Source organism: Hibiscus syriacus, unplaced genomic scaffold (genome assembly GCF_006381635.1).
Source record: "Hibiscus syriacus cultivar Baekdansim isolate YM2019G1 unplaced genomic scaffold, ASM638163v2 tig00116951_pilon, whole genome shotgun sequence".
Classification (NCBI taxonomy): Eukaryota; Viridiplantae; Streptophyta; class Magnoliopsida; order Malvales; family Malvaceae; genus Hibiscus; species Hibiscus syriacus.
The window spans coordinates 2,493,387-2,559,632 of NW_024063482.1; the positions used below are offsets into that span (position 1 = coordinate 2,493,387).

Below are 66,246 nucleotides of genomic sequence, written 5' to 3' on the forward strand. Positions count from 1 at the left end.
CTTTATAATATATCACGTTACACCAATTTATGAAGCACAGAGTTGGGTCAGTGAGTTGGACCATTGCCGCGCCCATCCCATGCACGCACATATAGAAAACAGCGTAAAATACATGATTCTAGTAACTGCCCTAAAAGGGATCTATAAACAAAAGACTTGATTCGGTATAGACAGTAGGGGAAGCATAATGCCCGAGCCTAGTACTGCGTCGACGGCTATCTTTCCTAGTTATCGACATTTCAAAAAGCAAAAGCCATTGAAGTAAAAGACTGTAAAAGCAAAGGCAGAAAACCCATCACGACTAGAACTGTAAAAGAAAAACCATAACCAAAGAGGCTCAGACACGAATACGATGATGAAGATTTTCATTGTGACAAAAGAACTCAATATTTGAGGTTTCTTCTGGAAAACAGTGGGTGGTGACTGTCCCTGTCTGTCTTTCTTGGATTTGTTGGGGGGGGGGGGGAAGCTTTAGGTTTTGGAGAGAAGAAAAAAGTGTTTGGAGCAGTGAAAAAAGGGACGATGGTGGGCATGGGCATTGACTTGAAGCAACATTTTTGGTAGGGGTGGTGGGGAACATCAGCTTTTGCTTTTTCTCCAGTTTCTTTGCCCTTCCGCTCGCTAAAATTTGGCGTTTCTTTTGCTGCAAGCAACATTTCTTGTTCCCTCTTTATAATTAACGTGCATGGGAGATCCCTCAAAGTGCTAAGTGTCGTTAATTAATACGATCATTAAAAGAATTAATGATTGTTTTTTAATTTCATAAAATGTTTTGTTAAATATCTCTATATCGATTATTATAATTATAGGTGAAAGGGTAAATTTAAAATCTCAAAATTATTAAATATTTACATAATTGCTAATGAGTGTTTATAGTCACGTGTATTAGTAATAATTAAGTTTGGTTTGGTTAAAGAGAGATGAGTTACTTTTCTTCGACACGTGGATTCTGCACGTTGGAAAATATTTTGACTGAAAGAATGTTAGGGGAAAAATAGAGAAAAAAGTGTCAGTGACCGAAAATGACTTATAATATACGATTTTAACTAACTTTTTTGTGATTTGCGAAAATGACCAACAAAATCGCAACGCGATATCAAAATCGCAACGGTCAAAAGAAAATCGCAACGGTCAAAAGAAAATCGCAACGCGATATTCCAAGAATCGCAATACTATTAAGAGAATCGCAACAATCGCAACGCGATTCCAAGAATCGCAACGCGATTAAGAAAATCGCAACGCGATTCAGAAAATGAGTAAATTCTTTCAAAAGCTGTTGCATTTGTTTCTTTCTTAAGAATTTTTTCTAAAAAGATAGTATCCGCGCGGACGTGTCGAATACACGTATTACCACGACCACGACCACGACCACGACCACGACCACGACCCGACCACGACCCGACCACGACCCCGACCCCGACCCGACCCGACCCGAGACGAGACGGCGGCGGCGGCAGCGCGCGAGAGTCTCCCTTGTTCTCTTTCACTCAACAAGGAAATGGGAAATCCAAGCCTTAAATACACTTCCCAATAGTGTTTCCAATACTATGTGGGATTGAGCATTACTCAACACTTCAAAGAAAATATAACAATTTTTGTAGTATTTTCCCACTTAATCCATATCTAAAAATATTAAAACATTTTATCAAGAGAATTAAAAGAGTTGTAGATATCTACATTTCAATTCAAACTTATACATATAGTTTTAATATGATAAAATGTTTTAATATTTTTAAATATGGATTAAGCGGGAAACATGCTACAAAAATTGCTATATTTTCTTTGAAGTGTTGAGTAATGCTCAATCCCACATAGTATTGGAAACACTATTGGGAAGTGTATTTAAGGCTTGGATTTCCCATTTCCTTGTTGAGTGAAAGAGAACAAGGGGGACTTTCGCGCGCCGCCGCCGCCGCCGTCTCGTCTCGGGTCGGGTCGGGTCGGGTCGTGGTCGTGGTCGTGGTCGTGGTCGTGGTCGTGGTCGTGGTCGTGGTCGTGGTCGTGGTAATACGTGTCTTCGACACGTCCGCGCGGACACTATCTTTTTAGAGAAAATTCTTAAGAAAGAAACAAATGCAACTTTTTGGAATCGCGTTGCGATTTTCTTAATCGCGTTGCGATTCTTGGAATCGCGTTGCGATTTTCTTAATCGCGTTGCGATTTTTGGAATCGCGTTGCGATTCTTGGAAGATCGCGTTGCGGTTTTGATATCGCGTTGCGATTTTGTTGGTCATTTTGGCAAATCAAAAAAAAGTTGATTAAAATCGTATATTATAAGACATTTTCGGTCACTGACGCTTTTTTCTCGGAAAAATAAGAAGAGCTTTTGTGTCTTTTTATTAATTTTCTTGTGCTTCCATAGTTGTGTTGATTACATATCTCCATGAGGTTCTCTTTTAAGGAAAACTCATCAACAAGCGAGTTCAAATCTCGAACATTTATTAAATACAAAAATCATTTTTAAGAGTGTAATATATTTTAAATAAGTTGGTTAAGGGATTATAAAAAAATTCATTATCAAAACTAAAAATTATTTTTCTTTCTGAATTAACTATTGATATATAATCTATTGATTGATTAATTTAGATCTGATTTTACATAGATCAATTATGGAGGCAACCCCAACCCAATGTATTTCATTCACAATTGTCAGAATTCAAATCCATGACATACTAGTGCAGGTGACCCGGTTTGATCCGATGTGTCACATTAAGGCCACCGAAACGACTCGTAGTAAAAATCTCAGAAAATTTTAAAATTTTCTGTTAAAATATGTAAAATCATAAAATAATTTATAATTAAAATACAAGTTCATACTCAATATAAAATCAAATGTGACATACATGCCCCCTAATTACACTTGTATCGTACTCTTCAACCCAAGCCAACAAAACTCCATTATAGATGTAGATATCTGCACTGTTCAATTCTTTTAACCTGAAAATTAGAGTAAAAGAGTGAGTTTTGGGAAGCTCAGTAATACAGAATTACCAAACGATGCTGAAGGACATGAAGATAAATGGAAAAGCATAAATTTTCCTTGCTGATTCAGACGTCTACAGGTTTTCGGGATAAGTTATGGTTCCACTGATATTTCTTCGAGTAAAAGACATGAAGATTTCAGTTCAGTGGAAACATTCAGAGGACCAAGTTCAGGAGATCGGAATAGGATGTATAGTGTGTTCTAACAAAATAGAGTAATGTATATAAATCCTTTAAAAATGTTAGTAGTTTAAAACATATTATAAAAACACAGTATTGCCCTCCAACCTAACACCGTTATGAAGTTCCCCATAACTGCATCCATAAGAACTTACCCTAAACACACAGTAAAAGAGCCACCCTAAAAGAGTGTCTGAGCTTATGGGCCTACCCAAATGTCTCCTTAGGTCCTTAAAAAATTACCAGCTTGATCAGTGCCAGACATCCATACTCCACAATCCTACCCATACAATATCTAGTAGAAATCAGATTTAACATTAAACTATAATATCAGGATTGTGATCCATTAAAATATCGTAAGACTGATAATGAAATAAACCATATAATTACACTCCACCCGTACACTGTATACATTCCTATGATTTACCCAAGGGAGTGCCTTGGGGCCTTAAAGCCTACCCAAGGTCACCTTAGGTCTGTAAGGAATTACCACCTTGATCAGAGTTGAACCTCCATACTCCAGCCTACCCAGATAATGTCCGAATAAAACAATTCAAGTATTAACCAGTAATTCCATGATCTATAAATCAGGAACAATTATATTTTTCAGTGAAAACAATAATCAGAGAACATTTACCATGTAGTCATGGTTCATAAACCAGTAAATAAGTAAATCAGTAAAACATAAATTTTGATGAAATGCATTTCAAAACAGATAAAACAGTCATATAGTACATTAATAGGAACACACTTGAGGATATAATTATTCTCTGGAGGTACTTAGCAATTATCAAGTGAGACCATGAAACTTCTGTAATTTAATAGGATTTCATAATCAATATCCCTATAAAAAAAGGTTTGATAGCTAACAAAGTAATCAGTCATTCAGGAAATGATTTATCAAGATCATATAGTATTCAAATATTTTTTGGAGGCACTAACCAATCAAGAATGTACTCATAATCTTCTGCATCAGAGTTACTTAAGATTTCAAACATGTCAAGAGTTATTCCATTATTCCGACAAACAGGGGTATTTCATACATTATGATTCTTGGAGGATTCTTAGTAATTTAACTCAATAAGGGCAGAGCAATGATTAATGGTAATTAAGATTCATGTTGATTTATCATGATATAGAGTCAACTCAAACTGAACAAATCCTAGCTTTGTGATACCTGCCAATCAATCAAACCGATGCACTTCAAGGATATTCACATTTTAATACTAACAACTCTTTTCGAATAGATCATCTTCAAAATTATCGTTGAATGGATCTTAGGGAGACAAACATGTTCTTCAATGGTATTTATTCATTCATGTATTGCAACGATATCAAGAAATGTCGACGTGCTTGATTCTTGGTTCAAAACCCTCATGGACGATACAACATATATGTTCATCATCATTTCCAGACTTATCTAAGTCATTCACTTAAGTCTAGGTCTTTGAGGGTATTTAGGTCATTTAGTAGTTAAGTCTATCCCGGTCACTTCAGAATTTCCAGAGTAATTCAATCATTTCTGTAATTTGGATACATATAATACTTCCATTTAGTTCAACTTGGTCATATAATTTAGTCATTTCGAGAAATTCAGACTTGTAAAGTATCTTCGTTATTTCGTCTCTAGGTGTATGCTCAGGAAATATGAATTCTATGTCATTTTGGTATTCAAGGTTGATTTATTTATTTTAGATCTTGATGGAATTTAGTTATTCCAGGGCTTGGACGAATTTCGAGTCATTTTACACTTCAAGGATATTTCAAATAGATTAGGAATTTAATTTGTGATTCTAAGGTTTAAGTGGATCAAAATATGAGTTCTCTCATCGTCTCCATTATCATAGCCATCCATAGTCCTTTTTTACAATTTATGTAACACCCCCAACCCGTACCCGACCCGGATACGAGTCCGAGATGTCACATTAACTTTTTAAAACAATATTCTTAACAGAATACAAAATATTTGGACTTATATTAATAAAATATGATAATATACCGTTGAATTATGTTCATTATAATAATTTAAGGAAAATACGCTTTTATAAACAGTAATATACGATATGAACAGTAATGAACAATACCATGAACAGTGCTACAGTGTACCAATGCACCGCTACAATATACCGATGCACAAAAACATTAAATATAAATTGTGAATCGATGCACTGCTACAGTGTACCGATGCACTGCTACAGTAACTTTCGGTAAAACATATAAAACTCATAAAATTTTAACTGTTCATCACTATACATTACCATTTACATAAATACGTTTAAAACATTACCAAACTCAATCAGAGCATAAATACTTAATTTAAAAACTTTGTTTACATGCCAACCTATTTATCACATAACAATACATACTGTATAATTTACTTCTGATCTGATCTTTAAGTGGAGATATGTTGTTATGTTGTTTAGCTTTGATCATCTCGCTTTTCAGTACCTACGTGTAAATCACTTACACGCTATGTCATAGAGTTAGTGAGGCATAACATATAATAATAATAATGCATTTCATATACATATGAACATATCATCTAGTTATTCAATCATGTCATATATGATTCCATGTAAATAATAATAACATGCTAACATATAATACTGCAAACACTTTTTATACCTTTTCTTAGCCCATGTACATTACTGAGAACTCAAGGTATTCGATTACATTGAGGTTGTGCATTATTGCTGTCACCACAACTCATATGGGGTCCCACTAGGGGCATGTGAAATTTGTCCCGAATGACCTATGTATTTGTCCTGAATGACCTCTGTAAATGTCCTGAATGACCGCGTAGACCCTCGACTCTTGGCAAGCCAACTATACCTATAACTCTTGTATCATATATCATGGGCATTATTTTTATGTTTCATATGCTCATGTACTCATGTCATTTCTCTTGTGATCACATATACCTTTTCTTTTGTCACATACCACATGTATGTGTAAACATTTATGTCATTTCATATAACATGTAATACATATTGCATATTCATGTAAGCATGTATATCATGTCACATATAATATACTATACCCATTTTCATGTATTCATGCACATATAATAATCACAAATCAAATAACATTTTAGGAGTCACTTCTAACCATAGTAACTCCATCACTGGCTCATCGCAAGCCAATGTTCGTTCAATAACATAAGTACAATTAAAATTGCACTCACCTTAGCCTTGCTTACTTTGAATAAATCCTAATCCTTCGATTGTTCCGAAATTCGTTTAGGCTCTGTATCTATATAAATATAATTTTCAAGATGATTATCAAATGCCTAAACCTTGTAATTTGATACTAATAGCTTAAACTAATTTAATGAACCCAAAAATTCAATTTTCCTTTAGGGGTGTACCGATGCACTATGGGTGCATCGGTACACAAATTAGGTTCGAAATTCCCATGCATCGATACACCCCTTAATGTATCGATGTACCTTCAAAGTTGGTCTTAGTGCATCGGTACCCATTCATAGTGTACCGATGCACCTGTCCAGAATAAATTGTTTTCACCCTAAAATCATCTACACTTCACCCAAATTTTCATGTATACAACCCTTATTATGCTACTAAACTCATCTATAACAACTTTAACTAATTTCTATCATTCCAACACTTTATAATCTCCCATATTTCATCCAAATTCTTAAAGCTAAGAATCATACCAAATTTTTCATGTTATCCAAACTTAATTATTACACTTATAACTTCTTATTCTCATAGATGACAAGTCAAATTCAACCTCCAAATTCATTTAAACACTCTTATTCAAAATTTCACTTTGAAAACCATTCTCTTTAATATTTCATAGTTTCTTCATCTTTTGATTCTAAGAGAACTTAAGTTTTCCTTAAGATTAAGTATCACTTAAGGATCATAACTCAACCTTTAATTCAACAAATAATAAACTAATTAAGAAACTCACTTTTGCTTGTATGCTTCACGGTGAAGAAGGAGATGAAGATGAAGAGAGAAGAGTTATCTGGAAACTATGTTTCCCAAAACATGATCCATATGGGTTATAAAATAACACCACAATTTTTATTTGATTTCATCCTTTGATCAATGACCTTTTTACCCTTTTACTTCTCATTCATTTATTAATTCATCATACACCAAATACTTCAATTAAATCGTTGAATTTCTCAATTTATTTAATTTGGTCACTGAAATTTTAAAATTTCACACTTTGGTACTAACCCGATATTGAGGATGTTACAATTTATGGGTATTATCGTCATTTCATTCAATTCTTTCAGTGACATTACTTCCGATAAATTAGGCTTCAAGTGTTTATTCAAGAATAAGAGTTTATAGGCCTTGTGCTTTCTCTAAGGTTTAAAATTGATTATAAGATATTTTCCAAATAAATTATGAGTTAACATGTGCATCATAAATTTTATCGGGTCAAAATAAAGATTCTCGTGATAATTCCACTATCAGGGTCAATACATACCATTTTTATAACTTAAGAGTATTTGCGTAATTTCTTATGCATGTATATCCGACATTTAACCTTTATTGAAATTAAATCAAAGTTTAAGGATCTTGAATTCAGTTAATTTACTGATTAATCATTGAACTTGAATTTATTTATTATCTAACTTCTAATTCCTTACCCTAGTTATTCATGTCTTATACGGTTTACTACCCTCTTATCGTAAACATACCGGGTTTACCTCAATCAAGGTATCCAAACATATTCTTATATGCATTAACAATTGGGAACATTCTGCATAAAACATACATAAGGTAGTAATTATTACCTTGATTTACGAGCCATATCGATTGTCGATTTAAACTCTATTCGATCACCCTCAAACTTTAATTCCACGTCTCATAATGTCTCGGATACATAGCAAAAAAATTTAAGTTAGAAACTAAACTTAATCAAAAAATCAAATTAGGTCCGAAGATAAAACACTGAAAAATGGATTACCAAATGCGAATTTGGCAAAACGGACTTCTGAATCGGACTCAGAACATCGAAAAACATAAAATATAATTTTTCAAAAATTTTGACTTTTTCGTCAAAGTCAACGGGTTGACTAGGACGAATTGACTCATACGAGTTGACTAGGACGAATTGACTCAGTCTGAGTTAACTCGATCGGGTCAAACAAACCTGGCTCTGACCTGTTCAATATTGTTGGACCGTTTCTAGAAGAGTTATGGGGCATGGACGAGCCCTACGCAGATATGGTTGCGTATGGCGGCGCGTAGCGGCGACGTCGGGCTTGGGGTGGTCAGATGATTACTTCACGAGCAGTTAAACACTGCTATCAAGCCATAATCTACATAAGCATCAGCCAAAATCCATCTAAAATAAAAGAAAGAGGTCGAAACGGTCGTCAGATCGACCGAAATTGATGAGAAAGGCGACATCGATGCTATGGGTTTCCTCACTTCGATTAACTATGCTTGACGACCGATTAAGGTTGTTATCGGAGGACTCTAGTTCAAATGGTAGCGACGTAGCGCGACAATAGCAGCTAGATCGGAGTGAATTGCGGTGGAGAGGCGACGACAAGGGTTGGTGGTAGGGAATTTGGGAAATTAAAATCAATTTTAATTGTTGATGATTTTAATATTTATTGTAACATTCATTCTATTTTTTAAAATATTTTTCAAAATAAAATATTTCCTTAAATTTCTTCGTCATAAATAATATTTCACTAATTTAACAAGTCGGGAAAGAGGGAAAAGATAAATACGTGATGGGTATATCTGTAAATATGTTGTGTTCTTTATTTTTTTTTTTTTTCAAATCAAAACCTTTGCATGTCCACGTATGAGATGCTTTATGAAGATCGACAAACATGAAAGAAACATTCTTTTTTATTGAGACAAAAGAACATCGAAGAAAATGCCAAAAGAAAATAAAATTATGGACGAGGCCCCCGTTGATTCCTACACCACAGACATACATGCGTTTGCTGTCTTTCTTTGTACGTACAATTACGCAACCCTCTCGCGTTTTTGGTTCGTGTGTATATATAAGTAAGATCTGTTAATTTAGTAAATTTTTAAATTTTACGTACTTTTTAGGCAATTAGATGTGTGGATATGGATGATTGAGATTAATAGTAGTAAATGATGATATTTTTACAATAAAAAAAGTAAAATATCCCTAAGTTAAAGGTTTTAATCTCAACCATTAAATTTAGTTAATTCATTCTAAAAAAATACATAAAGCATTAAATCTAGGTAGAACTAAAATAATTTTATATTACGTAACTCTCTCTATATTGTTTACGTATGTGTATTGTTTAAAAAATCGTATTGAAACTTGCCAAATGACAACAATGTGTTTGTGTATATATAGGATTGATATTTAATGTGTTGTTATTACATAAATTTTTTAAAATATCAATGAATTACAATTTATGATCTTATTAATTATATTTCAGGGATATCTATTTGTAGGGTAAATTACATAAATTTATCATTAAACTTGCTTTTCATTTCCATTTTGATCATTAAATTTTAAATATTTTCAATTATGTCCTTCATCTTTTGTTTTTGCTTATGTTTTAGTTATTCTTCCATTAAATAATTAACGGTATTATGACATGACGTACAACACTCAAACGACGTTGTTCTGAAAAGTAGATTTTACACCAAAATGATGTCATTTTGAGTCCCTACAAGACTCCTTTTTTTCTTTTTACTACATTTCCCTATTTTCTTCATTTTTTTTCCACTCCTTTTCTCTTAATTTTCTTGAGTTACAACCACCGGTCGTCATAATAGGTCATCGCGTCACGTTTTCGACATTGGTTGACCAGTCCCAAATTTCTCATCGAACTTGTTTTTTCCCTCAGAAATGAGAATCTAATATCCATTTAACTATAAATTATTCAAAACTCCATAAATCTAGCATTGGATACTTCAATTTCTTATTTTTTAATCTTTGTCGTTCATCGTTAGACGAAGTTCGAACAAATATATGTTGCTCCTTATATCAGGAGGGACATCTCCATCGTTGGGATCTTCAAATGAGGACTTCGATAACCAAAGATACACCAGAGCCAAAGGTGAAGGAGGGGATTTGCGATGACTTCATAACATATGATATTGTGGGCCACGATCGCCAAGATACACCAAAGTCAAAGGTTTGGCTTTTAAAACCAGTTGAAGAAGAACAGAGTGGTTTGGATTTTTAGGTTTTAAAGTTTGGAGAAATGAGTTTATAGAGTTTATAATTGGGATGCGATCCAAGGTTTGTTTCTATTAGAGGTGATGAACTGAGTTGACAATAATACCATTAGAGGTGGTGAACTAAGCTGGTAATGATATTGGTTGACGACAGATCCATTGAAGATGAATAGGACTTCAGAAAAAAAAAAGACATGATGGTTTGGATAGGTGTGGATGGGTATTCGATTGTTGGTTGATTTGGGATGAACAAGGATAAAGTTATCAAATAATAACGGTGATGGACTAACAGGTGGAGAGTCCAATTAAATGGAAAAAAAACATATAAAAAATAAAATATTAGTTATTGCCTACATGGTAGTGATTTTTTTTTTTAAAAAAAGGTTGAAACATCACTGCATAGTTACATAGATAACAATGGAGTGCTAAAAAATTAATCTTTAAAATTGAGTGACTAAATTGAAAAACAAATTAAAATTTAGTGTCCATAATAGGAACGAGAAGAAGTTGAGTGATGATTTGTGTAATTTATCCTTATTTATGAGCCATCCGATGAGGGGGGGTTTCCTTTTATAAATAAGATGTTAAATTGTGGTTATCGAAAATGCATGAATTCCATATATTGATAGGACATCAAATATAAATCCATATATATAAAGTGAAATTATCATTACGAACGATATCGTTTCGTGTAAATCAAACTTTGGTTCATTAGCCAAAAAAAAAATCATAAAAATTTTGAGATTCCGTGTTCAAATTAATTTAATTATAAGTTATTTGTAAATTTATTTTAATTGAAATCTTCTTATGCATATTTCTTATCACAATTTATTTTAATTTAAATAGTTTCTGATTATTAATTAAAAAAATTTGACAAAATTATTAATTATTTCTTGATTATTAACCCGAACATCGTATCCATTGAACATTGATTTGGGACATGATTTTGAATCCTACGTGTTTGGTTTTTTAATGTCAAAAGCATGTTTATGAAATCGATGCTTTTGTATCTGCATGAAAATGAATAATGTCCAAATTCATTGCATGCAATATGTTTAATTTCAAGAAGCACCTATACTTATGTTGTTAATTTCTAATATATTGACAAAACATTGAATGTAAATCACACAATTAACAGTTGACACACACCAACTAGAGGGATGCCGCAAATTACTACCAGTGTTACAAGCTATACGAACTAAATACCCGTGAATCCTTGAACACAAGCAAACACCAAACATGAAACTGCCTGCCCATGAACCTCGTTTAGTCAAAGTCCAAATACAAAATGTAATAAATTGTGATTTAATATTGGTAGACGACACGCGTACATGTCGGCCGCCCTGTCTACATATCAGCCCACCAACCAACCAAAGCCAATTATATCATGAAAACAAAGAGCTCTTGTTCTTTGATTTGCTTCTCCCAACAAAGTTCAGTACTAGCTATGTAGCTAGCTAGCTAGTATTTTTGTATATAAAGATGTTATTGAAAACGAGTTGTTACTCGGTCTGGTTATTTAAACCCCAAGGTGGCGGCTCATTTGTCTTCATTCTTGAGTGTACTTCTTCACCAAAAATGGGGAGGCGAACCGGTTCTTCTTCATCTTCTATCGAGAGCAGCACCTGCTTTAATGGTGTTTCTTCTTCTTATTGTTCCTCGCAGAGGGACCTTAGCACTGATCTCGGGCTTGGTCTTAGTATTTCTTCTACCTCTCCTTCCTACGCAAGGTGTTTTGAGTACTTTAATTTCCTTTATTAATCTGTCTGATTCTGAACAGTTGTTTTTGTGCTAATGAATTGAGTTAATTACCTGCATATGTCAGGGGGCGACCATCTCTGTTAAGGCAGGCGGTGGCGGAAGAAGAAAATGAGTGCAGCAGTTCAACTTTCTTTGTTAAGGTTTACATGGAAGGGATTCCTATTGGACGAAAATTGGACCTGTTGGTTCACGAGAATTACTACGATCTGATAAGGACTCTCGAACTCATGTTCAACACAAACATTATCTGTTAAGTCACGATTTTCTAGGGTTCTTTTTCTCTTTTGGGAAGGATCGATACCCTCTTCGGAATACTGATGTTTGATGACGTGCAGGGGCAGAGCCCGAGGCGGACGGAGGTCAGTACGAGAAATATCATGTGTTAACATATGAAGACAAGGAAGGGGATTGGATGATGGTTGGCGATGTTCCGTGGGAGTAAGTAAATTAAACCTATTTTATCTCCATTTTGCTGAAAATCAATTATATGATGATGGTCTTTTATATTGAACCGGATTTTTGTAATGCAATGTGTAGGATGTTCTTGTCAGCTGTGCGGAGATTGAAGATCACCAAGTGCTGAATTTTGTACATTTTTCTTTTCTGTTGCTGCTTGTTGTGGAGTGAAAACGAATAGGTAGGCAGATAATATATAGGATGGGAAATGTGTAGGATTTTGAATGTACATTTGATTGAAACGAAATGTGTCAGGAGATTGTGATTCAAGATTACCAATTGCACTGTAGAGCTAATGGCTTTGGATTTAATATTAGGATCTATGAAATTAAATAGCTACACAAAACAGCCCGAGGCAAAAAAAAAGGCCTAATTTCTATGATCATAAACACGAGTAACATGGACGAGTATATGCCCAAACTGATTCACGGCTAAATGTAATTACAAGGCCGGAGATGCCGACTGCACTGACTAATCTCAGCATTGGGCATACCTGCTCTTGAGTTTTGAGAAAACGAGGACCTAAGGTAATCTCTCATTCTCCACTTCAATTTCATTCTTTTTTTTTTGTACGAAACTTTCCATCTAGTGTATCATAGTTACATGTTTTCCGAAGTAAACTTTAGGTTGGGTACGTGTCTATCATAAAATTCAAACTTCTTTATATTATTTATCTATTTTATTAACGGTGTTTATCCTGAAATTTTATTTATATCTAGCTCATACAAAAATTTATGTTATATATATATATATATTCACTCTAAAAAATATTTCTGAATTCATTACTGTATTTAACTGTATCCAACAAAACATTACTTAAAAAAATTAAACTTCTTTTCATTTGACCTAACATTCGTTTGTAATTTGATTCTCTTTTCTCTTGATATAAATATATTTCTAAGCTTAAAAGAAAGTAAAAGATTATAAATATTAAAAACCAAATATAGTAGATATGTGTGTGCGCATTTGAAGTGGGGAGGCTAGAGATACTAAGAATACAAAGTTGACATACGAGGAAAAGAAAAGAGAGTAGTGATGATTTATAAATTAATTTGGTTTAATTTATATTTGTGGTTTGTTGTTTCTTTGACATGTATCACATTCATATAAATTTTTTAAAAGATTCGAATATTTTTATAAAAGTTTTAATGTTCAGAACCAAAGAATTTTTTATATTTATAGGTTGGTTTTTGGTGTGAATGTTTCAATATCTGTTATTGAAATTTTGTGAACGTTTTTATAAGAAATAGCTAATTTTATTCAAAATAGGAAATATTTTAATTACAATAAAGATTTACAATCATAATCGTAAATTAAACAAAAAAATTTAGACAATGTCCTATAATCATTGAAACAAAACTAACAATTTAAGATCACATAAGGACCATACAAGGAAAGATTAAAATATAATCAAGAAAATTCGAACAAAGATAGATACAAATAGATCTTATCGTATCGGTAAACGAATCACAAAAGAGATCAAGCTATTGAAAGACCACCGATAAATCGCAAATCAAACTTGAGCGACGTGAAAAGTTATTCAAAAAGGCATAACGAGTATCCAAATCCAACCTGAGAGTTCAAAGCAGGAAAAATCAATAATATATCAGATAAGCGCCATCTTGATCAGTCGTGACGATGTCTAATCAATCCTTAGAAAAAGAAAAATGAAAACAACGGCCAAACGGCAGAAAAACATGCCATAAAACAGAGGAAAATGTGTCATACAAACAAACTTACTGAAAATAAAAAATAAGATAATAAAAAATACCGATGGTCGACATCTAACATTAAAATTAGTGCCGCCATCCATTAATAAAGATAAAAAGGAAAATAGATAAACAACTCACTAATAAGAGAAAACTACTAGAGAAAACTTTTTAAACTGAGGAATCAATTTTGTTAACGTTTTGACTGTTGCTTTTTAATAAAACAAATATAGAATTCACAACCATCAAATTCGGTCCCTAGTAATATTCGGATGAATGGAATGACTTCTAATTGTGGGTTACATATCATATCAAAACCCAAGGCCTAGCACTCTATTGGGCCTATTCTCTTGGTAATACATTAGCCCATGTTCATGGTGCAATTGATGTCAACTTAGGCAAGTAAAATAATAGGTCCGGAAAGCAGTTGGCGGTGTCATTACGAGATCCATTATGGAGAAACAAGATAGCTCTATAAAGGGAAAAGGGGTAAGGGAGGGTTAGACTTTAAAATCCAAAAAGAAAGGTGGTCCTCATCTTGAAGGATTAAGACTAAACTTAATTGCCTTTTATAGATGCTCACTCGTCCTCATCAAAACACCCATTTCTTCAACACATTTTCTAATGCCCCATTTGTCCTTTGGATTTATTGCTTTTACTAAAAAAAAGTTAAATCGCTTTCGTTTTCCCTTACCAAACCCTTGCTTGGAAAAGATTGCACTGCATGCAATCTCCCTTAACCACATGATACTCTTTCAATAGTACAAGGCATTATAACAACAGGCACGGCTACATCTTTAATTAATCTCCCTACTTTAGCTAATGTTTTGCCTTTTTAATTTCTTTTTTGTGCTTGTTATTAGCCTTTATATTATGAAACGTCAAGTGCCAACGACATTAGTTGAGACAAGTAGTTAAGTGACCAAAATAAAAATCCACTAAGAGGTATGTGACTAAACATGTAATTTACTGATAAAATTAAAGCATTAAGAGAATCGGTTGCATTGAAAGGTGCTACTTGCTGCCCACTCCCTTGCTGCTGGCACGTCTTTTTTTGCTTAATTGAATATCAAACGTTCACACATGGAAACCCTAATTACAAGATTTCTTCTCTCTCTCTATATATATATCTCTTAATGCAATAAAGTAAATTACCCATCCTATAGGCAAAGTTAACATAGATTAACGGTTTGAAATGGTGATCTTCTACCAAAAATCTATCTTTTATTTATTTAACTTTTAAAGTTATCTATTTGAATCTATTGAATCGATCAGTGGTTAAAAGAAGTGTTGTTCATCCTTTAAACCATAGGTTTGAACTGCTTTGTTTACAAGATGTGTACGTTGTTAATGACTAAGAAAGATTATGAACATATATTATATTGTAATCTTCCCATTTCACTAAAAAAATTATCTATTTAAAAAAACTTTTAAAGTTATTACTAAAATTATAATTACATGTATATATCATACGCATTTGAATAACTATCATCATAATTAATTATTGCAAAATATGATCAGAATGATAACGAAACCTATATTAGACCGGGTTTACATGTAACAAAATTTAAACCCAAAGTACAAGTAAAAATTAATGTATAATCTTAACATACTTTGACTCGAATATGAAATCTCCAAGCTTTCACAATATTAATTCTACCACTAAATTAAGGTATCATGGAAGAAAATGGAAACACCAAGACTTCGTTCATATGCAAAAATATTCATCTGTGTGTTTATAGTAAGTAGATATGAGACTTGTTTCTAATTAATGTATGTAGCAGATAATATTAAGTAGTGCGACTCACACATGATCCGAGATGATGATTTAATTGCATGACAGATATAAAAAAATAAACCATTTCATGTGTTTGTTTTGTAGACAGTCAAAAGAGATTTGTCCTTTTATATTCATATTTTTCATTATGGTATTTTATCCGACGGAGGAATGTGTGTGAATGAAAAAGCTTGGGACTTTGCAATGATTTGTTTCTTCTTCTTCTTCTTGTCTCCCTCTTCTTTAGAAGACAAAGATGGGCCGAGTAGTATTAGCAAGTGCGATCACATCAAAATTTCAAATTCTCATATAATTTAAGTATTTTCTTTATATGTTCTATCAATAATTTAATTTTGTACCCCTGAAATTTTATAACTTTACACCTACTAAAATTTTAATACAACTTCATAGATTTGCACATTCTTACTTAAAATATTGTCTATTCCTATTAATTAAAAGACACGAATGCTCTTGGAATATACAAAATTCCTTTCAATTAAACCACCAGGAAGCACATCCATCAACAACAATACTTGATTGCCTGTATCGACCGATCGTTTAATCCATAAATCATCCAACAATAACTAATTCTTTTATTAACCTAATTATTAATTTAGATTTTAAATGTACATAATAAATCAAATAATAAATGTATGTGCTTACCGTATAGTAAGTTTACATCTATTGTATTTAAATATTCTTCGAGTCATATTTAACGTTAAAATTAAGAGAAAATTTGATTGATATGATGTTGATGCATTAAAAACCTAATTAAAATATTTCTAAAATGTAACGATGAATTCAAAATCCAAATTATAGTTCCAGGACATCAAACGAAATTAAACCTGGTGATAAATCGAAAATTTGAGATATTGACTATGTGGAATTTAAAACATAGCAGTTCACGACTGTTGGCTTGTTTAATTGAACACATTGACTTGAAGGTGTCATTCACATGGAAAAATCTATATTTTAATTAGATTTGGACTGTTCTCTTTGTGTGAAGCTGGAGACAATCTGATTATTCTTAAATATCTCTCTTTTAAACAAATATTTATATAAATAAGATAGAGAAAGAAAGACTTTGCAGGCTCCAGCTGTGGCTTTCAGTGTATAATGACATATTTCAACCATTGACCAAAATTTTCCACATTTTAAACTGAGATTTTTGTTTATATATAAAAACAAAACACGGTGATCATCAATATATGAGACTTTATATTAAAAAATAAATTTATATTTAAAAAAAAAGTAAATTTATAAAATTTTAAGGGTAATCATCCCCTCAATCTATCACTGCTTGATTGACAACATTGTATGATAAGGTTCCTAAATCCTATTGTGTGTTATATTTAAGGATATAAGTTTTGTAAAATTTGGGGTTAATTCACGGAATGAATGGGAATCACTTGTAATAATTAATAATTATATTTTATTAAAGATGAATACTCGATACATGCATGGGTAAAATACACAAATAGTCCCTTGACTATAGTGTTATTCTTTGTTGAGTTCCCCCGACTATTGAAAGTTACAAAATGATCCATTGACTATAAGGTATTGCTTTGTTGAGTAATCCGACTAATAAAAGTTACAAAATAGTCATCTGACTATTCTTATATTCCAATCTTATCCCTTTTTCGTTAAAAAATTGGCGGTTGTTTGAGTTGGACGTTAACATACTCATCGGGATATGATAAAATTTGATATTAGAGCTGTTTACGTTTTATTTTTTAAATCGAGTCTCTGTTTATATTATGTCGTCGAGCCAATGCTTAAAACATTATATCGTTGAGCCAATGCTTAAAACATTATATCGTCGAGCCAATGTTTGAAAGCAAAAACGATTCTAGTATTAAAATATAATTTTATCATATCTTAATCGACAGGTTAACGTCCAGATCAGACGACTGTCAATTTTTTAACGAAAAAAAAAGACAAGTTTGGAACATATGAATAGTCAGATGATCATTTTGTAACTTTTAATAGTTGGGGGACTCAATAAAACAACACTATATAATTATGAGAACATTTTGTAACTTTTGATAGTCAATGGACTCAACAAAGTAACACCCTATAACTGGGGACCATTTGAGTATTTTACCCTTTACCCATTAACCTTATTGTCATAATTAATTGTGAGCATTAGATGCACCTTTTCCAAATGAAAGAACCACTTTTTCAACGATCAATCAAATCAATGATTTTTTTACCCATTTTTATTAACAACCGTATTATATCCTCTAAAGTTATTATATTATAATATTTATATAAATTACATATTCAATCCCCTTATTCTCGCGATTTTATTTTAATTACTTATTTTTCTTTTAAAATCATATATAACATTATATTTTAGGTACTTGTCGTTAAAACAATTATCACATAATTATTTTTATTTATATTTTAACGGTGAGAAATCAAAACGTAATATTGACAATTTAAAAAAACAATTGAATGAATAAAATCAAACTAATAAATAAATGACTAAACAAGCATAATATTTTTCATTCGACACACAAGTTAACTAAAAGATTATATAAAGAAAGACTGACGCTAAACTTTAATGTATTAAATTAACTTTAGAAAAGTTCTAAAAACATTTGTTGATATTCATTGCAACATTGTGGAAAAAATAGTAACATAAATAATAAGGTCTAGCTTTGAATTTTAATTTCAACCAATAACAATTTGGAAGCACCTTTCGTATGATAGCATGGTTGAAAATTTATCAAAAATTAAATAACTTTGAAATGAAAGCAAATTAAATATTCAACCTAATAGCAATGTTCAATTAAAAAACAATTTCCAAGATTAAACATGTAATTAATTATAAAAATTAAAAAAATACTTGAGAAATTAAACACGTTTATTGTAATGAATAAAAAAAACCTTTAACCACCCATTTTAAAAAGAGAAAATAACCTCAGTGACCGAAAATGCCTTATAATATACGATTTTGACCAATTCTTTTCGATTTACCAAAATGATCAACAAAATCGCAATACGATCTCTAAATCGCAACGCGATCTCCAGTATCGCAAATCAGTTTCCAGATTCGCAACGCGATTTTGACTATCGCATTGCGATTTTCAAATTCGCGTTGCGATTTGATTTTAAAAAATCGCAATGCGAATATGTAAATCGCAACGCAATTCTGACTATCGCAACGCAATTCTGACTATCGCAACGCGATTCTGACTATCGCAACGCGATAATACATAATCGCAACGCGATAATACAAAATCGCAATGCGATTTTCCAAATTGACGTTAGGCCAAATTCGTTGCGATAGTCGAAGTTCGCGTTGCGATTTTTCAAATTCGAACGACTGATGGTATTGCATTTGTTTCTTAAGAATTTTTTCTAAAAAAATAGTATCCACGCGGACGTGTCGAAGACACGTATTACCACGACCACGACCACGACCCCGAGACGGGACGGGACGGCGGCGGCGGCGGTGCGCGAGAGTCCCCCTTGTTCTCTTCCACTCAACAAGAAAGTAGGAAATCCAAACCTTAAATACCCATTCCCAATAGTATTTCCAATACTATGTGGGATTGAGCATTGCAAACACTTGGGAATCTTTTACACTATCGCAACACATTCTTTATTGTTTCAAACTAAGATCTTACAAATGACTTGGGAATCTTTTACACTATCGCAACACATTCTTTATTGTTTCAAACTCCACGTGAATTTGGAATAGTTAAAATGTAAACTTATTTTGGATTTTTCACTATCGCAACAACACGTTTTTCAAACTCTCGCAACACATTTTAACTATCGCAACACATTTTTCAAAATCGCGTTGCGAATCTGGATATTCGCGTTGCGAATTTGGAAACTGAGTTGAAAAATTAGAGTTCGCGTTGCGATTTTGTTGGTCATTTTGACAAATCCAAAAAAAATTAATTAAAATCATATATTATAAGGCATTTTCAATTACTGAGGTTATTTTCTCTTTTAAAAAATATATAACTATCAGAATTATTGGAGTCCATTGTCATCTTTATTGCATAATATTGATATATTTTTAGTAAGTCAATTATATTGATTTGTACATGTTATTAGAATTTGTCAACCATAATTTTTTTACTATTTATCAAGATTATTATATTTTACCCTGGATCTTATGTTTGTATTCAAAAATAAATTTTAAAAATGATGAAAAATATTACAATTTATTAACTATTATGATTAGTAAAATTTTATTTTTTTATACAATATCTAAATTAATCATAATATTAATAAATATGTATTGTAATCACCATTTTTCTCTCATAACCCAAACTAAGACCCAATCCAAACAATACCCAAACCCATTTACAAACAGGCCTCAAGCCCAGTCCGAGACCCAACTAGAAAATAAAATCCAAAACCTAACTAAGCCTAAAACCCGGGCCCCAAGCCAAGACCCAACCCGAGTCTAACCCTAGCCTTAGGTGGTCGTTCAATCCCCCAATCAACTATTGTCGTTCTCTGCCCCCAGGCAAAGGGGTTGCCATTCCAACACGTATGCCAAGCTTCACTCAACTTCTGCAACAAACAACAGAGAATAAACAAAACATAATCATTTTTTATTTTCTCTGTAAACGGGTATAAAATCCAAACGTATACACAGTAAATCGGGGGTGATTCTAAAAAAAAACACTATATAACTTCTTTTCTAAGCAATACAAAGAATACAAAAAAGTTTTTTTTTCTTTTGAGCAATACCAATCTATTTCATTTTCCACCTTTTTTACTTCATTAAAAAAAACCCACCAAACAAGCATTTTTATTTCAAAAATAATAAACCAAATAGAGTAATGAAACTATTTTAACAGCAACCAAAACAAGAAATGAGAGTACTTACATTCGGTCGGAGCCTCACTGGCGATCGGGGTCTTCTTCGACCAATTTGAACGGTGAGGGGGAACGCCTTGAGGAAGGGAGCAACATACTAAAAAAATCGGGTTGATCCAACGGCGGAGAAGGGAGATCGGAGCACAGGAAAGCCGAGGGGTCTTGGCCATTTTCACGATGTTGGAGGTCGTTTCGTGCAAAACCGAGCTTATATCTGTGACAACGAGCCTCAGACGAGTCTCCCGGTAAATTTTGGTGGCCAACGGCCTTCGGCGGTAGCGCGACGACCAGCAGCGGCCCGGACGGCGACGCGATATCTGGGATCCAAGCTTATCTCTCTAAAAAAAATTAAATAAATGAAATAAATATAAAAAAGGAAAAAGTTTTCTTTTATAAAATATTTTTGGGAAAATTGCTCTTAAGTCCCCCAATGATTCGCATATTTTATAAAATGGTCACTAGAAGGGACCTTTTTCATAATTTACCCATTTCAGTTTGTGCTTTGTAATTTTTGAAAAATTGATGTTTAGTCCCTATTATTTTAGCGTATTTTGCATTCTTGTCTTGTAGGGTTTAAAATTATAATTTTCCCTTTTCTTGTATGCCTTTTATAGTTTTTGGTAAATTCGTTCTTTAGTCCCTGTAGTTTTGTGTGTTTTTACATTTTAGTCCCTAAACCACTTTTTATTTTATTCCGATTTCACCTTTAAATTTTGATTTGTTTTAATTTAGCCCCTATTGTATGTCTAATTTATTTGTTTTGAGCTTGGTAATTCGATATTCATGCAATTAGGTCCTTATATTTATAGTTCTTAGATTAGGTTAATATTCGAATCAGACTTAGAAATTAGGACAACACTATAGTTATTAATTAGGGAGTAATTCGAGCCGAGTTTTCGCATAAGTTTCCTGATTACTCGAATCGACTACTCGATACCAATATAAAAAAAACTTTAGGCTTAGTCCATTTTTGATAGGTTAATTTAGATAATAATTATGTTTTTTGGTTTATTAATTAGTCCTCAACTTTAGAAATTATCGATTTAGGTCCTTAAACTTTTAGTCTCTTAGAGCCCGATATTTTAGTCATTTGACCTTTTAGTCTCCAAACATAATCAAATAAGTTAAATAGAGCATCCACTTTTAGCTAGATTTCAATATAATCATTTTAATTTAGGGAATAATTCGAGTCGGCCCTCACGTAAATGCTCGAGGGACCATCTCGGTTATTTGATTCAATAATTGGTTTAATAATCAAATATGGTTAATATTAGAACCTACACTTCTAGATTTGTGCCTTTAGGTTCTTTAACTTTCATAATTTGACATTTTAGGATAGAAAAAGCCTTAATTTGCCCTTACCTTAATTATGATGAATAAAAATTTGTTTGATTGCATTTCATTTTTAAATCTAAGGCAATGTTTATTTATTAGGGAATTAATGATATATCTCCTGTAAGTATGCTCAAGAGGTGTCTGCTGGTAATTCCTTAAATAGGTCGACATCCTTTTCAGAATCGCATCATGATTTCCAAAATATCGAGGCAATATTTGGTTATCAAGCACAATAGTTGATCTTCGGTGTTTATGCTAGGGGCGAATGCTATCGGCTTTAATAAACGAATACCCTCTTCAACATTGCATCCGTAATGATTTTTAAATTAACATTCGAACTTTCTGATTTTAAATATAGGGTAATCAGCTATGAACCAAATTTTTGGGCGCTTGTGGAGGTGCTAATCCTTCTCCACGCGTAACCGACTCCTGAACCTGATTTCTGGATTTTCGCATACCTTAAAACTCAGTATTTTGATAAAAATAAAATATTTTATTAAAATCATCCGTTTTTATGGTGTCCCAATCACACCTTAAATGATTGGTGACGACTCCTCACATTTCGAAACTCTTTTCAAAAGAAAAACCCCCAAGTCGTTATCAGTATTTCCTCGTCGTACAAAAAACGATGTCGACATGTATATAAAAGGCTATTACATGTTTTAACATATTTAACTTTATAAATTTTAAAATATTATGATACTATTAATCAACTAAAATAAGACTCGTTTATTTAATAATAAAATATTAATTACTATAAATAATATCTTAGCTAAAATTAAAAATAATTTATGATACTCTTCTGACTAAAACCTATATTAATATCACTACCAACTCTACACGTGTTAAATGATCCTCGAGTTTTCTTTTGATCAAAAGAAAGTATTAGATACGTGAAATAGACTAATTATGTTTTAACTTTCTGAATTTCTTAAATTTAAAACTTTTAATTTAACTCATTTAAAGTTTTATTTTTTTGCAATTTCATATAATCTCGGACAACGGGGATGCCGACGCGCCTCGCCCCCCAAAAATATATATTTATTAGGATAAATTACATATTTAGTCACTCAATTATTCGAATACTATTATTTTTAATCACCTGTTATAATTATGCACAAGAAGAAGAATAATTTCGAAATAATTCTATTATATCATGTCAGAAATATTCTTATCTTAAAGAGACAAAATTTTAATACCTAAGAAAATAATGAGAATGACATTCTAAAAAAAATATTGTAAGAAATATTTAATTAATCCCTAATGAAATGTTCTTAAACCAAATGCAAGTATATAATTCTGATAAAGACTAATTTCTTTTATAATAATCTTTTCTATAAATGAAATGTGGAATACTCTTAAATGTAATTATTTCTCTAGACATAGAAAAAAATCCACTAATCACCATAGGATTATAATATTAAAAAAATAAAATATAATAAAAAGGATTTAATATAAAAATATTTAAAATCATTATAAATATATATATTAAAATTTATATAATACGTGATTCACAAGTCTGTGGTTTAGGTAATGCCCACCAGATAGACCCCTTGTATTTATTTAATTTTAATCCCTAAAATAACCACCGTCAGATTCAGTCGGGCGTCAACTGCCTTGACCTCACCACGACGCTCTTCCCACGTGGCCTAATCCTCTCTTCCAAATTAACAGCAGTAGAAATGAAAAATAATAATTAAAAAATATCCCATAATCCACACCACGTTATCTTTAACGCCGTTCCGTCTCCTCCCGTCCTTTTCTCCCCACCGTTTCACTCCTCGCTCCGTGCTACCTCACCCAGAACTTGCCACGTATCCTTATGCATCAACTGCTACGTCATATCCCCCGCGAGAAAAACGGCTGGTCTTCGCTTACCTTTCTCTCTATAATATCTCTTTTAAAATAAGTTTTTTCTTTCTTTCTGGGCCACCCTTAAAAGCTAACCCCATTGCTCATTTTTGGAATTATTATTACTTAATTATATATATCTTCTACTGACTGTAAATACTTCTTTTCTTGTTGAGAGCTTGAAAAAGCTATATAACTACTCTTCTTCTTCTTTTCTTTCTCCTTTCTTTTAGTATTTCCCCCCTTAATTTTCTGGTTTAGTCATGGAGAAGCAGCACCGTCGAGAACTGACGTTCTTGCACTCCGGTGACTTCCTCCGACAGAATTCTGGTGTGCCCGATCGTACCCTTGATGATTCTAGCGATCACGTTAAACCACACATCAAGGAAATGAGTTTCTTTTCTACTCAATATCAATCGCATGATCATCATCAAGAGAGCAAGACTGATGATGATAATAATAATAATGGATCGTCTTCGTTTGTTGATTCGGTTGCAAACGTAAGGTTTTGGATCATTATCCCAACTTTTTTTCTTCATTTTCTTCATGTATTCATTTAACCTATCTGGTGATAATATATATATGATACTAGTTGGAATTATTATGAAAATTTAGGATCACTCATCATTGACTTAATATTATGCTGTTTCAGATTGAATTAAACCTTCTTAGTTCAAGCCCAGGAGTTTCAAGATCAACAAATGAAGAGAAACCTGTTAACAGCAACGCTGAAGTAAGTTTTCTAAAGATTTTTTTAATTCTTAACATGGAGCTATTTTCTGGTTGTTTGTTTTCTGATTTTAAACTGGTTGAGAAAATTTGGGGGTTTTCTTCAGGAGGGTGCTCTTAAAATCGAGTTAGAAACGTTGAACGAAGAGAACCGGAGATTAAGAAGCACTTTGGATCAGATTACCAAAAACTACAATGAACTACAAGGTCAACTATGCATGGCGCTGCAAAAACAGGCACACCAAAATCAAGGAGAACAGGTTCGATTTATGTTTAAACACAACATATTTGATTACACCATAGTCATCCATCATCAGTTTCCCGGGCTCTGATTCATGGGTTTCTTTTAACACATAAAAGAAATTGGTTCACGTGCTTTAATTGAATTGGAATCTTTTATTCAATATTTTATTGGTAATATATCTTTTCTAATCTCAGTTTCAACCTTTCTTAATATTATTATTATGCAATGCGACATTGGAGTTTGGAAACCCTCCTAGGCTGTAAATTAAAGTGAAAAATTTCATTAAGTTCATAAACAAATCGATGCCCCAATTTATATGATTCAGCATGTGCCGCCAGTTGTCCTATTAAACGATATAGAGTAAAAGACTACGATAGAATAGGCGGCGTTAGCTCAACCTCTTTTGCCTATTTTACCGTATTTTCCGGCCACTCGTGTGCAAAGATAATTTATCTGTGTACTTTCATTTCTGATATTTAGATTATATCATAAATATATTTTTGTTGTTTGATATTCATGGTGGTGATTGGTTAATGCTAATCAAAACAGTTGGTTTTCGAGCAGAAGGATGCAGTAAATGGGATGTCGAGTACCATAATGTCAGTCCAACAATTCATGGACCCACGGCCATCGACTGCATTAGATGTCAACGAACCTTCCGTATCCGACGACAAGACAGCATCACAAGAAAACACCATGGAAGTCGTATCGAATGAACGTGACCATCGGATGGGTCAAAATATGCCGGGAAAGCACGTTTCGATCGACGATGGTGGTACCGATCAATCATCTCAAAGCTGGGGGTCACACAAGAGTCCAAAGCTAGATCAGTCTAAGAGTGAAGACCAAGGCTCTGAAGTTCCTTTTAGGAAGGCTAGGGTGTCTGTTAGAGCAAGATCAGAAGCTCCCTTGGTAAGTAATACAACTAATGTAGCACAATTCGTATTAGATATTTATCCGTATCCCGACAGATAGAGAATTTTATGCTAGGGAGTACGAAGTTAATAAATTACAGTATTATAAATTTTCCATCCATGGATACTCACGTTCTATATTTCTTGGTTCAGATAACTGATGGATGCCAATGGAGGAAATACGGTCAAAAGATGGCAAAGGGGAACCCTTGTCCTCGAGCCTACTACCGTTGCACCATGGCCGTTGGCTGCCCGGTCCGTAAGCAGGTGCAAAGAAGTGCGGATGATAAAAGCGTTCTCATAACAACATACGAAGGGAACCACAATCACCCTCTTCCACCTGCAGCCACAGCTATGGCTAACACAACGTCTGCCGCAGCAGCCATGTTGCTATCGGGTTCAACCAAAAGCAAGGATGGCCTACCAAGTTCTGCCTACTTCCCTTCCTTACCTTACGCATCGTCGATGGCCACCCTCTCGGCCTCCGCCCCGTTTCCAACCATAACCCTTGACTTAACTCAGGGCCCCAATGCCGTCCCATTCTTACGTCCACCGCCTTCCACAGCTTCGTTTCCTTTACCTTTGTACGGTTATCCGCAGATTTTAGGGAACCCTATGTTCGCTCCTCCCAAGGTACCTCCATCACCGATAATGCAGTTAGGGCAACGTCCAGCTTCCATGGTCGAAGCAGTCACCGCAGCCATCGCCTCGGATCCGAACTTTACCGCAGCATTAGCAGCAGCGATTTCGACGATCATGGGAGCGCCACCGAGAAACAACGGAAACAGTAACGTCAACAACGATGAAAACAACAATTCCTCCAATGGGGTGCCAGTGCCTGCCCTTCCAGCACCAGGATCACCGCAAGCTCAACAATCATGTACCACTTTTTCCACCAAGGCATGCGGTAACAAGCCTGGCTGATTAATTTAAACTTAGGGTCTTGCTTGCCATGCTCAGGATAATGGATATTTTTAATTAGGCCGTTGGAGAGGAAGGAGCTCCCCCCCCCTAACACAACGTGCATCTCTTTTATGATCGTATAGAAGAATTTTAATACAAACAGTCTATTGATAGTTGGTGAGTGGTTCAATCGGCCTTGCAGTTTCAATATTTTCCCATGCTTTTAACCTTAAGAAAATGTTTCAGATACTTATATATAAAATATATATAAAATATATATATATATATATGTTGTCACATGCAGTTTAAGCATAGCGAAAGCTTAGAGTGGGGTGTAAGAATGAATTGGTGGACAAACATTTCAAGTATTTGTTTGTGTTGGGGATTATTTTTATTTTTTACATTAATTAAATAATTTTTAAGCTATGAAGAGATTACATGTACAGTGTAAGTATTTTTGCAGAATTATATGTGGCAAGTAATGCTAATTAATTAGGTTCCTTTTATTAAAAAAATAATTAGATTCATGTGCTCGTTATTTGTATGTAGCTACAAGTTTGAAGTTCGGTCCAAAAAGAGAAAATGCTTAATTGATATGTACAATTTTGGCTTAATTTGCTAAACCTTTTCCCTGAACATGGAGATGAGTATAAATTTTATAGGTGATGTGACGGAGATGATAAATATTAGGTAGATGGTGGTGTACAAATTAATATATATTTTTTATTAGTTTTATTATCACTCGTCTCACTTCAAAATTTTATTTAGTTATTATATAAAGATTTTATTTTTTTTGAATTTTTTTAAATTTATTTTTAAGTTATATTAGTTTATCAAATAAAAAATGGTGATAATTTATTATTTTTTAAAATGATGATAGTTAAAATGATGTCATACATATGATGGGAGTTTGAAGGAGATGTATATTATATTTACTTTATAAAATTAAAATGATTTATATTTTTTTAAATAATTTTTATAAATTCATTATATAAATATATTATATGAAGTGTATGGCAAAATCAATATAGCAGAGGTAAGTAAGTCTCAAGATCCACGTGGATTGCAGAGCGAGGATGGTTTTAATTTTACGAATCACGAGATAGAAATGATTTTGGATTTTATATCCGTAATGAATTGCGAGATATATAGCTATGAAAATTCCTGATTGGGATAGATACGGGAGGAGCATCCCGACACTTGCCACACCCAATTGACGTCCCTAACCTTATGTTACTACTAGTTTTTTTTTTTTAATTCTATTTTTAGAATAAACTATATTATATATTACTAAACTTTATCATTTATACAATTAAACTTTTATTTTTTATAATTATAGCATTTAATTTTGATTTTGATTTTAATTATATCACTGGTCGTTAATTTTTAGCGACATAATGAAGTAGATAAATCTTTTTACAATTGTGATGATGTTGACAAAATACATAATTTTTGTGATGACTATTGATGCCCAAACTGTCATCATTTTAGGCATTGAATTTTAGGAGTATATCGATTTTATCACTATACTTTTAAATAATTTATTTTTTTGGCACTGTATTTTTTCAATCGTCTTTGATAACCAATCAATCATCTTCTCGACAATATCACTATTAAAATGTTCGCATTTTACTCCTCTTTCTTCTACTAGGATTGGTTTTTCAGGAAACCCACTTAAAATTGTTGAAAATCAATTTAAAAGTTTGATGTTCTAATACTATGATCTTTTCCGGTTATCGTCCGATGATATTAGTTTTGAAATATGTTGTTTGTCTTATCGAAATAATGCTTCTCATCGTTCAAATATTCGAACAAACACCACAAATCTCTCGAATCTTAGAAACCCCCCAAACCCTTAAAAATAGTAGATTTGTCAATTTGATTTCATAGATCTTGAAGTGGGTTTCATGGAAAATCAATTCTAAAAAAATAAATATGAGTGAAATGCAAACATTTTGGTACTCAATCTTATTGCGAAAGATTACCAATGATGGACAATGATTGGCTGACGACAACAAATAAAAAGATGTAATGCCAAAAAAATAAAATGTACAAAAATTTAGTGGCAAAACTCATACATCTCTAAAATTCAATGCCTAAAATGACATCATTTTATGCATAAGAAAAATTATACTTGAACAATATCATTTTTTGATTTATGTCATATTTGTTCTTTGTATTTTAAATCAAACAAGAAGTGTGCACTTATACCAAAAGGGGAAGAAAGTTGACACTTAAATTAGTAGTCCACCCAAAGGTTTAACCCTATTAGAGAACCCAATCGATTTAACAACTGTAACATTCCAAATTCTAGAGTTTAATTCAAATAAGAATTTAAAATGAATTGGACTCAAATGATAAACCTTGACCCGTTAGCTTAAAAGAATCAAATGAAATCTGAAGTTGAGGACACAAGCCCAATAGAGAGGCCCAACCCAAAGCATATAACACATTTATTTTTATTCATTTTACATGGTTTTCTTTTTATCATTTTTACTACCTAAACCTCCACCCTTTGATCTTCTTCATTCTTCCCCATCTCCTTTATAGCTAAGCTTCCTTTAAGCTTAAAACTTGCCACCTTTGCTAACCTTTCCCAAACATTGAGGATACTTTTGGAAGCAATTAGGTAAGACATTTTCATTCACAATATAAAATTCAAGAAATTTCTTATATTCTTTATTTTTCATTTTGGGGGGTTTATCATGGAAGATTCTTCAAATATGAGTGATAAGTGATATTAAGACAGAAAGGAAGAGATGTTGGAATGAAAAAGGAGGTTAAATCTCTTAAGGAGTGTTTATGAGGGTAATGGCTTGGGCAATGGATGGGAAGAAAAAGTATGAAAAATTAACGATTATATTTATGTAATATTTTTTAAATTATTTTTTAAATGTTGACATGATATTATCTTATAGTAATACGTTAGTGTTATTATTAATTTTTTAACAATAAGTGACTAAAATAGAACCAAAATGTAAAGTTAGATATAATCTTAAAAAACTAATAGTTGGATTACTAAAACAGAAACTAAATAATAAATGGGTTACCAAACATATAGTTTACCCATGTTTTTTTAAACTTGGTAAAATTCTTGATTTTACCACGCTTGGAAGGAATTCAGTTTGCCACGCTTTTAGGTTTGGCTTTCGACACGTACCCAGCACCGCTTGGAGTTTTAATTATGGGTATTTTTAATTTAATTAATTATACATTATATTAAAAAAAAATCCAGCACCGAAAAGTTCACCCTCACTGAAAATTCAGAAATGCAAGGCGTTGAAGCCAGGCTCTTGCTAGGCTTCCCCCCGAATTCTCGCCCTACTCCTTCTCAGGTTTTTTATTTTCTCAAATTTCCTTTTCACTTTTTTATTTAACTATTAATTATTTGATTATTTTAGGGATTTTTCATCTCTTTTTCTTTGTTGAATTGGGTTGACGTTTATGAATTCTAGTTGTTTTCCTTTTGGAGATTGTGGCTTTGATTCTTCCAATCAGCTAGACTAAAAAATTTCCTCAATCTTTTCTTTTTTCTTTATGAATTTGTAAATTGATTAACTTCTTTAATGAATTTAGATTAAAGCGGCTTATAGAAAGAAAGTATGGGAGTCGCATCCTGACTTGTTTCCAGTTCACCAAAAGCCTTCGGCGGAGTCTAAGTTCAAGTTGGTAAGCAATCCATATGCTTTCAAACATTTCACCTTTTTTTAGTATATTAGTCATGTGTTTGCTAGGAAACCGTGAAGAAACAGTTGGAGCGTTTTGAGACAAGTTTAAGTATTTTAGAGCTTGATATGGACAGAGAAAACATTTTTTCAAAGTAAGAGTTGAGAGATTAGATTAGACCAGTTTAGTGACTGCCAGTAGAATGATTCTACTCTTTCTATGATCTACTACTTGGGACTTGGGAGTCTTTCTTGGTTCTTTTTTCTATTAAAATTCTTTGGAGGGAGGGAGCCGGATTGCTTAGGGGTATGTACTGTATTTTGTTTATATTCATGGTGATTTAGAGTGGTATGATCTGATGAGTATTTAGATCTATTTGTATTTTATTTTCTTTCATGAGTTTTTTTGGATTTATATTACTGTTGAACCTGTTAAGTCTAATTGTGGATTTGGGAGAGAAACTAAAATTTACACGATAAAGGCTGGGTTTAGTCTTTTTATATAGTTGTTTCACTGTCAAAGAAATCTATCACTTTAGACTGGCGTTTGAGCCATTTACTATCTAAATTATGGTACCTCTTATGGAGGTTGCCATTCTGGACGAGAGCCAACATACCAGAAAACAAGTAATCAATGCAGTAACTAGTAAGAATATTAAGTCTTTCCGCTTGTGTAGTTTGCCTATCACACCTGAACCTTATAATTTTCTTTCTTCTAGGAACAGAATGAGATAATAGTGTGGGTACTTTTAATTATGCATTCTGCAATTTAGGAATAGTTCCATTGCATTTATGGTTGTGAGAAATCTAACCTGTACAAGTGCATATTTTGCAGATTGCAGAAGCTTATACATGTCTACAGTGGTAATTCTCCTACTTTTGAGAAAATATTAAGAATTTTCCAAGAAATTATGGTTTGCAAACTCTAGAATAGGGCAGTGTCCAGTCTAACATGGGAAGAAATCTCTTGTCTAATGTTCTCCAAAGGTAGCACATTTTGTGGAGACATGATAGCTTGTTGTTTGAACTTGGAAAACTATAGATCATACGTTCTTGCCTTTTTATGCTGTCTCCTTGGCTGCTAAAGTGACTTTGATCAGTGTTGATAACTAGCTCAGGCTTGCTTTAAAGACTAGTGCAATGATTTGAGTAATAAAAGTAAATAACCTGGATCTCTGAGGGATATGACAGGTTACTGTTTCATCATTAGCTTCATGGTGGCAACAAAGTGGAATAAGTTGCTTAGAGCTGCAATGAATTGCCATAAGCATGTTAAGCTAGACATGTTCATGATTTGAATGTGAGCATTTTGATCAGGTTCACAGCAAAAGACATAGCTTTTTTTCTCAGGAGATTGAGAGAATGTCAACTATGAAAGGAGCCTGAAAAGTTGGTTTCCTTTGACAGTGCCGTGTTAGGAAGTGTTTAGATGACTGGCTTGTTGAGTCCGAGAAGCAGGCCATGCTAGAAGATGAGGTAACTTTCATTCCCGTTAAATTGTGTTCATTAACCTAAGTCTTAAGAAATATGTAATTTGATTTGAAAATTTTCCAATTTTTAATGCTATTCCTGGTTTAGGAGATCGTTACATAATGAAGTTGAAAAATTTTATGGAGATGATATGGATGAACACAACAGTATAGAAAATAGACCTAGAGAAATTATCACATTAGCTACTTCGAATGAACTGTTGGATGTTTATTCCTACTACCAGAGGTGTTACCACTGATGATTGTCTTGATATTTTTGACGATGGTTCGGTGGACTAGTTTCTCTTTCATGTGGCTCATCAAACCTGTAGTAAGCCATGAGATATCTATTTCCACAGGATATTGATAGAAAGAAAAAAGTAATTTGATGTCAAATACTAATATTATATTGTAGTTTGCTTTGACATATATGATTATGAAGGTATTACCATGTCACCGATATTATTTCAAGTTTAATTCTCTTTCGATGCCAATCCTTTAGTAGGTGAGCACATCTTTCTGCATCAATCACCGGATTTGGCGCTATCCAGCTCATACCCTCTCCCTTCTTTCATTTTATGTGCCCATGTTTATTTTCCATCTTTTGTTACATGATTTGTTGGCATTTATGGATTTGCTTTATTAAAATTGTGATATCTTGATGATGGTTTCCAGCTCTTTTCTTCATTTACTTTTATAAATTAGTAATTTTTTATCCCATTCCCACCAGATGGGAACAGATCTAGTAGTTCAATACACTGTCTGCATCTATCACTACAGTTGGTTGTATCTAGCCTATATTCTCTTCTTTACATCCTCGATAAACACCTTGTTTTAGTATTTGATAGGTTGCTACGATCTACATCTTTTATGTGCTTTGTTAAATTGGTTTTATCCTGATTCCTAGGTTTCCACTAAATGGGATTGAATCTAATAATCAACTGGCCAGAAACTGGTTAAGGATTAGTCACTTCGATGTAGATGCCAATATTCGTGGGCATAACTTATGGAATTGAGTTTGCAAACCTAATTTCGAATGCTTCTGTATTGTGACTAATTACATTAATGAGTACAATTACATTTACATGCTATTCAAATTCATCTTAATGATTGTCACAGGTTCAGGAGGAGGAGGTTCATTTTCGGGTAATTTCTTGTTCAAAAGCATTTGCAACTAGATTTTCGTTTTGTTCTGCCACTTAGACATTGTCTTTCTTCTCTAGCTACGTATTCACATGTTGCGAGAACGGGAGTACCAAAGGCTCATGGGGGAAGAAAAAACCGTGCTTTGATTCAGATTCCTTTCCTTCTTATAGTTCTGGGAACTGTTGGACTCGGGGGATTAAACGCCACCAGGTAACCAACAGCATGATGAAGGATGGTTTTTGTGTGTGTGAATACCACCTTTTATTATAGTCTAAATAGTCGGTTTATGCTTTTTCTCAGGGCTTATAGAAAGCAAAAAGAGACGTGCCCTTCCCACAATCCATTCCTCCCTTGAACAAGACCTCGAACTGGGAATTACGTTGTTCTTCCATTTTTTGTATCAGTATGGAAGCTTCAATATATATGAGCCTTGTGTATCAGAATTGACACGAATTTGGGTAATATCGTTATACCTTTGACCTTAATCTGTTTAAGTGCTTGGTTGAGTGTAATAAGCATGCGTTGAATCAGTTGGGCCAATTGATTCATTTGGTTTACAAGCTTTTATTCATTTGAATCCTCCCTTGCTGCATGAACATTTAATGATTTGGGTTCAATCTGAGATTTCTGATTATTTTGTATTAGTTCCTGAAATTTCCCAAGCCAATTTACCTTTCTTATTCAAATTGGTTCCCAAAATCATAAATTACCATAAACAACGTTTGAAGAGACAAAAAGAGGATGTATAACTAGCAGACGGTAATGACAAAAAAAATATCTTATTTTAATATTAATTATTTCTATACTGCTATTAAAATATATAAGTTGAATATCATTTATTTAAGGGTAAATTTGTTATTTTCTATATGTTTCTTGGGTAATATATTTCAATATACATTGTAAACTATTAAAATGGTCAACTAATTTTATGCATTTGAGTGTAAAATTTTTTCCCTCCGTCTCTCTGCCCGTGTAGCAAGTTTCACTCTGTCCTCTTCTTCTTTGAAGTTTGATGTGTACGTTTGTTTCTCTATTTGTAAAAGGTTGTCTATGATAACTGATATTCGATTGAAACTATTTTATTTGAAAATGAATATCATATTTGTAGACACTAATTTTTCATTATATTATTTTAATTATTATTATTATTAAATAAAATATATTTATATATATATATATTATTATCATTAAATAAAATAATAATAATAATAATAAAAATATTACAAAGCCCAAAACTGGGGCCCGATTACAATTGGCCCAGCAGAACCCAAACCCTTTAGGGTTTGTAACATTCAGCTAGGGTTGTCTAAACCCTAGCTTCCAGACGCCGCCGCCGCTCCAAAGTTCCAGTGAGTTCCAGCCGCCTTGCCGACGCTTCAGTGCCACGATGACTCCAATAGAAGACTCCAGAAGCTCTGCTGCAACGATAACAGCCGCCCACGTCGAGCTCTATGGTGAGTCACCACCATAGCTATGGTGACTCACCAAACTCGACCCTCTATTATCCGGTCCGACGAGAGCCTCGGTGGTGGCTATAAAAGCCACCACATCTGCAAAAACAAAAGGAGGAGAACAACGGAGAACACGAGAGAAATGAGGACATCCAGCAAAGAAAAAAAAAAGGAAGACAGAAAGCTACCAACGATCCCAATCAACGACAAATCAGTAAAAAAAAGAAGAAGAAGAGAACAGAGGAACTTACTCTGTCATCGGAGAACCCCAAACATCGCCGGAGAACCGAAATACCGAAGGTGAAAATCGTAGATTTACGATGTATTATAGGGTTTTAGGTTAAAATAACCTTAGATCGGACCTTAGGACGTTTAGATCTACGCTTTGGGGGTGTTTTTGGTAAATTCCGGCCACCGTTTACGGTGGCCGGCGACGGTGGCCGGCGGCGAAGCACGGTGGCCTATGGCTGCCGGTTTCCCTCCGACGAGGGAAACTAGAGAGAAACCAGAGAGAGAACTCTGGTTCTCTCATTCAGAGAAAGAAAGAAAAGAAAGAAATGGGAAAGCTTGGCCCTTCGGGCCAGGCGTTTGTGTTTTATAAACCCTCCCCCGAACGACGTCGTTTTGGGGAGGGTATCTGTGTAATTTAAGAAAGGGTAAACCCTTTCCGCAACCCTTATAGTTCTGTAACTTTGCAATTTAGTCACTGAAATTGACTTTTAATCATTTTAATTTAGTGTTTAAATTTTATTTTATTATATTTTAACCATTAACTGTATTTATATATATTTAGGAAAATATCAAATTTGGTCCTTCATAGTTTATTAATTATTATTTTAATCACGTATTAATTAATTAGGCTAAATTACACTATTAATCATTATCTTTCATAATATTTCAAATTATTATCTTTATTTTTAATACTTTATATTTAGTTTTATAATTTTTGAATATCTTTTATTTTGATCATTATTTAATTACAATATTATTTCGTTATTACTTTTATATTTTAATTATTGCTTTAATTATTATTTTATTATTATTTTAGTCATATAAATATATATATATATATTTTAAATAATAATGTTTATTTATTTTCGATATCAAAGAAAAGGGCAGTCTTAATATAACTGGATGTCCTATTCTGGTATTTTAAATAATTAAATATTATAAAAATTATAATTTAGTTTTATTTAAAATATTAAAATTTTAATATATTTTTATTTATTAATATCAAAGAAGAGAGCTGTCTTAAGATACCTAGAAGCTATTTTCTGATATTTTTGAATAAATAAATATTTTACTATATTAAAATAAATTTTTGTCATAAAAAATGTTTGTCATTTATTTATTTTTTAATATTGAAGAAAAGAGCTGTCTTAAGGCACCTAGAAGTTCTTTTCCGATATTTTTAAATATTTTTTAATTTTGAAATAATATAAATTTAAATTAAATATATTTTGAATTTTTTTAATTTTTAATAATAAAGACAATTTATAATTAAAAAGTACCAATTTTGGGCGTTGTAGGGGTGCTAATCCTTCCCTAAACGTAATCGACCACGAATCCTTTTTTAAAAAGAACGAATTTTTGGTTATAAACGCAGATTATTTCATTTTTTTTAATTGATGTTTTCTTAAAACTCTTTTAAAAAATAATTTTTAGGTATTCGACCTACCTGACCCAAAAGGCCGATGGCGACTCCCAAATTATTTTAAAAACCATTTATTCACATTATTTTTCCCGCCGAGTAAATATTTCGTGCCCGGACGAAAACCGGTTACGACAGCTTGGCGACTCCGCTGGGGACCGGTCAAACTTTTAAAAATCAATTATAAATTGTCTCTATTAATTATAAAAATTCATATATTTAATTTATAATTTTTTTTATATATATACATATTATTTTTATAGTATTTATATATATTATTTATATTACAAGTATTTTATTATTTATTTTTCTGTCAAAGATATGAACATTTCTCCTCACACACAACACTTGCATTGCATAACATAAAGCTCTATAATTGAGTTTGTCCCTTTTAAGTGGGAGTGAAAGCGACGTCTTCGTGAGAATTTATTCTCCGTGTCAGACCTAGCAAGTAACTTTCGGGGTTCATATGCTCTATGTCTTCGTGAGAATTTATTCTCCGTGTCAGGTATAGAGAAATGTGTCCCCTCAAATTGAACTCGATCCGTTTAAGTCTGTAATGGACTAGGATTGAGGGTTGACAGCCCAAGGGGGTATCAACAAGGACAATTCGAGTACCTTTACTCCTAGAATTGAAACTCTGCATATAATAAACCTTAGAACTTCTCCTAATCTAAGACAGTACTGAACCTCTGTTCATAGGTATACACAAAGGAGAAATAAGCTATAGCTTTTAATTTATTTAATTTATTATTATTTTTTTTCTCCCTGAATAAATGCATGCGAACTAGAAATCATGTGGTTAGGTTAATTTTTCCAAACAAAGCATGGAACTAGAAAGCATGAGGTTAGGATTTATTATATACCATGATAAATAATTTTTTTTTCCAATTAATTGGTATTAACCATTTTATTTTTTTCTTATTTTCCCATGTATGTTATTTTTGCTCTAATTTGTTTAAATTATTTTCTTTTGTTTGCATTGCATGATCATGACCAAAAGGTGTTAACTGAAAAGACTGTTCATCAAATTAGAAAGAAATCATAAATGGACAAAAAGTTCTATGATCAAACAAAATATGATGCGGCCAAGAAAAGACATCCTGAGAAAACTCTGAGGATAGAAGCAAGCTATGCACCCAAAGATCGTATGACCATTGAAGAACAAAAGGAGATACGAGAAATAAGAGAGCAGGTGTCCAAAATGATGGATAGAATATCTGTTTTGGCCAAAGGAAAAGAGATTCCAGCACAGAAAGAGAGAGAGCTCAATGAACCTAACTCTGCAATTTCATATATGCAAGGGACCTCGGATCTTAACCAATTGGAGAAATTACAGACAATCATCATCCGTATTCACCAATCATCTGGAGATACCAAAGAAATGATGACAATTGTAAAAGCTTCCAGAGAAGAGAAGAAATCATGTAACCTGAAATCATCGAAGTTTAGTATGCTCCCGATATCTAAAACTCAGGTTCAATTCAAGACAAAAGGCGATTCTCATGTTGATGCTATACCTATATCATATAAAGAGTTGTATGAAAAGTTACTTGAAGCACGAGAAGTGGATCCATATTATATAAAACCGTTCCAACCTCCGTATCCAAATTGGTATGACATCAACGTTCATTGTGAATATCATGCCGGAGCTCAAGGACATACCATCGAGAATTGTCTTGCCTTCAAACGCCGAGTCCAAAGTCTTTTGGATCATGGAACCTTACAATTTATGGTAAATGATCGACCTAGTTTGGTAACCGAGGGTCCTGATAGATTAATACCAAAAGTCTTCAAAGGTAAGAATATCAGTAGGGGCACCCAGAGAGAAGAAGATTTGCTGAGGTTTGAAGCTCAAATACGTCATTTGAAGATTGAAAATGATAAATTGAGCACTAAAATGGAAACCATACATGAAGACTTCCAGAAGGTCAGTCAAGCCTTTCAAAATGCTGGTATAGGAAATACCCCAGAAGAGTGGATAGTAGGGGTCACCAAATTGAGAAAGAGTTGCAACATACATGAAGATCTTCTCCAAAAACTTTTTGAACACAAATGTTCTCTTACAAAGGAAAATGATCAACTCCAAGAATTAACATAGGAGATGAAAGAATCCCAGAATGTCATGGAAGAAGCTGCAGTCCAGACAAGCAATATGGCCCATAAGCTGATAATCTAACTTGATTTTAGAGAAGAAAATGGGAAAGTTATTCCCTATATGTAAAGTTTTGTTGAAGTTAGGATTAAAAGTTGTCCCCTACATGTAAAAGTTTTGTTTGATGTACCGAAACTTTTGTGTTCAATGAAATCTGTTCTAAGATGATCACTCTTAAGTAACACCTTTTCATACATGCATTTACATTTTGTATCTGTGCATTTTCATTTTGTATTTTTACTTTTTATATCTTTGAATTGCACATTTTGCATTCTTATTTTTCCATTTATGTATTTTTCACATTTTTATTTAAGTATTGTCATGTACTTTAATCATAAAAACATGTTAATAATTAATGAAAGGTTTTGTAACAGTAAAACCAAGGTCATTCATTCATATTACTTTACTGTCATCATGAAAACAATGGAGCAATCTTATAAGGGACTACAAGACCAGTGGCCAGAACAATTGAAAGGGTTACCTCCGGATATAAGGAAAGAAACATCAGATTCAATACCAGATGGATTAAATCAAATTATTCAGTATGTGACATCTGATAAAGAAGAGATAATTGATAAAGAGCAATCATGCTGTCAGATTGAAGAGTCGAAAATGGTAAAACCCTCCGAAGCATCCCAATTGAACCCAAAGAATAGCCTTGTTCATTATTCGCAATATGAGGAAAGATTCAAGAAGATGGATGAAGCAATCAAAAATATGAAATGTGTTGATACTTCCCACAAAGAATTAGAAGCAAGAGAGCTCAACTTGATTCCAGATTTGATTATTCCCCATGAATTCAAAATGCCTGATTTTGAGAAATATGATGGCACCAGTTGTCCCTTAATCCATTTGAGAATGTTTTACAGAAAAATGGGAGGATATTTAAATTATGATGACCTGTTAATTCACTCTTTCCATGATAGTCTTGTTGGCCCAACAGTAGTCTGGTACAATCAGTTGACCCAAGAACAGATCAAGAGATGGGTAGATCTAGCTGATGCATTTTTGAGACAATATCGGTATATTAAAGGCTTAGCTCCAACACGTATGGATCTTCGAAGAGTAAAGAAGAAAACCAATGAAAGATTTCAAGAATATGCCCTAAGATGGAGAGGAGTGGCAGCACAAGTTCAACCTCCCATGATAGAAGAAGAGATATCACGTATGTTTCGTGATTCCCTTCCCGCTCCTTTCCGCGAGTTGATGCAGGCAAATCCGACAAAGGAATTCGAGAATCTTGTGACAACTGGAGATTTAATTGAGAATGTAATCAATGAAGAAAACTCAAAATTCATATCCAAGAGCCCGATGGATCAAAAAGCAAAAGCTGATCATGTGAATGAATGTTGCATCCAGAGTCCTCGTAATTACAAAAGAAAAAGAGAAAGTAACTGTTCGGATCGACCAAAGAAAGTCATGCGATCAAGAAAAACTTTGGAAGTGTTCCAAACTTCCATTTCAGATTTGTATCCTCATTTGGTTAAAGATCAATACATCACACCAAGACCAACTAAAGTGATATCAAACCCTTCTGCTCATAGCTATGATCAAGATAGTGTTTGTAATTTCCACTTGGGGGTAAAAGGGCATTCTACAGGCAATTGTAAGCCATTGTTAAAAGAAATTGAGATGCTTGTTGACAAAGGGGTTTTGACACAAGAAATGATCAAGAAATGGGGGGCAAATGAAGAAAAGAACCCTGATCCTATTATATACCATTATAGGAGTAATGAGGCATAATAAAATAAATAAGTGGAAGTGTTATCTACCACTGTAGTACTTTTCTATTTTCAGCATCTTGTTTGAACTTGTTTTTGTTCCTTTCTCCGCTTTTTGTGCAATAAATAAATGTGTGTTGCTTATTAAGGTTATGAGCAAAGAATTAAATTTTAATCTTGAAATTATTGAGTATCAAGTAGATTAAATATTCTTTTAATTTTTCAAGAGTTATAGATCTATTGGCAAGTGGTAAAATTATATCTTCAATATCCCATCCAATGTCAATTACTCAAACTAAATCTTGACACTACAAAGAGTCCGAAGAAATGTCTCCACCTATTTTTGAGACACCTACTCCAGATGTTTACCTTTTCGGGTAGAGTTGATTGATGATACTACATTCCACCATATATACGACTTCAAAAGTTACACATTTGTCCTTCCAAAACCATCATAAACCAAAAGACCTCAAAAGAACCAAACTTTCAATTATTCGTGAATCTGACTGCAAGAAGAGACGAGATGAGGTATCATGGACCAACTCATTGAAGATGATTTTGGGTGATTAGGGCATACTCAAGAAGAAGGGGAAAGTGATTGATTGAAATAAATATATCATGCATTAATTACATTTTTCATGTAAATAAAGTTAATCTTGAATATTCATCCCCCTGTGGATACCTCTTTTTACAAAGGTTTCTGTGTATGAGATGATGAACGGCATTGTTTCATTTATCCTTTAATATATATATATATATATATATATATCCTTTGTTATCCCCACTTGAGCCTGAATAATTTTTCTTCTGATTCAACCCTAACCAAGGATCACCCTCCACATTAGGGGGCAAGGTGAAGGATATTTGCTCACAAGAATGAAGATTGTCAATACAGTTTTATTACGAAGACAAGTTTCCATGAAGGCAAGAAAGTTTTGAATTACAAAGTATGTCAAATACAGAGTGCTTGAAGATCAATCCAATCAAGAATAATGAAAAATCTCCAAAATGCAAAAGGAAAAGGAGGTGATCAAAGCAATTGAAGTATTATACTCATCCAGCAAAGAAAGAAGGAAAAAAAAACAAAACAAAACAAAAAAAGAAAAAAGAAAAAAAATTGAATCAAGATGGGTGAATTATTGAGCCTCAAGTTACAAGGTTGATCAAGTACAAACAAGAAAGAAGATATGAGAAAATGGAAATGAATCCAAAATTTGACAGTTTAGAGGGATCCAAATGATGGAAAAATCCCCAACAAAGCAGATCCAAGTTAAGCAAGGCAAGATTGATGGCATTAGAATGAATTGATCCTTGGTTTGATTACCCTTAAACACTTATTTTGGGCCTTTTTATCCCTTTCTTTCGTAACCATAAGCCATGGCCTACGTTACGTACCTGAAAAGTCCATTTTAATCATACATGGATTTCTAATTAAAAGAGAATATCATCAGAATTCATTCTGCTTCTCAAGATTGATTTTTATTTGCAAAAATTGGTTTTTTAAAATCTTTAATGCATGATATGAAAACTGATAAAAGGAGGGTTCAAGATATAAATTTTTAAATAACATCTTAGAACCAAAAGAGGATTCGAGTTGAAAACCTGAAAAGGCAGCTCGAATATTGAATGGTGCAACAACGACATAAGAGACGATCTTAAGCTCTTAATTGAAGCACCGCACATCTCAAAAACGTTCTTGAGATTCTGGAAACGAGAAGCATCTCTATAAGATGAACATAACAACCATTTCTTCAAGTTAGTGTAAGCCGAAGCGACATACTGAACCAACTTGAAAGAACCTACTTTACCAAAATCAACCTATACCTCAAATCAGTCAATAATTTTGACACTTGCCATAGGATTATGATTTTTGAATGATTTAAAAGTGTAGTTGATTTATTTGATATTCACTAAACTCATTGTTTATGTTTCGATTATATTGTGAACCTGAGAAGGGCAATACTTTGTAAAAGTCTTTCATTCTTCAATAAACAAAGGAGGAAAAAACATTTTCAAACAGGACAGTCTCAAATGAGAAAGGTCCTTGAAGTAATTGTTGTTTATTCTACCTCTGTAGTAGAAAAAGAATGAACGAGGCCAGAATAATGAAGCACTTCACATTTCTGAAGGCAAGTGGTCCAAGAAGCCAGAAAGTCTGGATAATTGAACTTGTGACACTCCCCTATGACATTATTATCAACTCATCAAGAAAGATTATCTCATGCTGAGGGCGATAAGCATCACCAGACAGATTATTTTCCCAAACCATCAATTCATGTTCTCTAGAAGATTACATCATAAAGCCAGGAACAAGTCACTACATGCACTCTGGTTATACTATGATGCTGGCTCAAGTCTTGATACATTATTGCTACTTCTTCTATACTGATCATTTTCTTTGTCATGATGATATCCATTATGTCCTTCAGAAGATTGCTGAATTTGAATTTGAGGACTTAGGGCACAGAACAAGACATTGGAACAGAATCTATCCTTATAGGCCTTTTATATAAGTAAGGTTGTTACATTGGATGTCACTGACAACAAGGTCGAATTCGACAAAACTACTCATCAATTGTTCCAATTGATCATCATTCAGTTCTTACACATCTGTTTTTAAAGGTATGCCAAGACAGTTGAAGGCAACCTCTGCATCATTGATCCCAGAGAAAAGAGACAGGACATTGATACCACCATGGAACATGTCTCTATACAGATCATTGTGTATGGTTTTTAGGGAAACCTAGAAGCATTTCCACCTCATCAGATTTAAGTGGAACAATTTTATTCTTTTCAACCCATACCATATTCCATTTTCAGCACTCATCAAGAACATACTTCTGGACACTCGAAGGTGGCTCATTGTCATAAGCTTCAAGAGCCTTACAGATCCTTTCTGTCAATTTGGCACTTCCTGTACATGTTTATAAACAGTTCAACTTTGTTCTTGGATCCCAGGAAGACCATCATTTCTTTGTCAATGGAAAAGCATCAGCACATGGAGGAAGTAGAATAAAAGAAAATCTATTCTCAATTGGCAGAATTATGAATATAGCCCTTTTCAGTGTAATAGCATGAAAATGCTTCGAATCTATAAATTCTGGCTCTACATCAAATAAGTACTGTGATATTCCAGTCCAAACATTAACTGGAGCAAGTGCCATGTGCTCAAAGTAGAAATAAGAAGACTCAATAGCATCTTCTGGAAGTGTTCTTTGAGTTATCTGATCTGGTTTGGTATGAACCCCAAAAAACCAATCATTGGATTTGAAAGATGAATTTGCTCATGGTAGAAACAAGGAGACCCAATAGCATCTTCTGGAAGTGTTCTTTGAGTTATCTGATCTAATTTGGTAGGAACCCCAGAACCGATCATTGGAATTGAAAGATGAACTGCATGATCATCTTCATTAAGAAGCTTCTTTTCAAGCTTCCTCTACTTCTTCTTTTTCCACAAATCATAGCCCAAGTTTCGCCTTTGTTTGTAATTAGGGTCATTACATATTTGCTTCCTATCTTCTACTGAAAGAAGTGCGTTAGCAGCCTTAACTAGTTGATCAGCACATATAAAATCTGTCAATTCTGCAATTGATGAATCTGAACCACATCTCTTCATGGATATTGAAGCCTCAGCCTTTGAATATCCTGTTTTTGTCAAGTATAACAGTTTACTCTCCTCATCAGAATTAGAATTCAGGATTTCCTCGATATCAGAAGAACTATCAATATCTGTGAAATCATCCTGAAAGATCGCTTCATAATCAGATGAGTTGTTATCAGAATCAACATGTTGCATGGGTGTGGATTTTTGAAGAGCCTGTATCACTGTATATGTAGTCTTGTATTGCATCAGATTACTGTTTACATAAATTGGTTTCTCTCCCACAGAAAAGTATATTTCAGAGATGGCCTTCACTGAAAGATGATAAGCCACTGTGTCAGCCTGGAACAGATTACCAAGCTATTTTTACTTCATTGTCTGACTAAATCCCTCCAGATACAAAAAATGGTCACCTCATTCAGAAGACACGTATCTCAGACGTTTCTGTTAGAATGATTGAATACTTCTTAAGTTTGTGATAACATGAAGAGAATTTCAGTTACTTGATAACACTACTGTTTAGTGACACCAGAATGAGAGTGTTCAAGATAAATAGATTTGGGGCACGAATAAAGCTACAAGTACCTACAACAATTCATTGTCAAAATTAGACCTCGTGGGGATCATGACATTCCAGTCAAATAGAGATTGAGAGTGAATCAGATAAATCTAGAGGGACATTTTGAGGGCCCATTTTAACCAGAAATAGAATATTGGGGCATTTTGAAGGCTCACAACAATATGAATATTTGGGCATTCTTGGAGGCTCATCTTAACAAGAAGTAATGTTGAGCACACTTTTAACATCTGTATCAGCAAATATTGGGGCATTTTAAAGCTCATTTCAGACAGATCCATGTGGGGTATTTTGAAGACTCAGATTAACAAGAAACAAATATTAGGGCATGCTGAAGACCCTTTTCAAACAGAATCAGAAATGTTGAAATATTCTGAATATTTATCAGCAAAATGCTGGGGCATGCTGGAAACCCATTCCAACCAGAATCAGAATGTCGATGCATTATGCACGCTTGTATTAGCCCATGTTGGGGCATGCTGAAGGCCCATATCATCCTGTGTCAAGATCATTGACTTGAAAAAAATATTTCCAATGAGACAGAAAGATATGAAGAATGAAAATGGTGAAACAGTGACAGTCGAGCTGACTAAACATAATTGCTTCGTTCATCAAGCAATTACATTATGATCATGATGTTAAATAAATGTTTACTCAGCAAGTATGTTTTCAAATACCTAATCTGCTTAACTGTATGTCACATGACAGTGTGTTCTTTGATAAACTACATTACGGTTGCATGAATAAAGATGATCCCCAGGCAGACCACTCAATCCAGGGTTCAGTTCCTTAAGATCTCAACATTGAATTTGGCCTTCTGTGTGTCGGTGATAATTGAAAATATTTCTTTGAGATTCCTAGCAAATAGTTTCAACCATACTATTGAGATTATGAAGTTGTTTTTCACATCAGTTTTTGCTTCCTTGATGACATTGAAAAGGGAGACTCGACTCTCACTTATATTACTGTTATTCCTGTTGTTATTTGGGATCATCATTGCTAGCCAAGATGAACTGAGTTTTCATGTATTTTGGTTTTATCATTTGTATTTCATCCCCAGCTGCAAAAATTCCACGGATATCTTTCTGTACATTGATCCTACAGTTGATGTGTTTCTACTTCCTACAAAGATCATTATAGAAGAAAATGTGATCAGTATCACATTTATCTTTGCCCGAGATGATATCAAGATCAGTTAGTGTCTCCTATTCAAATCGACACCAGTATATCTTATGAATTTGACCAATTTTTTTTTCATACCAACATTACACTTGAATCCCCACTGAGTTTTGTTCTCAAGTGGTCTTGTGACGTCATTCAAAAGCTTTGAACATTAGGCAAAGAGCTTCAATGATTAAGAAATCTTGGCAAAAGTCACAGGAAAGGATGAATGTGTTGTCAAATGCTTCCTTGACCAATAATCCAAGCAGAAACCACAGGAAAAGATGAATGTATTGTCAAATGTTTTACGAACCAGTGATTATGGTGCTGAACCAATGTTGCAATCATATGGTTTCCATTTATTGATCCAAGATGAAGTTTGTCTTCTTCAACCCCAAGATTAGAAGTGAGATATAATAAAGATTTCTTTCCAAGGAAAGTTGAAATTTTAACAATAAGAAACTAGTGGGGTCAACTAAGGTTGAATTACAGGTTGTTGTTAAGCATCTCAACATGATATTGGTCCAAGTTGCCTTATTCGAGATCTGATTATATGTGGAGACATGAAAGGAATTGGAATAAATCTTCCTTGTGATGTGTTTCAAGAGTCAAATTAGAAACAAACTCTACTCTTCTAATTAATCCCTGCTGAGTTAGATGATAGATTCTCTTTTCAAAGATGAAAGCTTTATGGGATTTCTACACAAGTCCAAGCAAAGAAAGTTGGTTTTATCCAAGACAAGATGGGGCATCAAAGTCATAGCTTTGACTACGACAAGAGTTCCACAGGTGAAACATTTCTTCTAAGACTTTCATGAAGCAAAGAAAACAGCAAAGATACAAGTTGATCAGATGATTCTGCATGAATGCAAGCTTGATAGCATAAGTTTCTACACTGATATCTAGAGGTAATCCTGGCAATAAATGATGAAGTGAAGGAAGACCAAGTTCACCACTTTAAAGTCAAATAAAGATTGCATCAACATTCATGCATTCATAAGAACATCATTTGCACAATAGACAATGCATTACATTGATACATCTGAGTGCATTCAAAAATGAAGTTTTTCAGATCTTTGAAAGAACAAGAAGATTCATGGTAAGAAATACCTTACAAGAAGAAGGTATTCAAAACCGTAAATACAGGAATCACGCAAACATCTGAAGAATAGATGGATGTAATCCACAAAAATGAGCATTATTTTAGAGATTGGGGCATGTTACCCAATCAACATGTTATCTTGAAAAATAATGAGAAAACGATTTCCATAGTTTCTCATTCAATCTTTTCTGAAAATGAAATTGTTGAATAGTAAGAAAACAATTTCCATAATTTCTTACTTAGTAAATTATTTCCCACATCTGTAAGTCCTTCAGTGCATGATGTTTCCAAAAAGCCTTCGGGAGCTTTTTGATGTTTTCAAAGCCTTCGGGTCATCTGTAAGTCCTTCAGTGCATGATGTTTCCAAAAAGCCTTCGGGAGCTTTTTGATGTTTTCAAAGCCTTCGGGTCATCTGTAAGTCCTTCAGTGCATGATGTTTCCAAAAAGCCTTCGGGAGCTTTTTGATGTTTTCAAAGCCTTCGGGTCATTTGTAAGTCCTTCAGTGCATGATGTTTCCAAAAAGCCTTCGGGAGCTTTTTGATGTTTTCAAAGCCTTCGGGTCATCTGTAAGTCCTTCAGTACATGATGTTTCCAAAAAGCCTTCGGGAGCTTTTTGATGTTTTCAAAGCCTTCGGGTCATCTGTAAGTCCTTCAGTGCATGATGTTTCCAAAAAGCCTTCGGGAGCTTTTTGATGTTTTCAAAGCCTTCGGGTCATCTGTAAGTCCTTCAGTGCATGATGTTTCCAAAAAGCCTTCGCGAGCTTTTTGATGTTTTCAAAGCCTTCGGGTCATCTGTAAGTCCTTCAGTGCATGATGTTTCCAAAAAGCCTTCGGGAGCTTTTTGATGTTTTCAAAGCCTTCGGGTCATCTGTAAGTCCTTCCGTGCATGATGTTTCCAAAAAGCCTTCGGGAGCTTTTTGATGTTTTCAAAGCCTTCGGGTCATCTGTAAGTCCTTCAGTGCATGATGTTTCCAAAAAGCCTTCGAGAGCTTTTTGATGTTTTCAAAGCCTTCGGGTCATCTGTAAGTCCTTCAGTGCATGATGTTTCCAAAAAGACTTCGGTAGCTTTTTGATGTTTTCAAAGCCTTCGGGTCATCTATAAGTCCTTCAGTGCATGATGTTTCCAAAAAGCCTTCGGGAGCTTTTTGATGTTTTCAAAGCCTTCGGGTCATCTGTAAGTCCTTCAGTGCATGATGTTTCCAAAAAGCCTTCGGGAGCTTTTTGATGTTTTCAAAGCCTTCGGGTCATCTGTAAGTCCTTCAGTGCATGATGTTTCCAAAAAGCCTTCGGGAGCTTTTTGATGTTTTCAAAGCCTTCGGGTCATCTGTAAGTCCTTCAGTGCATGATGTTTCCAAAAAGCCTTCGGGAGCTTTTTGATGTTTTCAAAGCCTTCGGGTCATCTGTAAGTCCTTCAGTGCATGATGTTTTCAATATTTCAATCCTACTCAAAAGAAGCCGAATAAAAATTATTGTCTTTTTCGTCTTTGCTCTATTCTTGTTAACACAAGAATGAGCAAAGAGGGGCAGCTGTAGACACTAATTTTTCATTATATTATTTTAATTATTATTATTATTAAATAAAATATATTTATATATATATATTATTATCATTAAATAAAAAAAAATAATAATAATAAAAATATTACAAAGCCCAAAATTGGGGCCCGATTACAATTGGCCCAGCAGAACCCAAACCCTTTAGGGTTTGTAACATTCAGCTAGGGTTGTCTAAACCCTAGCTTCCAGACGCCGCCGCCGCTCCAAAGTTCCAGTGAGTTCCAGCCGCCTTGCCGACGCTTCAGTGCCACGATGACTCCAATAGAAGACTCCAGAAGCTCTGCTGCAACGATAACAGCCGCCCACGTCGAGCTCTATGGTGAGTCACCACCATAGCTATGGTGACTCACCAAACTCGACCCTCTATTATCCGGTCCGACGAGAGCCTCGGTGGTGGCTATAAAAGCCACCACATCTGCAAAAACAAAAGGAGGAGAACAACGGAGAACACGAGAGAAACGAGGACATCCAGCAAAGAAAAAAAAAAGGAAGACAGAAAGCTACCAACGATCCCAATCAACGACAAACCAGTAAAAAAAAGAAGAAGAAGAGAACAGAGGAACTTACTCTGTCATCGGAGAACCCCAAACATCGCCGGAGAACCGAAATACCGAAGGTGAAAATCGTAGATTTACGATGTATTATAGGGTTTTAGGTTAAAATAACCTTAGATCGGACCTTAGGACGTTTAGATCTACGCTTTGGGCCAGGCGTTTGTGTTTTATAAACCCTCCCCCGAACGACGTCGTTTTGGGGAGGGTATCTGTGTAATTTAAGAAAGGGTAAACCCTTTCCGTAACCCTTATAGTTCTGTAACTTTGCAATTTAGTCACTGAAATTGACTTTTAATCATTTTAATTTAGTGTTTAAATTTTATTTTATTATATTTTAACCATTAACTGTATTTATATATATTTAGGAAAATATCAAATTTGGTCCTTCATAGTTTATTAATTATTATTTTAATCACGTATTAATTAATTAGGCTAAATTACACTATTAATCATTATCTTTCATAATATTTCAAATTATTATCTTTATTTTTAATACTTTATATTTAGTTTTATAATTTTTGAATATCTTTTATTTTGATCATTATTTAATTACAATATTATTTCGTTATTACTTTTATATTTTAATTATTGCTTTAATTATTATTTTATTATTATTTTAGTCATATAAATATATATATATATATATATATTTTAAATAATAATGTTTATTTATTTTCGATATCAAAGAAAAGGGCAGTCTTAATATAACTGGATGTCCTATTCTGGTATTTTAAATAATTAAATATTATAAAAATTATAATTTAGTTTTATTTAAAATATTAAAATTTTAATATATTTTTATTTATTAATATCAAAGAAGAGAGATGTCTTAAGATACCTAGAAGCCATTTTCTAATATTTTTGAATAAATAAATATTTTACTATATTAAAATAAATTTTTGTCATAAAAAATGTTTGTCATTTATTTATTTTTTAATATTGAAGAAAAGAGCTGTCTTAAGGCACCTAGAAGTTCTTTTCCGATATTTTTAAATATTTTTTAATTTTGAAATAATATAAATTTAAATTAAATATATTTTGAATTTTTTTAATTTTTAATAATAAAGACAATTTATAATTAAAAAGTACCAATTTTGGGCGTTGTAGGGGTGCTAATCCTTCCCTAAACGTAACCGACCACGAATCCTTTTTTAAAAAGAACGAATTTTTGGTTATAAACGCAGATCATTTCATTTTTTTTAATTGATGTTTTCTTAAAACTCTTTTAAAAAATAATTTTTAGGTATTCGACCTACCTGACCCAAAAGGCCGATGGCGACTCCCAAATTATTTTAAAAACCATTTATTCACATTATTTTTCCCGCCGAGTAAATATTTCGTGCCCGGACGAAAACCGGTTACGACAATATTAATTACCAAAATAATTTAAAATAAATACGGACTAAATTCATACTACTATTTTTTATTTATTTAACCATCAATCTGAAGTTCAATGAAGCCTATTTTGTATACAATCGAGTGGGCAAACAAACCTATTTACATGCTTTTTTATTTATTTATTAAAATGACAACTTAATACAAAAAGATATTAATAATTCAGTGACGACGCTTATGATAATATAAAAATATAGGATTAGCTTATGTAAGGGTAAACTTCACATTTAGTACCTAAAGTATTATTATTATTTTTATTCTGTTTTAGTACTTAATATTTTAAATCATACTTAACATTTAATTTATATTTCATTTTGGCACTATGTCACTAAAAACTTAATGGTAATGTTGACGTGTAACCATAAGTTAATGCCACATTATCAATTTGTCATTAAAAAAATAAAAAAAATTCGTCAATAATTCTGTTAAGTTTTTAACAACGGGTAATAAAACAAAACTTAAAGTAAATATTATTTACGATTTTGAAAAAAATAAAGTTTCAGTATTAAAATAAAATACAAGTAAGAGTTTAAGTACGCCTTATGTAAAATTAAAATAGTGAGATTAAATTCCAAATTTCGGAAAGCAAGTTCAAATTTGACCTTTAATATCCAAATTTTCATTTTGACCTTTTAACATCTATCTAGTGATGGTATCGTCCATCAAGCCGCTGCTTCTCGAAATCTCATAGCCAGCTTCGATTGAGGGAGGCTTCACTTTTACAAAGGCATCTCCTCCCCAGCCCCAGGTCAGCTCGCCCTTTTATTTCTTCGTTGTCAATTCAAATTATTTGAGATTCATTTAGTTTTCTGTTCTTTTGGGTATGAATAATCTAGATTATTGAGGGTGCAACTTTTGTTTGTAAGGTGGTTCGATTCCTCTCCTCTTTCTGTGCTTTAGAACATCAAAGAAAAATGGCATTATATTCCTTCTCCTCTGCTCGCTTTTGCACTTCCAAATTCCCAATCTGTTTCCATATACCAAAACCCTCAAAATTTCCATTCTTTTCCAACAGATCCATCTCGTTCCAAAAGGTCCCTACTAAATCCCCACTTCCGCTTCAGTCAAGCTCCACCCAGCTCCAACCCATGGAAGAATTCCCCCCTAAGCTCCAAGAAATCATCAAGCTTTTCCAATCAGTGGAAGAACCCAAGGCCAAGTACGAGCAGCTGATGTTTTATGGCAAAAACTTGAATCCCCTCGATACCCAGTTAAAAAATAAGGAGAACAAAGTTGAGGGCTGTGTTTCCCAGGTCTGGGTCAGGGCTTATCTTGATGAAGATAAGAATGTTTTCTATCAAGCTGATTCTGATTCTGTTTTAACCAAAGGACTCGCTGCTTTGCTTGTTAATGGATTGTCCGGAAGGCCTGCCAAGGAAATTTTGAGGGTTTCTCCTGATTTCGCAGTGCTTCTCGGCCTGCAACAGAGCTTAACACCTTCAAGGAATAATGGGTTTTTGAACATGTTGAAGTTGATGCAAAGGAAGGCACTTGAGTTGCTTATTGAAGCGGAGAAGGGTAATGGGTCTTCGGGTAATGGACAGATTGAGAATGATAACAGTGAAAAACCTGTTGAGAACTCAAATTCGGATTCAAAAGTTGATGAGAACTCAGGTGTTCGATTCGGTTCTAGGAAAAGTAACGAAGATAGTTCGAATGGTTTGGGAGGTAGAGGAATGAGAATCAAGGAGAAGCTGGAGAGGGAACTTAGTCCTATTGAATTGGAAGTGGAGGATGTTTCTTATCAGCACGCTGGACATGCTGGTGTGAGGGGAAGTGATGGGGAAACACATTTTAATGTCAGGATTGTGTCCAAGGAATTTGAAGGGAAGAGTTTGGTGAAAAGACATAGGTTAATTTATGGTTTGTTGGATGAGGAGTTGCAGACTGGATTGCACGCCTTGTCTATCGTGGCAAAGACACCATCTGAAGTTGAAGCCAACTGAAGAGATGTTACCATTACCATTCTCTCAAAAGACATGTTTGATAAAATGTGCAGAATTATCGCTTATAAACTTCAAGACATTCCTTCTCCATTCCGATGTGGAATTTATGTCCCCCATCAAACTGAAGACATGTTCCATGACTAGGAAAAAATATTAGGTTCTTTCTTTTAATACATTTTGATATGCTTTACTTTGTAAGCTTTCAAAGGGTGCTTGATTGAGAAATGGGATTATTGCATCTTGGATTTTTGACAATGCGTTAATTAGCTTCATGTTGGTTGATTTCAACGATTTACTCAATAAAGATGTTTCTACACACGTCATATTTTCCTCTTTACTCGGTGATTTCTGGTAATCCCAAGCAATCAAAGGTGCATAACCATTTGTAGTAAATGAAAACAGAAAACCATTTATCAAACGAATTAAGGTTAAGATTAATTTTACATACAAAAAGTACATGTTGGAAGACCATGAACGTATATGCAAGGAGAAAAAAAAAATAACTCACGTTATGAACAAATCGAATACAAAGCATATATGATCGATACATGTAGGGTTGCACATAATTCGGATTTCAATCCGATCCGGATCGGTTTTTATCCGATCCGGTTTTTTCCCATAGAAAAAAAACCGGTTTATAAAATAACCGGTTCGGTTTCTAACCGGTTTGGAGGGCCGGATATCCTAACCGGTGTAACCGGTTTCGGTTTTAAAAAAACCGGTTTTTTTAAAAAACCGATTATAAAAAAACCGATTTTAATATTCCAGATTGCTCATAGGAAACCGATTCCCCCCAAGGGGGTACCGATTCCTCACTGAATGGTTTGGCTCCGAGATTTCCAGAATGCTCGGAGGGAACCGATTCCCCCATAGGGGTACCGATTCCCCCCTATTCAACGGTCGAAATATTTGAATTTTACACTTAGGGAACCGATTCGCTATATTATCTTCATTAATTATCACTAACGTTCAGAAGTGATTCAAGGTGTATTTAAGCAAGCGTAGAAGTCATTGATCAAAGACAAGACACATCAAGCAACTAGAATCAAGAGAAAATCAAAGAGAAAGCATCAAACCTCAAGTTCGATAAATTCAAATACTTAATTGAAATACTTAATTAACTCAACATAATTGAAATACTTAAATACTTCCAAGTTTGATAAATTCAAATACTTAAAAACTTCCAAGTTCGATAAATTCAAATACTTAAAAACTTCAAGTTCGATAATTGAAACAAAGTTTACGATAATTGAAATAAAGTTATAAAATAAACTACATTGCCATCTCTTCTTCATCATCTTCGCCTTCTTCGTTTGGAGGAGATATTCCAAGTTCGACTTCTTCAATGTGTAAGTTTGCTTCCAAATCGGCATCAATTGCATCTTCTAGGGTGGTGATATGTTGCTTACAAGCCGCTCCATCCAAATAATCCTTTAAACAAATGCATACTTCCACCGACTCGGGACTTAGTCTTGATCTCCGTTGCGATATAACCCTGCCACTAACAGAAAAAGCGGATTCCGAAGCTACCGTAGAAGCTTGGACGGTTAGTAAATCACGGGCCATGGCGGCTAGAATCGGAAATTGTGCTTCCTTTTCTTTCCACCAAGCCAAAATATCCAAACTTTCAAACTCTTCAAATGTCATTTTTGATAGAAAATCGCATGACATATAATTTCCCAACTCGCTACTTGGGGTGGTAGTACGTGATCGTTTGGATTGGGAATTTACAAGAGTGTTAAAAAGATTCAAATTTATGTTACTTGGACGTCTACTAGATGATTCCGCATTCATTCTCATTTGATCGTGTATTACACTACTTGATCCGTATTTATTTAAATAAATTACAAACATGTCTCGAAAACATTTGTTAAAATAATTTATTTGGTTTTGGACAAAGTTGGGTTCATCATCGGTTAGATTAAAAGCAAACGCAATTTGTTCAATTAGTGTTTCAACCCCACCAACATTTAACATTGGGTTTAAAGCGGCGGCACAAGTAAAAATGGGGGGAATCTCCTTAAAATATTTTAAAAGTTTTTCCTTCATTGCAAAGCCAATTTCTTGAAAAACTTCGGTTTCAAATTCAAAGTCATTTAGTCGGGTAGCCAACAAAAATATTTGATTAAGAACCAACGGGCTAGTAGGGTAATAAACACCGGATAAAAAAGTTGTTGCATTTTTAAAAACCTCAAGCAAATCGGTTATTTTGGCTATAGTTTCCCAACTCGAATCCGGATAAATGTCTGGGACATGACCCCTCTCGAAAAGCCGATCGTGAAATGTTTGCAATGTTTCCCTTTGCCTTAAGGCAGTATGCATCATCATCCAAGTTGAGTTCCAACGAGTTGGACAATCCAAATTAGGACCCAAAGCTTTTTTATTAACAGACTTACAAAATCGTTTATAATCATTTAGTCTTTTGTTGTTGTTACAAAGAATCGATTTTATCATTGTTTTAAATTCTAATCTAATTGGCTCAATAACCTCCAAACCGGCTTGCACGGATAAATTAATTATGTGTGCAACGCAACGGGTATGAAAAAACGCACCGTCTAAAATCGGTGAAAGTAATATTTTCAATCTTGGAATCGCGTTTGTATTATTCGATGCATTATCAAAAGATATAGAAAAAACTTTATTTTCTAATTTATAAAGACAAATTACCCGTTTTAAAAGTGTAAATAAATTAGCACCGGTATGCGGCTCACCGAATAATTCAAACGCGATTGTTCTTTTCATCATTTGCCAATTATCTTGATCTAACCAATGTGACGTAACGGCTAAAAAAGAATTTCCGGTATTATGAGGGGAACTCCAAACGTCACATGTAAGCGACACACCATAACGGTGTTCTTGGAATCCTAAAATCATTTTTTCCCTCGCCGTACGCCACATTTTTATAGCATCTCTTCTAAGGGTAGTACGACTTACTTGAGTATAACGTGATTGCATTAGTTGTTGAATTGTTGTCGTGAAATCTTCATCATCAAAGTGGTCGAACGGCAATGCTTTTGTAATCACGAACTTTGTAAACGCTTCTCGTAATTTTTCGTTGTCGTAAACAAAAACACCACCTTGCGGTGTAAGATTCGATTGACTAGGATCCGATCTTGAGCGAAGTGCCTTGCATGATTTTGTCAAATGGTTCTTCAACGTTGTGTTTCCTTCCGATGCAAGAAACTTTAGACAAAGTTTACAACGCGCCCTCCTCGAGCCATTTGACATCTCACATAAATCGTAGTGATCACAAATATCTTTGTTTCGAGTGTGTTCGATCACTCTCACGACTTCAAGGTTTCCCCCGACGGAAGATTCAGCAGTGTTACTCATGATGAATAAAAAATTACAAAACTAAGATTTGAGAGATGTTTAAGTGTTGTGTAATAAGATTTGAGAAAGTTGTAATCAACCAAATACATCCCCAACCTATTTATACATGTTTAGGGTGGTAAAATGGTAATTTTTTAAAGAAAAAAACGGTCAAAAACGGCTATATTAACGGCTAGTTTTTTAAACCCAGACCGGTTTTTTTTTTTCGGATAAAAACCGGTTTTTTAACCGATTTTTTTTTCAAACCGTTTTTTTATCCGGTAAAAAAACCGGTCTAGGTTTTTTTTCTCTAAACCGGTTAAAATAACCGGTTTAAAAAAATCCGATCCGGTTAAAAAAAACCCGGTTTTTCCCAAAACCGGTTTCGGATATTTTTTTCGGATATTCGGATATTCGGATTTTTTGTGCACCCCTAGATACATGTAGAATTTCCAATAAACAAACCATCACCACCTTCTAATTGTGCCCTCATTTTATACTTTAGACGGTTGAATGTGAGACGACCACTGCACGCACGGGCAAATAGAGATACAAAAGGCGACAAAGTGTGTTCGTGTGTGATATATGAGACACGTATAAAATTATGTGCTTGGTGCTTCGGTACCAGGTCCAGGCCGGGCATTTAGCAGGGGCTGAAGAGCTTTGACGACGATGCTCATATTTGGCCGAAAATCAGCTTCATATTGTACACACAATGCAGCAACAGCAGCCATCTGCGATCAAACAAGAAAATGCTTTTAGGCACAGATGACATCTGACATTCAGTGAGGGGAGCAACCTCGGAAAGTTTCACAAGAGATGTTAAGGTCCTAAAACAATGATGAATCTATGCAAGTAAAATTGTATTTGAATAGATGCAACCTCCAAATTTTAGTGTCAATTGAAGAAATGTGAACAGAGAAAATGTGCTAATAAAAAGACAATAACATGAGCAACCAAACATAAAAATACCTTGGCAACAGCCTTGGGAGGATAATCTCCTCCTAGTCTTTGATCGACACACTGCCTAACCTTGTCTTCACTGAGTCTCGGCGTAGCCTAACATAATTCAAAACTCTCTTGGTCACCAAGTCTGAAAAGTTTGAAAATGAAAGTCGGGTCGGGTATTAGAAAATAAGGAGCAGAAAAAAAGTACCCAAGTAACAAGACTTTGCTGTCCGCGGGGTAAAGTATGATCAACAGGTTTTCTCCCAGTCAGAAGTTCGAGCAGAACAACACCAAAGCTGTATACATCACTCTTGGCATTTAATTGCCCAGTCATCGCATATCTGCCAACCACGAAAACACAACATGCATTTCCAAGGCATTAAATCTGAAATCAAGCTATATTGGATAGAAGACTTGGGATATTAAACTTATGCTCGTTTCACGAAACATCTCAGTAATGAAATGAGAATTTAAGCTAGTTTAGGTTCCAGAAACCAAAAATATAATAGATGTCAGCATGAAAAGAATCTACAATTACTTACTCAGGAGCATGATAACCAAAGGTTCCAAGTACACGAGTGGAATGAAGACGGGCTGCCATATCAGGAGCCTGATTTGACAAATCAAAGTCTGCAATCTTTGCCACATCATCATCAAATATTAGCACATTGCTGGACTTAATGTCACGATGAATGATGTGAGGATTAGCCTTCTCATGCAAGTATTCAAGCCCTCTTGCAGCTCCTACTGCAATTTTTACTCTTTGTGCCCATGTCAGAACTGGGCCAGGCTGAGCTCCCTTAACACCTTTTCTCCCTACATTACAGGAATAATAATGTTCTCTTGTCAGAAAAAAAGGGAATAATAATGTTACAATATTAACAGCACCACAAGCAAATATAACCAAATAAAGACTTTGCATCCATTTCTATAACCGCATTACAAATAGATCCATGCTTCAGGCGTCATTACAATCAATGGTTTTCAACTTTGTATAACTGGAGAAACAAATGAAGAGTCATCACACATACCATGGAGAATATCATGCAGCGATCCATTTGATGCAAACTCGTAGGCAAGTATGCGGGAGCTCCCATCAACACAGTAGCCAAGCAATTGAACAAAGTTTTCATGTTTCAACCTTGATACCATAGAAACCTGAAAACCATGCACCGATGGATATAATATGAAACACTAAAGCTAATATCAAGATGTAATAAATGAAATGAATTATAGCTGACAATTGAACCTGGGACAAAAACTCATCATCAGGTTGCTTGCTGGAGTCTAACTTTTTTATTGCTGTGGCCTGCCCGCTTTTAAGGACTCCATAATAAACTCTTCCATAAGAACCTTCTCCAATCAAAGAATTAGTACCATAGTCATCTGTGGTTTCTTTCAATTCATCTGCCGCAATAGTAGGGACTTCAATAGGCTGAACCTTCACAGTTTGAGCACTCTTGGTTGCAGTTTCAGATGTATGGTAACCTCCATCATTTCCTGATTGGTCAAATTCAACCCAGATTAAAGCAATAGATTCAGTACAGCCAAAATAAAGCATAGGCAACCATAAATTGCATAAGAGAACTGTACAAATAAACATGTAATGTGTATAAGTGGTACACTAAACTAGGATGGATTATAACATACACACACATATACAGATTCTGCAAATAAAAATTTAAAAGCATAGAAATAAAACTAATAAACAGATAAAAACTAAACTCTGACTGATGATGGCCATAAGCTTCAAAGGAGTATGCTATCCTACTTATCATGATTCATTCAACTAGTTCACTATATTGATGATGCAGAAATTACGTAAGTGAAATTCACAAAAGAGAAATATTATCAGCTTTGTTGTGAATTTCAAACACAGAATTACCTGCTGGTTGTTTAACAATATATTGGCCTCCATTATCAGAGGCTTTGTGCATATCATCATCTTCACAACAGCCAAAGCAACTCATGGTTCCCCTTGAGAATAATCTCTAATCTTCAAGATCCAAATCTAGGAATTCAAAGAAGCATATGAGTGAGTACAAATATAAAAATAATTCACATTTTTATTAAACTAAAGAAAGATTGGCTTAGCTAGAACTAAATTTTGTGAACATTGCAGGTATAGAAACTGAAAGACAACAAAAAATGCAAATAGTCAGATCACAAATATATTTAGTTAAATAGATTAAAGCAATTGCCAGGAAAAAATGCAGAAGCAAAATGCATTTGCGTTTTCCATCATCTGTAGGTTTTGCAGTCCAGACATTAGAGAACTGGATGTCCTTTCATCATGTCCACATGAGGCATTTTTCTAGTTATGTAAATCAGACATCATATCTCGTCATCTAATTTTTTCCCTTAAATCCAAATAACATGCTACAAGGTAGATGGTCATTTCTAGCGCATAACGAAGATTTCCATCCAATATATTGAATGTGGCATGAGAAAGAACCCCCCCCCCCAAAAAAAAAAAAAAACTCTAGGAATGCATATGAGATCAATTCCATAAATTCATGAAGTTGCAGCATTTCAATCTTAGACATAACATCCCCCAAGAAATAAGAGGTAAGGGAAGTTAAGGCTTTCATTGGATTATCCAAATGCAGCCTGGCAAGCGCAAACATCAAAAGTAATCACAAGGAAAAAATGCTCGCAATCCACTTGAAATTGCACACGCAGGAAATTTATTGGAAATAAAGTTCGGCACCCAACAACTTTTTGTAAAACGAAACTGCTCAAATCTACAATTTCACCGACTTTACACACCTAAACGTTTCCGGCACAAAATTCAGTTCTAGCTTAATATCGATGTAGGATCAGAAAATCTATTCAATACACTCTCCCCAATAAAACGACGCGCAGTTCTCCAAGTTAAATCTTCTTATCAGTAAAACTTCAACCACACAATCAAACAGATCAACCACTCACCAAACGTATATAGCTTATAAGCTAACGCATAAAAGCACAGTCAAACTCAACATTCAACAACCTTTTTTGCTGATCACAGATTTCAAAATTCAAACAGTTTCGTAAGCTACACCGATCCGCGTGCATGTATACTATTAGTATCCAAAACGCAAGTGAACAATCAAAGAAGATACACAAAAACTCAACAAGAAGAAAATAGAAAGAATCACCTGAAATTTAGGGCAGATAAAGTAGATTAAGCGATCAGTTCAATAAGAAACTATGCGTAGCAGATGAGCTGAAGATCTGAGACGGTGAAGCCGGCGTAAGGTACTTAGCTTAAGGAGAACCGGGAGCGCGTAGGATAAAAAGTGACTTTATTGGTAGCTAAGCTCCCTTGGATTGTATTTGAATTTATTTCTTTTTCTTTTTACTTTATTTTTATATTCTTTACTTTGTTTAGTTTTTGTTTTGGACCTTTGGTTGTTCTACGCTGAGCTAGCCAGCCAGACTTGATTTCCAATTTCCACCACCTTCAATTTTGAACCGTATTGTACTTGTGATTGAAGTCGAACTGATTCAAAGGCAACCGAGTTGGGTTACGTGGCTGTTTTTCATTGGATTTGCTTATAAAAAGGTAAACTATCTATTTGGTCACTCACCTATTACTTAATTTCAGTTTTGGTCATCTAACTATTATTCTTTTCAAAATCATTCCTAATACTACGTTTGTTCAATTTGGATCATCTAACTGTTAAATTTTTAACAAGTGACCAAAGCAGAACTAAAATTTAATATTACGTATGATTTAAAATAATAATAATTGAATGACCAAAACAAAAGTTAAATAGTTTACCCAATATAAAATATTACTCCATAATTTTCTTAGTAATTAACTTACATTGCCGAGATCATCATTTTTTTACCAACGATTTCATAATTATTTGATTGATGGAGAAAATGTTATATTTTCCTCTCTCTTTTTCAAGGGTAAAACATACAAATGGTTTCGATTATAAAATATAGGTTTGTTGAATCCATTTATTATGAAAAGTTACAAAATGGTTCTTCAATGATAAGATATTGTGATGTTGAGTGACTTGAGTCTTTCGATTATTAAAAGCTACAAAATAGTCACTCAATTATTCAAATATTCCAAATTTGTTCTTTTTCTTTAAAAAAATTGGCGGTTGTCTGAACTAGACGTTAACCTATTGACTATGATATGATAAAATCTGATCTCATAACCGTTTGAGCAATATTTTCATGGATCGACTCTCTGTTTATATTATGTCGTCGAACTATGTGCTTGAAATATTATATCGTCAAGCTAATGCTTTAGGGTCATCTGTAAGTCCTTCAGTGCATGATGTTTCCAAAAAGCCTTCGGGAGCTTTTTGATGTTTTAAAGCCTTAGGGTCATCTGTAAGTCCTTCAGTGCATGATGTTTCCAAAAAGCCTTCGGGAGCTTTTTGATGTTTTAAAGCCTTAGGGTCATCTGTAAGTCCTGCAGTGCATGATGTTTCCAAAAAGCCTTCGGGATCTTTTTGATGTTTTCAAAGCCTTAGGGTCATCTGTAAGTCCTTCAGTGCATGATGTTTCCAAAAAGCCTTCGGGAGCTTTTTGATGTTTTAAAGCCTTAGGGTCATCTGTAAGTCCTGCAGTGCATGATGTTTTCAAAAAGCCTTCGGGATCTTTTTAATGTTTTAAAGCCTTAGGGTCATCTGTAAGTCATGCAGTGCATGATGTTTCTAAAAAGCCTTCGAGATCTTTTTGATGTTTTCAAAGCCTTAGGGTCATCTGTAAGTCCTTCAGTGCATGATGTTTCCAAAAAGCCTTCGGGATCTTTTTGATGTTTTCAAAGCCTTAGGGTCATCTGTAAGTCCTTCAGTGCATGATGTTTCCAAAAAGCCTTCGGGATCTTTTTGATGTTTTCAAAGCCTTAGGGTCATATGTAAGTCCTTTAGTGCATGATGTTTCCAAAAAGCCTTCGGGATCCTTTTGATGTTTTCAAAGCCTTAGGGTAATCTGTAAGTCCTTCAGTGCATGATGTTTCCAAAAAGCCTTCGGGGTCTTTTTGATGTTTTTAAAGCCTTAGGGTCATCTGTAAGTCCTGCAGTGCATGATGTTTCCAAAAAGCCTTCGGGATCTTTTTGATGTTTTCAAAGCCTTAGGGTCATCTGTAAGTCCTTCAGTGCATGATGTTTCCAAAAAGCCTTCGGGGTCTTTTTGATGTTTTTAAAGCTTCTAGAAGACCACGCGGCGCTGCTTCAGCTTCCAGCCGCCCCACGTCGACACTGCAGTTGCCACGACACCAGCCTCGCCGAAGTCTCCAGAATGCCACGAAGCCCTCCACATGTCGAGCTCTATGGTGAGTCACCACCATAGTTATGGTGACTCACCGAACCTCTTCTCTTTACCCGGGTCGAAGAGGACACCGGTGGTGGCTATAAAGCCTCACCAAATCTGCAAAAGAAAAGGAACCGACGACAGCAAACCGACGACAACAGACGGACGACAACAGACGGACAACAACAAACAAAAAAAAGAAAAAAGAAAAAAAGATACAGAGAAAGAGCTACACCAACGATCCCAGAAAATACAAACCGAAAGAAGAAAAAAAAAATAGACTTACCGAGGAAATCGCCGCCGTGAGAGCCTCCACGAGTCATCGGAGAACCGAAACGCCGAAGGTGAAAATCGTAGATTTACGATATATTATGGGATTTTAGGTTAAAATAACCTTAGATCGGGCATTAGGACGTTTAGATCTACGCTTTTGGGGGTATTTTGTAAATTTCGGCCACCGTTCACGGTGGCCGGCGGTGGTGGCCGGCGGCGGAGTACGGTGGCCTATGGCTGCCGGTTTCCCTCCGGCGAGGGAAACTAGAGAGAAACCAGAGAGAACTCTGGTTCTCTCATTTTGAGAGAGAAAGGAAAGAGGCAAATGAGGAAGCTTGGCCCTTCGGGCCAGGCGTTTAGGGTATTTAAAACCCTCCCCAAACGACGTCGTTTTGGGGAGGGTATCTGTGTAATTTAAGAAAGGGTAAACCCTTTCCGCAATCCTTATAGGTCTATAACTTTGCAATTTAGTCACTGAAATTGACTTTTAATCATTTTTATTTAGTGTTTAAATTTTATTTTATTATATTTTAGCCATTAACCGTATTAATAATATATTTAGGATAAATGTCATATTTAGTCCTTTAATTTTAATAATTAATATTTTAATCCCGAGTATATATTTTTAATTTATTTTAATTTGATATATGAATTTTATATAATTTTATTTTAGTCACCAAATTAATAAATAAGGAAAATGATATGTTTAATCCCTATAATTTTGATTAAATATGAATTAGGTATTTAATTTTAATTTTACTATAATTTAGTCACTAATTTTAAATATTTTCATTTATTTTACTGTTTTTAAATATATCGTTCTAATTGTATTTTTATTGTTTTAATTTTACTTGTTTATATATTTAAATATTTTTATTATTATTATGTAGTCATAAATAAATATAATAAATAATAATTTATATTTTTTCAATAAATTATTTTAATATTTATTTATCAATATCGAAGAAAAGGGCAGTCTTAATACAACTGGATGTCCTATTCTGATATTTTAAAATTAAAAATTATAAAAATTATTATTTAATTTTATTCAAATTAATATTTATTAATATCAAAGAAAAGAGCTGTCTTAAGACACCTAGAAGTCATTTTCCGATATTTTTAAATAAATAAATATTTTTTTTATATAATTTTGAAATAATATGATTATAAATTAAATATATTTTGAATTTTTAAATTTTTAATAATAGAGACAATTTATAATTAAAAAAGTACCAATTTTGGGCGTTGTAGGGGTGCTAATCCTTCCCTAAACGTAACCGACCGCGAATCCCTTTTTATTATTAAAAAGAACGAATTTTTGGTTATAAACGCAGATCAGTTCATTTTTTAATTGATGTTTTCTTAAAACTCTTTTAAAAAAAATAATTTTTAGGTATTCGACCTACCTGACCCAAAAGGCCGATGGCGACTCTCAAATTATTTTCAAAACCATTTATTCATATCAATTTTCCCGCCAAATAAATATTTCATGCCCGGACGAAAAATGGTTACGACAGCTTGGCGACTCTGCTGGGGACCTGGTCAAACTTTTAAAATCAATTATAAATTGTCTCTATTAATTATAAATTAAAAAATTCATATATTTAATTTATAATTCTTTCTTTTCAAATTTTTTATATACTTATTATTTTTATAGTATTTATATTTATATTTCATTTTACTTGCAAGTATTTTATTTCATTATTTATTTTTCTGTCAAAGGTTTGAACATTTCTCCTCACACGCAACACTTGCATTGCATAAACATAATCTCTATAATTGAGATTTATCCCTTTTAAGTGGGAGTGAAAGCGACGTCTTCGTGAGAATTTATTCTCCGTGTCAGACCTAGCAAGTAACTTTCGGGGTTCATATGCTCTATGTCTTCGTGATAATTTATTCTCTGTGTTAGTCATAGAGAAATGTATCCCCTCGAATTGAACTCGGTCCGTTTAAGTCTGTAATGGACTAGGATTGAGGGTTTGATAGCCCAAGGGGGCATCAACAAGGACAATTCGAGTACCTTTACTCCTAGAACTGAAAACCTGCATATAATAAACCATAGAAACTCTCCCGATCTGAAACCATGCCGAAATTCTGTCTGTAGGTATACACAAAGGAGAAATAGGCTCTAGCTTTTAATTTATTTTATTTTCTTTTTCCTGAATAAATGCATGCGAACTAGAAATCATGCGGTTAGGATAAATTTTCCAAACAAAGCATGGAACTAGAAAGCATGAGGTTAAGATTTATACCTTGATAGATAGATTTTTTCCATTAGTTGGTACTGACTATTTTTTCTTATTTTTTATGCATATTACATTGCTCTAATCTGTTCATATTGATTTCTTTTGTTTACATTGCATGATCATGGCATAACCAAAAGGTATTTACTTGAAAGACTGTTCATCATATTAGAAAGAAATCGTAAATGGACAAAAAGTTTTATGATCAAACAAAATATGATGCGGCCAAGAAAGGACATCCCGAAGGAACTCCGAGGATAGAAGAGAGCTATGCACCTAGAGATCATGTGTCCATTAAGGAGCAAGAGGAGATACGAGAAATAAGAGAGCAGATGTCCAAGATGATGGATAGAATATCTATTTTAGCCAAAAGAGAAGAGATTCCTGCACAAAAAGAGAGAAAGCTTAATGAACATAATCTTGCAATCTCAAATATGCAAGGGACTGCTGATCTTAATCAATTAGATAACTTACAGACAATCATCATCCGTATTCATAAGTCATCTGGAGATACCAAAGAAATGATGACAATTGTAAAAGCTTCCAGAGAAGAGAAGAAATCATGTAACCTGAAATCATTGAAGTTTAGTATGCTCCCGATATCTAAAACTCAGGTTCAATTCAAGACAAAAGGCGGTTCGCATGTTGATACTATACCTATATCATATAAAGATTTGTATGAAAAGTTACTTGAAGCACGAGAAATAGCTCCATATTACATAAAACCATTCCAACCTCCGTATCCAAATTGGTATGACATCAACGTTCATTGTGAATATCATGCCGGAGCTCAAGGACATACCATCGAGAATTGTCTTGCCTTCAAACGACGAGTCCAAAGTCTTTTGGATCATGGAACCTTACAATTTATGGTAGATGATCGACCTAGTTTGGTAACCAAAAGTCCTGCTAGATTAATACCAAAAGTCTTCAAAGGTAAGAGTATCAGTAGGGGCGCCCAGAGAGAAGAAGATTTGCTGAGGTTTGAAGCTCAAATACGTCATTTAAAGATTGAAAACGATAAATTGAGCACCGAAATGGAAACCATACATGAAGATTTCCAGAAGGTCAGTCAAGCCTTTCAAAATACTGGCATAGGGAACACCCCAGAAGAGTGGATAGCAGGGGTCACCAAACTAAAAAAAAAAGTTGCAACATACATGAAGATCTTGTCCAAAAACTTTTTGAACACAAATGTTCTCTCACAAGGGAAAATGAGAAACTCCGAGAATTGACATAGGAGAGGAAAGAACACCAGAACGTCATGGAAGAAGCTGTAATCCAGACAAGCAATATGGTCCATAAGCTGATAAACTAACTTGGTTTTAGAGAAGAAAATGGGAAAGTTATTCCCTATATGTAAAGTTTTGTTGAAGTTAGGACTAAAAGTTGTCCCCTACATGTAAAAGTTTTGTTTGATGTACTGAAGCTTTTGTGTTCAATGAAATCTGTTCTAAGATGATCACTCTTGAGTAACACCTTTTCATACATGCATTTACATTCTTATTCTTACTTTTTACATCTTTGCATTTCCATTTTGCATTCATACTTTTATGTTTGCCTTTGAATTGCACAGTTTGTATTTTTATTTTTGGAATTTATGCATTTTCGCATTTACATTACATTTTTTTATTACTGTTATATACATTAAATATAAAAACATGTAAGTAATTAATAAAAGGTTTTGTAACAGTAAAACCAATGTCATTCATTCATTTTACTTTACCATCATCATGAAAACAATGGAGCAATCTTATGAGGGACTACAAGACCAGTGGCCAGAACAATTGACAGGGTTACCTTGGGATACAAGGAAAGAAGCGTCAGATTCAGTACCAGATGGATCAGATCAAATTATTCAGGGAATGGAATCTGATAAAGAAGAGATAACTGCTAAAGAGAAATCGTGCTATCAGATTGAAGAGTCGAGAAAGATAACATACCCTGGGGCATCCCACTCAAACCCAAAGAATAGCCTCATTAATTATTCACAATATGAGGAGAAAGTCAAGATGACAGAGAAAGCAATCAGAAACATGAAAGATGTTAGTACCTACCACAAAGAATTAGAAGCAGGAAAGTTCAGCTTGGTTCCAGATTTGATTATTCCCCATGAATTCAAAATGCCTGATTTTGAGAAATATGATGGCACCAGTTGTCCCTTAATCCATTTGAGAATGTTTTGCAGAAAAATGGAAG

General features: G+C 33.9%; 4 protein-coding genes across 9 annotated transcripts; 3 read left to right on the forward strand and 1 right to left on the reverse strand.

Annotated features, from left to right (window-relative positions):
- Positions 1-24,195: 24,195 nt before the first annotated feature.
- On the forward strand, positions 24,196-27,331 carry LOC120188571 (probable WRKY transcription factor 47). 4 transcript variants are annotated; one of them, XM_039191961.1, is made up of 6 exons: positions 24,197-24,568; positions 24,721-24,801; positions 24,905-25,057; positions 25,606-25,745; positions 25,797-25,953; positions 26,109-27,331. In XM_039191961.1, the coding sequence occupies exons 1-6, from the start codon at positions 24,332-24,334 to the stop codon at positions 26,877-26,879; spliced, it is 1,539 nt and encodes a 512-aa protein (XP_039047892.1). In that variant the 5' UTR covers positions 24,197-24,331; the 3' UTR covers positions 26,880-27,331. The 4 variants fall into 4 exon arrangements, with proteins under 4 accessions (XP_039047891.1, XP_039047892.1, XP_039047890.1 ...); XM_039191960.1 differs by having other exon boundaries at positions 24,196-24,568; positions 25,609-25,953; XM_039191959.1 differs by having other exon boundaries at positions 25,606-25,953.
- A 2,723-nt stretch (positions 27,332-30,054) lies between these two features.
- LOC120188604 (dnaJ homolog subfamily B member 6-B) lies at positions 30,055-33,693 on the forward strand. Of its 2 annotated transcripts, none has more exons than XM_039192000.1 (6): positions 30,055-30,193; positions 30,435-30,527; positions 31,359-31,386; positions 33,109-33,138; positions 33,216-33,348; positions 33,439-33,693. In XM_039192000.1, the coding sequence occupies exons 1-6, from the start codon at positions 30,128-30,130 to the stop codon at positions 33,491-33,493; spliced, it is 405 nt and encodes a 134-aa protein (XP_039047931.1). In that variant the 5' UTR covers positions 30,055-30,127; the 3' UTR covers positions 33,494-33,693. The 2 variants fall into 2 exon arrangements, with proteins under 2 accessions (XP_039047931.1, XP_039047932.1); XM_039192001.1 differs by having other exon boundaries at positions 33,243-33,348.
- Positions 33,694-50,775: 17,082 nt separating this feature from the next.
- LOC120188807 (sufE-like protein 1, chloroplastic/mitochondrial) lies at positions 50,776-52,180 on the forward strand. The gene is made up of 2 exons (XM_039192200.1): positions 50,776-52,013; positions 52,139-52,180. Exon 1 carries the CDS (start codon positions 50,978-50,980, stop codon positions 52,007-52,009), a length of 1,032 nt encoding a protein of 343 aa, XP_039048131.1. The 5' UTR covers positions 50,776-50,977; the 3' UTR covers positions 52,010-52,013; positions 52,139-52,180.
- Positions 52,181-55,771: 3,591 nt separating this feature from the next.
- LOC120188805 (pto-interacting protein 1-like) lies at positions 55,772-59,369 on the reverse strand. Of its 2 annotated transcripts, none has more exons than XM_039192198.1 (8): positions 59,201-59,369; positions 58,155-58,280; positions 57,519-57,769; positions 57,301-57,427; positions 56,812-57,085; positions 56,478-56,610; positions 56,294-56,380; positions 55,772-56,055 (listed from the first exon to the last, which is right to left on the reverse strand). In XM_039192198.1, exons 2-8 carry the CDS (start codon positions 58,237-58,239, stop codon positions 55,924-55,926), a joined length of 1,089 nt encoding a protein of 362 aa, XP_039048129.1. In that variant the 5' UTR covers positions 58,240-58,280; positions 59,201-59,369; the 3' UTR covers positions 55,772-55,923. The 2 variants fall into 2 exon arrangements, with proteins under 2 accessions (XP_039048129.1, XP_039048130.1); XM_039192199.1 differs by having other exon boundaries at positions 59,275-59,314.
- Between the last annotated feature and the right edge of the window lie 6,877 nt (positions 59,370-66,246).

Coding starts and splice junctions, on each gene's coding strand:
- LOC120188604 (XM_039192000.1), top strand. CDS start 30,128: ATGCAAGGCGTTGAAGCCAGGCTCTTGCTAGGCTTCCCCCCGAATTCT. Junction 30,194..30,434: donor CTCGCCCTACTCCTTCTCAG/GTTTTTTATTTT, acceptor TAATGAATTTAG/ATTAAAGCGGCTTATAGAAA. Junction 30,528..31,358: donor CGGAGTCTAAGTTCAAGTTG/GTAAGCAATCCA, acceptor CATATTTTGCAG/ATTGCAGAAGCTTATACATG.
- LOC120188807 (XM_039192200.1), top strand. CDS start 50,978: ATGGCATTATATTCCTTCTCCTCTGCTCGCTTTTGCACTTCCAAATTC.
- LOC120188571 (XM_039191959.1), top strand. CDS start 24,332: ATGGAGAAGCAGCACCGTCGAGAACTGACGTTCTTGCACTCCGGTGAC. Junction 24,802..24,904: donor CTGTTAACAGCAACGCTGAA/GTAAGTTTTCTA, acceptor GGTTTTCTTCAG/GAGGGTGCTCTTAAAATCGA. Junction 25,058..25,605: donor ACCAAAATCAAGGAGAACAG/GTTCGATTTATG, acceptor GTTTTCGAGCAG/AAGGATGCAGTAAATGGGAT.
- LOC120188805 (XM_039192198.1), bottom strand. CDS start 58,239: ATGAGTTGCTTTGGCTGTTGTGAAGATGATGATATGCACAAAGCCTCT. Junction 57,428..57,518: donor ATGATGAGTTTTTGTCCCAG/GTTCAATTGTCA, acceptor CATGGTTTTCAG/GTTTCTATGGTATCAAGGTT. Junction 57,086..57,300: donor GCTGCATGATATTCTCCATG/GTATGTGTGATG, acceptor CCTGTAATGTAG/GGAGAAAAGGTGTTAAGGGA.